Below are 60948 nucleotides of genomic sequence, written 5' to 3' on the forward strand. Positions count from 1 at the left end.
CCTCTATTGCTATCCACTCGAGACGTAATCATTACAGACTGTTCATTAAGGACATTGCCAACCAATAAGCCCATAATTACTACAAATTGAGACTTTGAGGCCATATGGCCTCCGATGATGAAGTATTGAACTCGCTGCGAGGGATATGTAAGTATCCAACTCACAGTGGGGGAAACTTGACACTGGAGCAAGTCATCATTGCTTCGGGGTGGGGACAGCTGCTCTGAAAAGCTAGTACATTTTTTATAATCTGGTCTTTTTCTGTGCTCTTTTTTGCACAGCGCCAAGGGGTTTTACGTGTATTTATTGCTCTGAAAAGCAGCTGTCTCCTCGGTTAGTATCGCAGCTACAGATCTAGCTGCGTTACTTACCTCCTACCTGTGGTCCCGGCTACGCATGCGCACAGCTGCCAGGGAGATAGTTAGGAGGCAGCTAAGGGATCCGCTGGGATACCTCTTTCATCCCCGGAACTCTTTCCCATAGGAAGGAGCGGGGATCCGAGAACAAGCACCGCCTGAATATGGCCCTTGTTCTCGGAAGCAAACTCCAAAATTTCCGCATGGTTACTGGGCCATTTAGTGTTGATGAATAGGCCCCTTTGTATCATATCAGAAGTCTTATAGCTTTTGTGGTGAATCATATGTTGGAACTGTATTATGTGGAGTTTTAAATTTAAATCCGGATTCTTATATGTTTATTATAAGGACTGTAATACAGGTGTAAGGATTATTAATCCTATATTTTTAATATATTTTAACATGGTTCATATGTTTGCATTGAATGATAATATGTATTTTTATGTCTAATGTGATCATGTGTTCATTATAATACAGATGATAATATTATTGTGATTTGGAATAAATCTATTAAATTTTTATATAAAAGCGTGTCCACTGTTTGTTTCAGCCAAGGCAAATATTTAAGAATTAATACAAGGCATTAATTTTAACTGAGCGTAGCACCTTTCATATAAGTTATCTGTAACAGTCAGGGCTGATTCATCTTTGCCATTTCATTCCCTGCCTTGGATAGGATTCACAGTATTTTGATTGCTCTTAAATGCTACTTATCTTGTGACAATTACAGCACTTGAATTTAAACTTTCAGAATTTTTTACTTTTTGTGTGTAATGCAGTGGTCTCAGCACTTGACTCACATGATAGGCATTCTTGGAACTGCAGTAACCTTGTTCTGACTGTGTCTATGTTTGCATCCAATGCCACAACTAGGAATATAAACTGATGGGTTAAATTCTGTAACATTGCTGTAGTGGTCTCTTTATTACCTACTTGCACTCCAACAGACGTTAACTGCTGAGAAAATGACATAATTTTGTCGATGTTGTCACACATACCGCTGCATTCACATAACTTTGTGTTGTAGAATACATGCCTTAACTTAATTCTCCTCATGAGACCTCCATCTTGGTTTGCTGTCTGCAATGCTGTCATTTGCTGACATATTCCCATGTATAATAGAGTACACATGTTGCTCTACACTTAAGCCTATGGTACCCATAGCTTTCTCTATGTTATTTGGGCTTGGATCTGCACCTGGTTCTACTGTGACCTTCCACAACCTGTCATGCTTCAATTGGATTTCCACAGTAAACTTCCAGGTTGTATAGTTATCTGCACCTTTCAATTTTATAAAACACCTCCTGTATGTATGCTTCTCACAGACATATCTAATTACATGATACCTGGTCCCATCTCCATCTGCTACCTGCAGCTGCTGCAAGGTAAGAGAGAGTGTGTTGTATGTGTGACATATACACGTGTGTGTGTGATTCATGTGTGACATATACTGTATGTATGTGTATAAAATTTGTGTGTATGTGTATATATGTGTATATATATATATATATATATATATATATGTGTGTGGGTGTGTATATGTATATATATATATATATTTATATATACGTACTAGCTGAAGTACCTGGCGCTGCCCAGGTTTAAATCTTTAAATCTTATTTTTTATTATGTGATGTCATCCAAATCCATCCAGTGGAAGGCCCAGAACAGGCTCCCTGGGTTAAAGTTCTGCCCAGCACATTCCACTGTGAGGTCCGACCATGACCCCAATCACTTAATTTGGCATCCCGGACCAATTGCCACCCCTCTGTGAAGTTTTCATACAAATCCATTCAGTGGAATGCCCAGAACAGGCTTCCCGGGTCAAAGTTCTGCCCAGCGTACACCAACGGGACACAAATGGGAGGTCTGACCAGGACCTAAACCCCCTAATGTCTTCTGGGATCCAAAGTTAGCACTCTGTAAAGTGTTTGTCCAAATTATGTGATGTCGTCCAAATCCATCCAGTGGAAGGCCCAGAACAGGCTCCCTGGGTCAAAGTTCTGCCCGGCGCACTCTGCCGTGAGGTATGACCGGGACCCTAACCACTCCATTAGGCATCTCAGACCAATTGTCACTCCTCTGTGAAGTTTTCATCCAAATCCATCCAGTGGAAGGCCCAGAATAGGCTTCCCGGGTCAAAGTTCTGCCCAGCATCCCCGGGTCAAAGTTCTGCCCAGTGTACACCAATGGGAGGTCCGACCGGGACCTCAACCCCTTAGTATGTCTTCAGAGATCTAATTTTACCACTCTGTGAAGTTTTTGTGTAAATCCACCAAGTTGAAGGCTCAGAACAGGCTCCCCGGGTCAATGTTCTACCCAGCATCCCCAGGTCAAATTTCTGCCCAGTGTATACCAACATGAAATTCAACTGGGACCCTAACCCCCTAGTATATCTTTTGGGATCCAATGTTACCACTCTGTGAAGTTTTTGTCCAAATTATATGATGTAGTCCAAATCCATCCAGTGGAAGGCCCAGAACAGGCTCACTGGGTCAAAGTTCTGCCCGGTACAGTCCGCCATGAGAGCCAACTGGGATACCAACCACTTCTTTAGGCATCCTGGACCAATTGTCACCCCTCTGTGAAGTTTCATCCAAATCCATCCAGTGGAAGGCCGAGAACAGGCTCCCCGGGTCAAAGTTTTGCCCAGCTTCTCTGGGTCAAAGTTCTGCCCAGCGTACACCAATGGGAGGGCCAACAGGGACCTCAACCCCCTAGTATGTTTTCTGGGATCCAATGTTACCACTCTGTGAAGTTTTTGTCCAAATCCATCCAGTAGAAGGCACAGAACAGGCACCCCAGGTCAGCAGCGTACACCAATGGGATGTCCGACCGGGACCCTAAACCCCCTAAAACCTGGCCAGGAACCAACTGGACCACCTTGAGTTGGATTCATCGCAATTGGTGCAGCGGTGTCCAAATGCATGACAGGACAAAGCTTTCCGTCAGTTCTATTAGGAGACGAAACCAGTTCCATCTCTTCCGGCCCACCTAACCCACTGATATTTTGTTACTAGTGCCCGGTTCCTTTCCCGCAATGGCAGATGGACACAGGAGCGGGGCTTAAGGTAAGTATCGCAACTGTTTTTTTTGTGTGTAAGGGGCACTACTAATGGGGCAATACTAATAGAGGCATTACCTCTGGGGGCACTAACACTGGGGGCACTACCACTGGGGGGCACTATTACAGGGGGCACTACTACTGGGGGCACTACTACAGGGGGCACTACTAATGGGGGCATTGCCACTGGGGGCATTACTATTGGGGCATTACTATTGGGGGCATTACTACAGGGGGCATTACCACTGGGGGCACTACTACAGAGGGTATTACTACTGGAGGCATTACTACTGGTGGCATTACTACTGGGGGCATTACTATTGGAGGCATTGCTACTGGGGGCACTACTACTGTGAGCATTACCACTGGGGGCATTACTACAGGGGGCACTATGACTGGGGGCATTATTTACTACAGGGGGCATTACTATTGGTGGCACTGCATAGGGGGCACTACTAATGGGGGCATTGCATAGGGGGCTCCTCATAAGGGGCACCACTCCTGGGGGCACTGCATAAGAGGCACTACTATTGAGGGCACTGCATAAGAGGCACCACTACTGTGAGCTCTGCATAAGGGCACTACCACTGTGGGCACTGCATAAGGGGCACTACCTATACAGTGGGCATTGCATAAGGGGCATTACTGCTGTGGGAATTATGTGCAATGAGCATTACTGCTGTGGGCATTGTAAAGTGGCACTACTACTGTGGGCATTGTGTGTAAGGGGCACTAATTTGGGCATTGTGTAAAAGGGGCACTACTGTGTGTCATAACATGAATAAGGGACACTACGATGTGGTCTAATGTGAATCAGGGGGTCTATGTGCAGTGTAATTTGAATATGATTGTGCTACTGTGTGGCATGATTTGAATTGGCCCCTTTCTTTTTGAGACCAGACCCGTTTTTTGAGACCACACACCTTTTTTGTGATGCGCGCATACAGCGCACACAGGACCTCATTCAGAGTCGGTCGAAGCGGCCGCACGGTCGTACGGAAAAAGGGGCCGGATATTCAAATGATTCCCTCGCAAGTTGCGTCCCTAAGTTCGGATCGGTAGTTGGCCGACCAAGGGGAGGAAGCGGTCGGAAGACAAAAAAATACGCCCCCTTCTCGTACGCATTGCACGTCATCTCCGGGCATATAAGGATTAATCGAGACCATCGGGAACCATCGGCACTGGTCGTAGAGCTTAAGGTTGACCATACCCTCTCTTAAGCTCTACGATCATGTCAGTGTAAAAACCTCCCATGTCACATGTGCCATGACGCTACTTTGTTAATTATGCACTCCCATAATCCGTATGCACTCCCATAAAACGCCGTTCGCATAATGAGGCACGCCTGCGTTCGGATCTCCACTCCCCCGTTTTCAAGCACCTTCCCCTGTTACCACCCACAAACGCCTCCATCTGTCACTCAAACTACCGACCTGGCTGTGTTCAAGGAGAGAGAAATTTCTGATCGTAGCGGCTAGTTTGCGCACGCGCATTGCGAACTTTACGCATGCGCAGTATAGCGAACATCGGTGGCTTACGACCGTGCGGCCACTTCGACCGACTCTGAATGAGGTCCACAGTCCCTTTATTAAATAAGCACCAGGGGGGGGCACTGTATATAAGATATAGAATCCCCCCTAAAAATCCTGCGTTTGCCCCTGGCCTAGGCATGGGTCCTGCACAGGGTCAGTACGATATAAGGAATCAGATAGTATGCTGCTATATTGTGTGAATAATTTCTGTTATAATCAATGTGTGAGACCACCTCTATTTATTATTATTATAGTTATTAGGGTACAAATGATGGTTGCATGTTTGTTTTGAGGGGGAGGCAACTGTGCCTTATGTACCAAGGCAATTTTGGTTTACATGATGATTTAAAAAAAAAAAAATACAATGAAATAAAAGAAAATTTCAGTAGCGCTACATACATAAATATTTGTGTTTAAATGTGGTGTAAATGTGTTTGTTATTTACTAATGGAATGTGTTGAAGGTTGGGGCTATAATAAACAAAATACCATGATTAGCTACTATTGTTTTCTGCAAAAAGAAAAATAATATATTTGTATTAAGGAGAAATATATTATACTACTGTATAAATACACAATGATGTACATACTGTATAACAGAGGGTATTATAGTCACTCCTTGCATGTTATACTTGATAATAAACATATTATTGTGTTGTACAGGATGTGACTTTAATGACGAGTCTCAGCCTGATTCTACAGATGGTCTCATGAATTGTTTCATTTAAATGATTTTTAGTTTAAATATTTACAAATGTTTTGGATGGCCACTTACATCCAGACACTGGCCATCATCCATTAAATCATTCATTTCTAATTGATAGTAATCTGTGGTTTCAAACAGGTTAAAATATCCCCAAGTGATCAGTGCGATAAACAGGCCTGAACTGCTCCCCATCAGGGACCCGGATGTCACACATGATGAAGATGGTCTGAGAACAGTGTAGAAGAATAATCTGTGTACCTAGCACAGCTTCCCCGGGGAGAGCGACAGAGAATAGAGGGATGGCCAGTGGGTATTTGATTGTGTCACACAATGTCTGGGAAATCACTTGCCCTTTAGCAACTGGTGTGAATTGACTTCAAGGACAGTCCCGATTTAATACCCTGGAGAGATGCCTGATCCTGAGAGCTGAGAACACAGCAAACCTCCAGGACCTGTTAATTAAAAATTCCAAAGTACCTACTGAACGATCCTGATCTTTATACTGATATCACAAATTGAGGGCAATAAATTCATTGACTTTGACAAATAACTCGTCACCAGGGATCACTTGATACAGAGTTTCTCACCAGAAAAGGAAAATATTGCACAACAGTCGCTAAATAACTACAATTTCACTTGACATCTTTCCCTTGATGGCTGATACTGTGTATTTTTGCCAATTTTATTTGTTCTAACAAGTGTCATGTTTTTTTTGTTTGTTTGTTTTTTGTATGGGGGTGAGGAGTTTGCTTGTTTTTCTATGTGTTATGTTCTTAAATATTGAGAGGAGAATTATAGTGCAAAAGATGCATTTTATTACCTAACTGAGCAGATTATATTGCAGCTTTAAATGATCAATGTGCGCAGACCCCTTACAGCAGAACCGAGCCGGGATTTGGTTCTACTCGGAACTATAAAAAGTGCGCTGTGCCAGGACTCGATTCGGCTCGGAACCCCACAGTTCGGGAGGTGTTAGGTTTTCTGGGAACCTAAACAGCACATCTCTAGTTTAAAAAATATACGATAGTTTGATGTACTTTACTGAACCTCACCAGACACGTTAAGACTACCTATGTACATGTGTGCTGAAAAGGCCAAAATAGTCTTCAAAGCTAAATGTGGTCACTAAATGCTCATACACACATTCTCATTCTAAGGCGGTGGTTGGCAGCAGACGTTAGTGGGCAGCCTTCACTTGCAGCCACCCGTTCCGTCATGCTTTGTTGTCATATTTGTAATAGCTTGTAATGATTGTTTAAATGGAAATATAAGCTGTCAGCTCCATTATTCTCTTTAAAGTGCTGCAAAATAACAGAATGACTGAATGCAATATAAAAACCTGTATTTTAGCTAATAATTATTTAAAATAGAGCTTACAGAAACCTACGAATGCAATACACATGATATATACAGTATATATACATACAGTATATACAGAAATAAATAAAAAAATACATATGAAGGTCATAGTCAATGCTAAATGCAACCTGTCCCATTGACTTACATCCATTATTACACTTGCGTGTAATTTAAGACTATGTGCCCAGTAGAGACGGCTATACCACAAGCTCATGACCAGCGATCATGTGTACAATATGTACAAAATGTATCATTTAACCCAAGTAAGGCTCAATGACTATCTGCAGGATATATGGATGCACAGTGCACTTAGAAGCTGATTCTGACTCGCACAGATCTCTGTTCACTGACACAAGTGGTGAGTTTTGCAAACAGCTCATGTGCAGATGTGAATTTAGGCATCTTTTTAGTATGTCCTTCCTATTCTGAGTTGGATGCAACTTGGACGAATCTTTAATTCTGTGAAATAGGGCGTTTTCGGGCAGGAACTAGCAGTGACAATGTGATCACACCCTGACTTGTGGGAGTGTTGAAGATCTGTATCACAAGCACTGTGCCATTGAGTCCTGCCTAAGTCGTGCCTATGAGTCATCTATGAGTCCTACTTATAATGATTCACCTACAGTGGTGTTTGAAAGTTTGTGAATCCTTCCGAATTTTCTAGATTTCTGCCGAAATTTGGCCTAAAACTACCTCAGATTTTTACACAAGTCCTAAAAGTAGATAAAGAGAACCAAATCAAACAAATGAGACAAAAAAATTAGACATGCCCAATTTTTTTATTGAGGAAAATGTTCCAATATCACATATATGTTAGTAGTATGTGAACATTTGGGCTTTTCAATCTATGGGGTGACAATCAGGTGTGAGTGGTCAACCTGCCTTTTTAAAAGAACGGGGATCTATCATAGTCTGATGTTCAAGCACCATTGTATTAGCCATGCCTATGAGTCGTGCCTGTAAGTCTTGCATATGAGTCACCTATGAGTCATATAGGGGTATTCAATATGGGTGTGATAACATCGTTTTTTGCGTTAATATAGCACTTTTTAACTTTTTTGCGTTAATATCACTGGTTTTAGTTTTACACCGTATTCAATTTCAAAGACTTATCGCAGTTTTCAAAAGTCTTTGATAAAAAACGGTGATAACTTTTCACCATTGAATAGGTGTCGAAAAAAAGTGCAGAATTGGGGTTTAGGGGTGCAGACTTAAAAAAAATAGCCTGCACCCCTGAGATTGACATTTAAAAAAGAACTGTGTCAAAAAAAGTTTTAAAAAAAAATAGGGACACCCCAAAAAATTAATTTCAAAATTGTTAAACAATAGGGAAATAGGTTCAGGGCTATTCTGCATGTATGCGGCAGATGTTTTCTAGAATAGAATTATAGCGGCAGGTGCACAAATGCAGAATTTTTAAAAACTGACTTTAGGGACTTAAAAATATGCTAGTACCCATTTTCATGTACCCCAAATTTGATGAGACCACTTAAAAAAACGAAACTTTTTTGGCATGGGGGAGCAAAATTTATAGTTACGCCACTGCCTGTGCGGCACATCGTATCCATCTACATCGCCTCTTTTCTCTCAAACCCAATAGCGGTGCGCAGGAAAATGCGCAATTGAAATGGTTCCGTAATGGACAATTATCGCTCCTAATTGAATGGGCCCTATTATTCATGGGGGAAAATACACATTTGTTTCCGTGTATGCAATGTGGGAGCACATCCACAGGATATGCATTCAATTCTGCATCAGCCCCCCAGCGTCTCTCAATCTGTTGTGTAACTACAAGTATCAGCATGTCATGCCAGCAAAAATCTCTGGCTTACACCAGGCATCAGTAACAAGGTTCAACAGCCCTTTAGGGACTACAACTCCCAGCATTCTCTCCCAGTCACAGGCAGCTTGAGCACAACAAATTGCCTTATGTTCAGACTATTTATTGTTTTGCCTTAACTAAAAAACATTTGTGTGCTATTTGCAATACCTAATTCTGCCCCATAGGATGACTGAGGCTGACATGGGCTACAGTGTGTATGGATGAGGAAGGAAGGTCCAGGTTACAATGCTGGAACTGCAACAAATGGGAACAGTGATTAACAAGTGATCAGGGTGGGAGTTTATTGCTGAATTTACATCATCTCACCCCAGGGACACATCTGTCATCAGGAGAATGAAGAAGCATTTACATGTGTCTCTTTATAGGTTTAGCTATATAAATCCAGGAATACTCAGTGAACAGACACCTGCTGAAGAATTGCGGTGACAAGCTCTCTCTTCCAGGGTTACCATAATTAGGGCACAAAATATTGTGCATGGTATTCACCAAACTGATAGAAAATTGGACTATTGTTACCTTAATTGCTGCTGTTATTACAAGGGTCTCTGTGCAGCCCCTCAGACACACGTAATACCATTAAATTATACAGTATATATATGCAATTTGTGTATTTTTTCCCATAAATTGCTTTATTTTTCCAACTGTGAATGCATACCAACAATTCTTATGCATCTGGTCCCTTGCAGACTAATACCCCTTTTACACCAGAGCTAAAACCCGGGTTATTGCAGGGTTAACCTGGGCAGCTCCTTGGTGTAAAAGGGGTGAGGGTTGGATCGCCGGGTCGAGTGACCCGGCAAACCAACCCAGGTATATAGTAGGGTTTAACATGGGCGTAGTCCGTGAAACCCTGCCGTGTGTACAGCGCACTCCGGGTCTTGATGACCTGCAGTGCGCCGCAAGCTGGCCAATTGGTCCAGCTTCAGTGGCGCTTGGAGATGACATAATCTCCAAGCGTCCACTTTCACGCCAGAAAAGCCGGGTCTATGCAGACCCGACTGCTGTGTGAGCGGCGCCGACTCGGGAATATCCCGAGTCGGCGCCGGCTAAATTCCGGGTCTGATCCGGATAGGAACCCTGTTCCAACTCTGGGTCACACCCGGAATTTTGGTGGAAAAGGGGTACTAGATGCATTGGTCATTACCCACCCGTTGCGCGGAATGGCAGTTGGAAGAAGCATATAGGCGTGGCCAAAGAGTAACATCCCATTTTGGCCAAAAGAAAGATGCACATGTTATTAGGGAGATCAATTGCAGGTGCTCAGCCCCTGGTGCAGAACTTTGCACCTTATAAAACCATGTTGCATGGCAGGTGGAGCAGATTTAAAATGTGCAGGGAGATTTACATTTGAGAGAGGCGTGTCCAAACTCACATCTAATTTGCAGTGCAAAAATAAAGCTGTACAGCATTTATTTGCTACATGCAAAAGCAGACAGTATTTACCCTGCATGCAAAAACAAATAAATATTTGCACCCCTTGCATTGCAGCATGGTTTGTCCAGGTGCAAAGTTACCTGCTTTTTTTTCTTTGCTCCCAAGTCAGAATCAGCCCCATTTTGTGTAAACGCCAGCTGCGCAAACTAAGTACCCCTTTTCTGTATATCACAGTAACAATTAGTGCAAATTCTGTCCAACTCTCCATGAGCCCCATTGTACTCAGCATACTCACTTCCATATGCAACTTCAATCATACAACAGATTGCACAGCTTATTTTCATAGAGGCACTTAGTAGACATGCACCTATATATGAGTGAGGTAGACTAATAGGTGCATGTGACATAATGGGAAGCACTGGGCAGACATACATATTTTTTGCTGGTGAGTATTTATTTCATGGCTTTCTGTGAGGCAGTAAAAAATGTCAGATTTCCTATTATAAAGATTGTACATGTTTTTGGTGCAAATCTCTTGATAAAGGCCCTCATTCAGAGCCACTCGCTAGCGGCAGTACGCTCGTTCCGAGCGATGTTCGCACATCTGCGCATGCGTACGGATCGTTATACGCATGCGCGAACCAGTCAGTGCGGCCGAAATTCATGTGCTCGCAAAATAGCGAATGCCTGATAATTTGAGTGACAGGATGAGGCGTATGTGGGTAGTAACAGGGGAAGGTGCTTAAAAACGGGGAGTGGAAATCAGAACGCAGGCGTGCTTAAAGGTCAAAACGGGCGTTTTATGGGTGTGCATATTTAAAACAGCAGCGTCATTGACCACGTCACTGGTTTTTTTTTAAGCCAGAACTGTTCGCAAAATTGTGGTAGCAAAAACCAACCACAAGAATAGCGAGCAGTTCATACGCTGGTCGATGTACTCGATTAATCTAATAAATAGCGGACATGACGTATGGTGCGAGCGGCCAGGGGGCGTTTTTAACAAATAAACGAGCGTATGTTTTGCTCGCTCGTTCAGACTTAGAGGTGTGAACAGACTGCAATTTGCGAACGGATCATTTGAATAGCCACCCCTTGTTTTTGAACGAACGACCGCAAATAGCGAACGGCTCTGAATCAGGCCCAAAGTTTCCTAATAAAGTGCCTCCCACTGGCAATTGATGCAGGGGCGGTTTAAAAGTGGAGGGGGCCCATGTGCAAACTCAGAGGGGGAGATGTACTAAGCTCTGGAAAGTGATCAACTGTAAGGTGATAAACTACCAGCCACTCAGCTCCTAACTGTCATGTTACAGGCTGTATTTGAAAAATGACAGTTAGAAGCTGATTGGTTGGTACTTTATCACTGTCCAATTTATCACTTTTCAGAGCTTAGTACATCAGCCCCGTGGTGGAGTATACTCTGGCATTGTAGCGGTTGATTACCAAGAGCTTGCGAGCTCTAAGGGCCTGATTCACTATGGATCGCAACTTCAACAGCGTACTGCACATGCGTATGCACCACAGTGCGCCTGTGTGAGTTAGCATTGCGATCACACTGCGACCACCTATGCAGATGGGAACCCATCGCAGAGTGAGTGACAGGCTGTGAGTGTTTGGTGGTGGTGACGGGGAGTGGTCGGATAAACGCAGACGTGTCTGTCCATTTGAACGCCGTTGCATGGGCGTGCATAAATTAGCCACTGACCACGACGGCATACGCAGAGTGTGTAGTCACTGCGTGCGTTGACCTGTTGTAATTATGTGTGAGGGGCCGATGTTATTCGATGTTTCCGATGTATACACAGGACTGCAAGGTATTATGGATGTGAGATAGAGATAGTGGGCGGCACTGGGCGTCTCTATGCTGGCTGTGCAACGGCATTGCGATAGTTTTCATTAGCATCTTTTCTCAGCGAGTCTGCGTGCGGAATCGCAGCTGTGATCGCAATAGCGATCTGTAGTGAATCCGGCCCTAAGTTTGCTATATGTTTGCATTGCAAAACTTAAGTTATTTGGCAGTGACAATTAAGTCATACAGTCTATGTATGTATATCACATGTCTGGATTTATGTATTTTTTTCCAAAACCAGACATGAAATTCTCATTTTAGTCCTGTAGTTTCTCTTCCTACAAAATTACTATGAGAAACATAATTGTTTTCCTTTTAACCTGAACATTTTATGTTTTGCAAAAATGATTATGCTGACATTTGTTGTGCCACCGCTGTCACCAAAACTTTTCAAACCCCCTATCACTGAAGCACTTTAATCCCAGTAAGTGCCATCCCCTTTGTGGATGTGCTTAGTACATCTTCCTTCCCATATCTGACACTTCATAAATCTCCGGCATTGGCGGCCGTCCGGTTGCCTAGGACTCATTGGAAGTCACCAATGAATTTCATCTGAGTGTGATCTGTTTATCTCGGGCTGAATGCCCTTTCAGACCATTTCGCCCCATTCAGCAAACTTTGTTTAACCGCCTGGCTCACTATTCACCCTAAATGTTCTCGGGTTAATAAGATGAGCCTTTGTTGCTGTCTGAAATCTACAAGGGCATGTCATTAAGTGCAGTTGATTCTTCTTGTTGGTCCAATGCTAAATGGTTTGATCTGTGACCAGGAATTGTTGAAACCCAGTAATTACAACACACATTAGCTGCTAGCAGCATTGACAGAGGGCTCGTGGTGATAAAAGCCAGTCTATTCAAAGGGAGGTGCTTTTCTTGACCGTGTCATCTGTGACTTCGTGTTTCCTTTACAAAAGTGGGAACTATGTCTGATACATGACACATGGCACCTGCATAATTACATTTAAAGAGCCACTAAACCAAAGGCACAAGTTGACTTTATACGAGAAGGCAACTGGTGATATTCACAAAGCTATATACTCCTGTGATTGGACACGGACGTCGGTCTGGACAGCATGAAACTTCTTTGAAATGTATCAGTAAAATTTCTACTTTGTTTCAACTTAACAGTGAGCGCAACTCCTATTTATCTCTAATGCCGGGATTGAAGATTGTATATATAAGTCTTATGGATCATCTACCACCACTTATTATGTTATCACAGTGTTTACAGTGCTACCTCTATACCTGACTATATAATTTATATCTATCTAATAAGCGAGAAAGTGAGTGTGTGCGCGTGCATTGGCGTAACTACCATGGGTGCAGGGGGTGCGGCTGCTATGGGGCCCGGGCTGCCTCCAGGACCGGCTGCTCCCCCTGCACCCAGTCATGCATGGATTCAGCCTCAGTCACCTGTCCAGGTGTGGATTGGGCCACCAGGAAAGCGCGAATGTTCCTTCTGGTCCAGACCCATATTCCCCACTGCCGGCTAGGCCGGCTCACATCTGCTGGCTGCGGAGTGTGCAGAGTCTGCCTGATGCGCTGGTCGTCCCTGTAACCTGGACCAAGCTGTTCACTTCATCGCACATCGTTCCCCATCCGTGCACAACCCCTGATAGAGGCAGGCTGCGGTGATGAGGTGAGGGGCTGAGCCGAGGACAGTGATTTGAGGAAGGGCTGAGGATGGTGACGAGGGGCTGTGGATGGTGGTGACGGGCTAAGGATGGTGGTGAGGGGCGGGGGCAGAGGAAGGTGGTGAGGGGCTGAGAATGGTGGTGAGGGTCTGGGGCAGAGGAAGGTGATGAGGGTCTGAGGATGGTGGTGAGGGCCTGGGGCAGAGGAAGGTGATGAGGGGTAGTGTGTTTGTTTGCTCTCCTATTGAGGCCAATGTGTTGTTTTTTTTTCATGGGGGGCCAATGTGTGGTTTTTTTTTTACCTCTTGGTGCCAATAGAAAGGGGAGGGGCCCTTTCAACATTTTGCTATGGGGCCCGCAAAGTTCTAGTTACGCCCGTGTGTGTGTGTGTGTCTGTCTGTTTGTCCTTCATGCACGGCCAGAGTTTTGCACCTAGCTCCACCAAATATGGCATGGTGGTGTAGTTTGACTAGGATGACATTTTTTCCTAGATTTGAAATTCGTCAGGGCCACACACTGTCACACAATCCCATAAAACAAGGACACTCTTAAATTACACAGGTTCTGAGGCTGAGGGGCTGGTTTCATACACACACTGTCACACTCTCATCTCTTCCTAAGTGCTGTGTTATATCACTTTTCCAACAGCTGCATACATTAAATATGGAGTTAGTCAGCCCTCTGTGTTGGCATGATAAGCTTTGACATTAAACAGTGTGCATTATTAGCACTTCACTCACTGTCTCATCTTACAACAGCTGTCCCGAAGGTCTTAGCAGAGTGCCTGGCAGGCTCATGAGCAGTTCAGCACTGGGGCTTGTTAATGCTTTGGAATGAAGACCCCACACTGTGTGCCCTCCTGCTTTGGTATTACCACCCTGGCTGGTTCAGCCTCGTGCTGGTTAATGAAAAGTAGGGAAACCAACACTGTTTTTTCCTCCGATTTTCCATGACCAGGCAAGGCTAAAAGGTCCAGGGACCCTACAGCGTTTTTTGGGGGGTTTGGTATAAGAGATAGACAATGTCTAGATAGACAACAGATGTTAGGCAATTGGTCGATAGGGACAAAAGGTCAACAGGGACAAAGGGTCGACATAGAAAAGGTCAACGTGTATAAAGATCGACGAGTATAAAAGGTTGGCATCGCCGAAAGGTCGACACACAAAAATGGTCGACACAAAAAATTGTCTACATGGTTTTTCTAGCCCTAACCTTCACCCCAACCCTCCACTTGGTGTCTAACACTAACCCTCCCTCCTAGTGCCTAACCCTAACCCTCCCTTCTAGTGCCTGATCCCAAAACTACGGTAAGTGCCTAACCCACCCTCCTGGTGCCTAACCCTAACCGTCGGGGTAAGTGCCTAATTCTAACCATCCCTTCTAGTACCTGACCCTAATCCTCTGGTAAAAAAAAGTGTTGACTGTTTTTGTGTCAATAATTTTTATTGTGTCAACATTTTGACCCTGTCGACCTTTTGTACCTGTCAACCTTTTCTATGTTGACCTTTTGTCCTTGTCGACCTTTCATCCCTGTCGACCTATTGCCTGTCTAACATCTGTTGTCTATCTAATTACTATCTATTGACTGGAACCTATTTTTATTTAGATTGTTTAGGCTCTTTTAAGCCAAAGAAGCATGTACAGATCACAGTGATCTGTGCATGCTTCCCCCAAAAATGACTGCCTCAGGCAGGTCTATTTTTGGGTGCTTACATACTCAGTTTTGAATACGATTTTTCTCAATTTTCACTCCCTGTTAGTAAATGAGGGGATCCTGTAGTCATCTAAGGGAAAGTATCAATGTTTGGTCGATGTTTGGTTTTGGTCGGGATTTGGTTTTATAGTTGATTTTGCCTTCTACTAATACACTAAAAACTAGAGTTGTGCGGGTCTGGTTTCCCTGAAACCGTAAACACCCGAACTAGGGGTTCTGAGTCCAAACCAAGTGCTGTGTGCTGCTGCAGCACTGAGAGACACAAAAAATAAAAAAAACACCATAGGAGTGGACTGCAGCACTTTGATACTTAAACCTACTGGGGCATTTTTTATTATAAAAAATAAAAAGGATTAAAACATCATTAGGGTTCCATTCTAATACTAGGGGTGCTGTGAGGCAGTTTGTTGAGTGTTCAGTCACTGTTAAAAAATGTGAAAAATCCTTATGTGTTAAATAAATATAACGTCTTTGTTAGGGTGCCATCCGACTTATTCTGGGGGTGCTGTGAGGCAGTTTGTTGTGTGTTCAGGGCCTTTAGAGTTTAGCACAGTTAAAAAAAATTAAATAAAACTAGTGTGTTAAAAAAATATGTTATATACTGTATAATGTCATCATTAGGGTGCCACCCGGCTTATACCAGGGGCGCTGTGAGGCAGTTTGTTGTGTGTTCAGTCACTGTTAACAAAAAAAACAAAATACAAAAAACTGTTTTAAAATAAATATAACGTCATTGTTAGGGTGCCTCCCAACTTACACTAGGGAGTAATTTACTTAAGTGAGAGTTTTTAGAAGTGGAGACATTGCCCATATCAACCAATCAGATTCTAGCTATTATATTCTAGAAGATGCTAGTTAAATGTTAAGTAGAATTTGATTGGTTGCTATGGGCAAATCTCCACTTGTAAAAACTCTCACTTTAGTAAATGTATCCCTAGGAGCGCTGTGAGGCAGTTTGTTGTGTGTTCAGGTCCGTTAGACATAAAAACCCCTAAAAAACGTGTGTGTTAATAAATACAACATCATTACATTAGGATGCCACCCTTATAGTAGGAGCGCTGTGAGTCTATATGAATCAGTCGATAGAAGAGCAGGAGTAGCAACCCAGTACTAGTGCTGCGGCTGCTATTAGTAGTCTTGATAGTAGTAGTACTTCAACATATACTAAAGGTGGTTCAGGAAAAAGAAAGTTTAAGAAAGATCTCCTGAAACTTAAAAATATTTTACAATGTTTTATTTTAACCATCTCTTTTATTAATTAGAGCAGAGATTTTCAACACTACTGTGCCATGGACGGTTGTGAAGTGTGCAGCAGCGTAAGAGTCGCCAGTCACATTAAAGAACTGCGAACAGGACAGCGCTGCTGCTAAGCTCCTCTGGGAGGCTCAGACACACCCAGGCTGTGACCTGCCTAAAAGCGGCAGTGTGACATCACAGGTCACGCCTGCCGCGTTGCCTGCCTTCCCTGCCCGCCCTCCTTACCAAACTCAGCCAGCCCTTCCTTCCCGCACACAGCTCACCAGTCACCCAGGTAGCCCTTCCCTCCTGCCCGCAGCCAGTCACCCAGCCAGCTCTTCTCTCCAACCCGCCAGTGGCCAGCCAGCCCTTCCCAGTCGCCCATGGCCAGCCAGCCACTGCTGACAGCTCTGCATGTGGGAACCCGCAGCCGATTAGGTACAGGTAGGTCTAGAAAAATGTAAATGTATTTATTATGTGGGAGCCAGTGGCAATGTGGTTTATATTTTTTCTGTGTGGCCAGCAATGTGTTTTTTGTTTTGTTTCTGTGGGGGCCAATGTATGTGTGTTTTATTCCTGTGGGGGCCAATGTATGTGTGTTATTTCTTTGGGGCCAATGTATGTGCGTTTTATTCCTGTGGAGGCCAATGTAGAGTGTTTTATTCCTGTGGGAGCAAATATGTAAGTTTTTCCATAGGTCGCGCACGCGGCATCACCGGATGGTGTGCCTTGGCAATTTTAAAATCTTGCATAGTGTGTCTCGAGTTGAAAAAGGTTGAATATCACTGCATTAGAGAAATAACATTTAACAAAACAGAACATATCAAAGAGGATACTAATGAAATCAAAAGTTTTTCACAATGTTAAAGAAAAAACATCACCTACAACAGAAAAGGGAAAATTTACTGCCAAAAACGTAAAATTTCCAACATTCCATACACCACATGCAAAGACTCAGGCCATGGCCTTCCTTTGTTAGTGGTGGTCCTACTAATGATGTTTCGTACACTAGAATGCAGGGGCGTACTTATAATGGGAGCAAAGTGTGCGGTGCACACTGGCCCTTGGGTCCAGGGGGGCCCATGCACCACACACCCTGCACCAAATTTCATACACTTACCTTTCCAGCAGCCATTTCACCAGTGATTCGGGCATACGCAGTAGAGATTTCCCGGGAACATGGCACGGGTGCCATGTTCGTGTAGACCTGCGCTTCCGTATTAGACTCTGGCTGGCTAGCTGCGGGCGGGTGGGAGGGAAGGGCTACTTGGGTGACTGGTTGGCCGCGGGCAGGAGGGAAGGGCTGGCTGAGTCTGTTGGGGTGGGCAGACCAGGCAGGCATGAGGCGGGCGTGACCTGTGATGTCACGCCACCGCGTTTAGGCAGGTCACGGCCCGGGCGCGCCTGAGCCTCCCAGAGGAGCTCAGCAGCAGCGCTGCCCAGTCTGCAGTTCTTAAATGTGACTGCCAGCTCTCGCGCCGCGGCACACTTCACAACCGCCCGTGGCACACTACTGTACCGCGGCACTGCTTTAATTAATAAAAGAGATGGTTAAAAAAAAACATTGAAAAATAAAAAAAAAACATTGTAAAATATTTTTTATGTTTTAGGTGCTCTTTCTTAAACTTTAATTTTCCTGAACAACATTTAGGGGTGTTGAAGTACTACTGCTATCAAGACTACTAGCAGCAGCCGCAGCACTAGTACTGGGTTGCTGCTCCCGATCTTCTATTGACTGATTCATATCGGATCCTGCACACGGACCCCCTCCTCTCTTAAAGCACCTTTGCTAGAATGCCTATTGCAGAAGCTGGGGACAAAGACAGTCAGGCATCTTCTGAAACCTCACATGCAACACCGTCTCACTTTAGGTGGTAGATTTACTAAAGTGCGGGTTTTTAGAAGTTGAGATGTTGCTCATAGCAACCAATCAGATTCTACTTAACATTTATCTAGCACCTTAAAGGAGATATTAGGTAGAATCTGATTGCTTGCTATGGGCAACATCTCCACTTCACAAATCCCTGAGGAGAGTCTAAGTATATCCACTAGCACTTTGTGCGATGATGACTCTGAGTCTGACATTTCTGACACTGTGGGGCTGATTCAGCAGCGCACGCAAGTGCACTGCTGACTGCAGATTACCCGAATATCGGGAATCAGCGCGTACGCAGTACCCATTCTGTGAGTGTGCAGAATGGGTACTGCGTAGTCCATTCTGTGCCCCTGCCTGATTGACAGGCAGAGGCATTTAAGGGGCGGTGCGGGGGCGGACGGTGTTCCTGGAAACAGGGGCATGTGTGCCCTGTTTTCCGGGAGTAGCAAGGCCAGGGACTGCGTCGTCCGGCGCAGTGACCTGGCCTCACAAGCCTGCCAGCCTGAGTAAGCTGAGGCTTACTCAATTGGCTGGCAGCCTTTTGCCGTCCACCACCACGACCCTCGACCACCAATGGTCACGATGGTGATCCCAGCCTGCGACCTCCTTTGCAGTGCTGGGGTTGTAAATGCAGCAGAGGGTGTCATATACCTCCTGTTGCATTTGTATAATAGCAAGGATGAAATGCAATAGTGATCCTTGCTGAATCACCCCCTCACCTGTACTCACAGAGAAGCCTCCTTCCATCATTTCCACACTCTGCAAATGTGGGGATGTTCAGCAGTAAAGATGGTGACTTAGAAATTAAGGGTGCTAAGGAGGAAGTGCAACAAGAGGATGAGGGGGATATTTGTGCATCTGACACCATCGAGTAACATCGGAACCATCCACACAGTTGCAATTTACCTGACCCTACCACAGAAACTGCTAAACTTCTTGTCACCATCTACACGCAGGAGCTTAATTCTGCACGCCCCTGTAACGGCATTTAAATGCCCAGGCATACCTGCGTTTCTCTGACTACCCCCCGTCACCACCCCCAAACGGTTACTTACTGTTAATCTCTGAGTGCTCACTGTGATCGCTTCCCGATCACTGTGGCCAGTTCACTCACTGCGTGTTATACGCATGCGCAGAATGCAAACATTGGCTGGCTGCGTGCGAACACAGCCTTGTGAACCAACCTGAAGCAGGCCCATTATACAAAGGTGCAGCAGTATATAGTGCGGGAAATTTTGTGTGTTTTGATCAGGAATGTGCGGAAAAGGTAGACAGGGGAGGCAGTGCCTCATCTGCCATACACTTTTTACTCCAGAGTTTTGACTATAAAAATTATTAGAATAATACAAAGATATTTATAATATTTTCTTTACATTTTTATAGTAATAACTGTGGAGTATACCTAAGTATGACAGGAAAGGCTCTGCCTCACCTGACCGCATATGACTGCCATTGTTACACCTATATAAGGACGCCCATTTTACCTTACATACATCTGTAATTTTTACAGGACTGCAAAAACATAGGTACAATCGAGTACCATTGCAGCCTCACGCACACTTGCACAAGCTCTGACCTTACTTTAAATTTCTAACTTCCACGCACACTATCAGGCCTCAGGCTGCGTAGGCCATCGCAGTGGATAATTTATGCACACCCCTGCAACAGCGTTCAAACGCACTGGCACGCCTGTGTTCAGTCGACCACCCCCCCGTTGCTACCCACAAATGGCACTTTCTGTCAATCACTCTGCGATGGATCTGCGTAGCCGCTGCGATCGCAGTCCCAATCGCAATGGCTAGTTCGCTCACATACACTGCGAGCATTGGTTCTTCCTCAATAGGATGAATGAATGCTTGGGACATTCATTTAAAAACCTGATATCCATCAGTATTATGAATAATGGGATCCAATAGTCCAAAGATCCAATGCCAATGAGTTAAACTGAATAAAACTAATTTAATGATATAATGATATATGGCAATATGCAAAAAGATATCTTAAAAACAAGTAAATAAAATAACAGATTAAAACAAAGGAAAGTATCAAATAGAGATAAATAGGTAGGTGATACCAGCAAGTGGTTATAGCAACGCGTTTCACATAGTCTATCTCTGCTTCCTCAGGGTGAAAGAATGTTAGTCCTTCTTCAGTGATAAGCATTAACATAATGTATTCAATACAGTAACACCTTGCTATGTGGAAATTCCCAAATTATTTTGTACAATGATATCTATTAAAACATTCGTATGGCAGAAAAACAATAAATAACCAGACAAACGATCCAATCTTATTTCATTATGGAACCATTCCAATTACACTCTTTCTGGAGTAGCCATGTACCTCTGCCTCCAACTCTATCTGTTTTCCACAGTTAATGAACCTTCGGCAGCTTCTGCCAGCGAATGCTCAATAAGACCCCATCTCAGAGGTTACAGGACACACACTATCCCAGCTCCAGGGAAGCATGTTCTATGAATTTGTAATTATAAGTCGATGTTCAAGAGGGATTAGCATCTGAGCAGAAAATAGTATTTCAATTAAGGAGAGGAATTCAATTTCTTTGTAATCACAGTTTGTGCAGGCAATGTGTCTGGGTGACACTATTATATATCACACAGACTTTCTGACTTATTATAAATATTTAAAGGTTGTACGAATTGCCTGCCTTAAAACAAACAAAGGAAAAAAAATAAAAAGGAACCTGTACCTGATAAAAAAGTGATTATATATATAAAATTAAATGACACTAAAGAATCTCCAACAATCCACAAAAAAGATAAAATAAAGTGAAATGTATTAATTAATTATTTATTTACTTACCTAATAACATAACTAAAGTAATAAAGTGTCTTGGTGGGGTCACAGGTAAATTAATAGGCTGAATTAAGACCACAGGTTAACCCACACAATGGCTGACTCCAGTGGAAGTAATTTACAAAGGTCAAAATCACTGCTCTGTAGTGTATATACAGCTTTGGACATACAGTACGTCCCCATTTGGATAAATGAGTCTATACATTGAAGTACCAAAAGTCATGGGATAGCAGTATGTAAAGGTAATGGTAGGTGGCGTCAACGTACTGTGACATATTGGAAATGCCCAGACCTGCATCAGTTGTAATCTGACATCTCGTTAGTCAGTTTGAACAGCGGCTAGGCTGCTCATGACAAGACGACGTGAATTATCAGAGTTCGAGCTAAGCATGGTAGTGGGTGCCCGACAGATGGGACATTTCATTTCTGAAGTTGTGTGGACATTCAACATTTCTCAATCTACAGTGTCACATGTGTTCCGGGAATACCTCATGAAAGGCATTACTAACCACCATGGACAATGCAAGGACAATGCAGTGGCCGATCAGGGGTATTAATAATCATGACCAGCGGCATGTGGCCAGAATTATTCGTGGTAACAGACAAGCGACACTATCTCAAATCACATCCACATACAATGCAGGAGGTACTGGATGTATATCCAGCAGATCAGTGCAGCGTTCATTAGCTTCCATGGGCAGGGGTGCCAAGAGGGGGGGGGGGGGCAGGTACTAATTACCCAGGCTTGGGTTTGCTGGAGGGGCCTGGTGGGGGCCCGTGGATGGCACCACTCCCCCTCCCTCTTACGTCACAGCAGACCAGTACATGCTGCTGTGTGCTGGACTGCACTGAGAGGTTGCTCGTGGCTGCTAAAGCAGCAGCCGGAGCAGTCTACTATGCCTATGGGGGGAGCGATCACGCTGATTGCACCCCCCAATTGCTGTGCGCCTGGCTGAGGGGCAAACAACGCCACCCTCCCCAGCGTGGGGTGCTGCAAAAACTATTATTTTTTCCTAAGGGGACGTGGCCACGCCTCCCGTGATTAGGCCATGCCCCCTGTCACCTGGGCCCGGAGCGGCTGTCGGTAGCCCTGTCCATGGGATATGGAAGCAGCAGACCCACAGGAGTGTCCTTGTTAACACTATGGCACAGAATACAGCACCTCAACCTGGTCTGATGAGTCACTGTTCCAGTTGTTTTAGGCTGATGGTAGAGTTCGGGTGTGGCATAGACCCCATAAGGCCATTAACCCCAGTTGTCAACAAGGCACCGGGCAGGCTGGTAGCGGCTCCATAATGATATGGGGTGTCTTCACGTGGCATGGGTTGGGTCAGCTGGTCTGCCTAAACACATCATTGACCGGTAACCACTAAGTTACATTAGTAGATGGCCATTTGCAGCCATTCAGTGACTTCATGTACCCTCACAATGATGGAATATTCCAGCAGTATAATGTACCGTGTAATCAGTCCCAATTTGTCCAGAATTGGTTCGAATAGCAGTCTGAAGAGATCCGATGAATGGTGTGGTCAGCACATTCGCCTGACATGAACCCAATCGAGCAATTATGGGACATGGTGGAGAGGCCCATATGCACCCAAGATCCTGCACAATATCAGGGAACTGTGGGAAGCTATCCAGATGGCATGGGTCAACATATCTCCAGAGGTCTTTCATCTACTTGTGGAATCGATGCCACGTCCTACACAATACTAGGCATTTATCCCATGACTTTTGGCACTTCAGTGTAAAGCGTCAATTATATATTTTTGTATATTAAAGGGAAAGCCAGTCAAACTTTCCCATATCTTCAGGCTTGAGGCTTCCCATTGAAATGCTCTTCGCTAATCACGCTCCATACAGGCTCCGGACAAGGAGTTCCCCCTGGGACTGCCAGTCCAGACTGCAATCAGCAAGGAGCGCTTCCAATGGAAAGCTTTTCCCCTGACTTTCCGTCAGCCTTATCTGGCCACTAGGGGCTGTGTGCTTGCATCCACCCCTTCCCCCTGGATAGATTTTATTTGCACATTGGCAATGCACGCCAGATCCCGGGCCGACCACAACTGCACCTGAACTACTGCCAAGGCTGCTCTCCTCCTTCATAAAGGTAGGAGCCACAACTGGACACACCCTATAACAAGACGCAGCCCACCCACACACCCTTTGTCCACCTTCTGCATTCATATATCATATTATCAGATGTTGGGAAATATAAGTCTACACAGTCCCAATGTCCCCTCACTCTCATGACTTATTTATGCCATATAGAAAGCAGTATTTAGAACACAAATTAAAACATTTCATTGACAGGAGTAGCAGTAAAATGATAGGAGGTATGTGTACATTGGGATCTTAACCCCTTTGTTGCTGACAATGAGCGTGACTTGTCGTCCGCATATACCTCAAGTCCGCAGTGATGAGTGATGTAAAAAAAAAAAATAGACCACGTACCACGCGCCGTGAGGAGGTTTCCAGGAAGTGATGTTGGACGCATGTACCACATACAAAGAAATAAAAAATCTGAAATTACTACAGGCATACATCCTAATCGTCCCGTTTTTAGCGGGACATTCCCGCTTTTGGGGACTCTATTGATGTCCCCACCCACGGGCCGCAGCGTCCCACGGGAGGTTGGCGGACAACACTGTTATCGCCAGTGCTCTGCAGAGCAGAGCAGCGGTGGTGGTGAAAGTGAATGGATACCATGCATTGGTGGCGGTGACGGTGAAAAGTGAATGGATACCATGCATTCCATCCAGTGCAGGGAGGAAGTTGGGGGCAGCCCAACAGCTGCAGGAGCTTACACACGGTCACGCCCCCATCACGTCATCCTATAGCGGGCGTGACTTATAGGGACAGAGGCCACGCCCCCTTTTCATACACACCTTCCAATACATTTCCATCTCAATCACAACTGCGCTTCTGTGCGTACATACAGTGGGACTCATGTACCATGCGACTTTTTAGTGAAATAGATGCTCGTGCAGCATCACAAAATAGACGAAATTTGTGAACATTGTCATTGTATGCGACTCAGAATCAGGTCCAACATCTCCTTCTATTTCCTGGCTGGTGAAGGAGGAATTTGAAGACACTTAATAAATCATTTAGTAACAAATCCCAATGGTGAAGACTAGGTTAGTTACTAATTAATCTGTCAAACAAACAGGTGAACGTTTATCAGCAATGCTTCATCAAAATGTACAATGGAGATGTTACTTTGGGTTTAGATTGTTATATTTGTCCTTGTCCTCCATTCGTAGGTTGGGGATGTCCCTTCAGCATGACTCCCCTGTAACCTGCAGCCGAGAGCCACCTCACGCCACTTATCTCAACCTGCGCACAACTCTGTAATGAATCGTTTGTTTTCAATGTGCATTATTCTATGAGAGCCGCTCTCAGCTCCTGGTAACGGGATGTAGTCATTGCGGCCGCTGGTCACAATCCCGACAGTGGAATGCCCGCTAGAGAGGTATGATAGGCGTCGAAATACCAAAGCCTATCTTAATCCCAATGCCAGGACGTCGAGGATGAAATCCTGAACGAAGGTAAGTCCGGGGCGCCCTTAGCGCTAGCCGCGGGGGAGGGAGGGTTAGGATTGGGGAGTCTAGTGGGGTTAGGTTTTGGGGGGGAGATTAGGGTTAGGCATCTCTAGGGGGAGAGGGATAGGCACCCCCAGGGAGAGGTTGGGGTTAGGCACCCCCCCAGGTTAGGTTTAGGGAGCGGTAAGGGGGGGTTAGGGTTAGGCAATAGGGGGGGTTAGGGTTAGACACCACTAAGGGAGGGTTAGGGCTGGACAGGGGAGGTTAGGGTACTTACCTGCCTCTGCCGGGATCTTGATCCTGTCGGGCAGCCGCTGTCAGGATTTAAACAGCCGCCAGCATTTCAATTCCATTCCCCTGGTAGCCGGTAGTTGGCATGTGTGTGTGTGTACAGATTAGTACGCAGCTCTGCAGAGCAGCCACCCCCATCCGTATGCTTAGTATGATAGTCACCATCACCAGTGCGCATTTGTCCAGCACTATACTGTACTTGCAAAACACGTCTGACAACAGAAATATTTACGCTCTGACAAACCCTGTGTAGCCCACATTTCCGCTGACACTTTTTGTAGGTGAAAATGCCCCATTACAGCCCAGTTACATCTCTTCACTTGCAGGTGGAGGTGTGATTGAAATGTGTACAACCAGGGGCGTAACTGGGTATTTGAAACATGGTTGCTGACTTTCTGGCTGCCCCTTCCAGGAGGCAGTAGCCAGATCGGCATGACAGAGGGACGTGGCCGACACAAGGGAGGGGGGGCGGGCAGATGACTGCTATTTGTGGGTGGGATGGGGTCAGGGCCACGCGATCATGTCATTTTGGCCCCAACCCCGCTACACAATGCCGATAATACAGGCATTGTGGAGCAGGGGGCGGGGCCAAAAATCCGCTATTCAGCGTGAATCACGTCACTGCGCTGCGGGGGCTTCTCAAGTAATCTCGGGGGGTTGGAGGGGTCGGCGGGCGCCGGGAGGCTTGCCTTCTTTACCAGGGGGCCAAGAGCAGCACACGATTTTCGGGGGGCTGGGAGCAGCACCTAATTTTCGGCAGGCTCTCGGCCGAATCAGGAGGGCAGGCAAGTATGATCTGTAGGCCACAGAGCAAAAGTTTGTAAGGTCCAGTGACATGCGGTGAAATAAATGGCTGGGGAGGCACTGCCAGTATCAGAGCCAGATTTACAGATGCATATATGAACCCGAGGCTACACGTGGGCATTATACAAAGGTACAGCAGTATATAGTGCTGGAAGTTTGGTGTGTTTTGATTAGGGATGTGTGGAAAAGGTAGACAATACAAACAAGACATCTATATTTTTTTTAAATTCTTCCCATAACCTCTACAGTAAAAACTATGGAGTATACATAAGTATGACAGGAAAGGCTCTGCCTCACCGCATATCACTGGTAAGGGCCCCTATGTACCACCCACTGGTGAAAAATGTATATAACTCATGTAACTTTGAGAAGGAAGATGGGCCCCCCTCAGCTCTGGGCCCCCTTGCACCTATGTAGTTACACCCATGTGCACAACCCTGTATCATTCATACTTGCCTACGCTGGGCCACTGGGCCACTCAAGAGATACTCTGCCAACGGACGTACATTCAGCTCTGTATCAAGCCCTAACTAAGCAAAATAGAGAGACATTTTATTTATTTATTTATTTATTAACAGTTTCTTATAGAGCACAGCATATTCCGTTGCGCTTTACAATTGTAAACATAAATAGAACAAAACTGGGTAATAACAGACAGATATATAGGTAGGAAGGCCCTGCTCGCAAGCGAGACATTATTTTGACATACAGTATGTAATTTCAAGTGCACAACATAGCAACAAAACCTAAAACATCAAGTACCAACAATACAATACAGATATATATATAGTCATAGTGGTACGCTCCTGGCAGTAATGAAAAAAAAAAAAAAAACAGATTAATTAACCTTCTTTCTTTATATATAACCAGATGTTTTTGTTTTTATATTTAACTAGATGAGGAGTATGTGCTGTGGCTGGTGCCAGGTCCCTCCCCAAACTGAGAGGTGTATCCAAATATCCCTCAGGTTTAGCATTAACTGCTCTCAAATTCTTCCTTATTCTCTGCACCAGTAGGATGTGACTCTACATTGCTGATCCACTCAGGACACATCAGTGGGAAGTGGACCATGGTCTCTCTGCAGCTTGTGTTTCTCACCCTGGTCTCTCTGGGACAAATCACCTGCCAGTCAGGTATGTTATTTATCACCGTGTCCTGGAGAACACAGAATATGTACATGTTGTTTAATATTCTCTTCAACCAAATCTTAGTACAAGTCTTCAGGAAGTTGTGCCAGCTGGTGATCCAGTCATTTGCTGACCCTTTCTAAAGGGGCTTTTCGTTTTATTTAAGAAGTTTACAAAAGCCCCTCCTTTCCCAATAATAGTCCTTAGAGCCAATGATATGGTAACTTCCTGGCTCTCTATAGCAGAGAGACCTGACAATGCCTCTATTGAAAGCTTAGCAGTGCGAGTTACTAGCTGTGCAGAGATTTTACCTGGCAATATATAATACTGAAAGCTAATTGTATAATTATGGAAATAAGCTGCTCTGTTCTCTTAAGCTTGAGCGCATAGTAAACAGATACCTAATATTCTCAGGTAAGCTTTAGCATAAATCACTGATAAAAGGGCAGCTACTGTAATTTATTTATCCAATTCAACAATTCAAGACGTGTGATGATCATTCATAAAAATATGGCAGCTTTCATTAAACATTTTAATGGTCTTGAAAAAAAGAGCTTATTTGACATTCAGAGGAAGGCAATATATTATACTGGGCTTGTGGCTACCTGATTGGGAGCAGGTATGATAATTACCTCAGATCTACATATCATTCTGTCACCCGTGAATTGGCAAACCTGTTTAACTGCTGATGTTCACTAAGTTCATATAACTCCAATTTTGCAAATGTTCCTAGTTTTCATATCTATGAGACACTGCATGTGCATGTATGACTGCACATCTTGGAAATGGTAATGGAAATGCAGGAACATGTGCTGGGCAGTAGGGATCGATCATGTAATGCATGATTAATGCAGCATTAACAGCATTTGAGTGCAATCTAAAGTACATCCAAGCGGACATGTTTGCTGGATTATGTTAAACTCAAACAAGTAATTTTTCTGTCAGGGTAAATATTAATCCGGCCTGTTTCCATAGACCGAAACCCTCAAAACATGACCTACTGTATATTAGCTTGCAGGTCTGACTTGAGATACTGTGTTGTGTTTTTTGGAGTTCCTTTCAACACCAGAATATTTAATGTCATATTCCGGGACGGCTGCTACTTGGTTGGTAAAAATCTCAGCCCGTGTTATTATTATGGCAAAAACATAGTAGAAAGGTAGGTTGACAGTCAGGAAGGGAAGTTATCAGAGGAGGGAGCCCGTGTACAAGCTCCATGACCCACCCCTGGAAGAAGTCACCTCAGCTCGTGAACAGAAGATTTTGTGCCATAGTGTAGAGCACAATATCTACAGGAAAATGGCACCAGCACCACAATGCACCACACACCCTGCACCGATTATTGATACACCAGTGTGTACTTTCAGAAAGAAAATCTAGCAATATTAAATTGTATAGTACTAGGGCCAAATTAAGGTTTGTGGGGCCCTAGGGCATCTAATTTGTGGAGCCCTAGGGCAACTAACTTGTGGGGTCCCCTACCAATAAAATTGTTGATAAAATATGCTGGTAATGTTATTAAAGTGTAATGTGTAAATACTCCCATCACCACAAATGTGTTAAACACACTGTAGTGCCTCCAGTTCACATTATGCCACACAGAAAACCCCCTGTTCACATTATGCCACAGTGCCCTGCACACTGGTGATGTAGCTATGATTGGGGGTCCTCCAGCATGTGGGAGCACCTGGACGACCGTCTACGGCTCCAGTGATATCCTACACAATTCATACAGCCACTAGCAGTAAAAGTTTGTCTAAATTTGTGTATAAAATGAACTGCTTCTTTCCTTCTATAGTTCTGTATCTGGCTTCATTTATTCTATACACTAACTGAGGGGCCTATTCATCAACATGAACATACATAACACAGGAGACATCACTGATATCTCCTGGTTAAGTCCACCTGCATTAACTTCCTCACTCCCCATACATTAGTACATTAGTATGGGGATATGGAAATTATACTATTCATCAAATTCTGAAAATATGTAATTTCGGAATTTGATGGTGTTACCATACGCCACTCTCAGGAGAACACAGTGTCAGAAGAGCAGACGGAGCCGGATGCAGCTGCAGCAGCCAGGTAAGTGGGGGATGGGGGGGGGTGGGAGGCACGGGGGCGGTTGGAGGACACACAGAATTACCACAGCTGCAGGTAGTGCTGCGCATGCGCTGCTTTTACGGATGTAACGGCGCATGCGCATCACTGATTACAGCTGCGGTAAGTTAGTGTAGAGAGGGAAAAGTATCTATTTCCCGAAAAGTTGTCATCGCCAAAATTTTAACTTTTCGGAATAGTTATGGGGAGGAGGAATGATGAATTCCTCTGGTAATTAAGTAGAACTCAATGCGAGTTCTAAACCTAAGTACCTCCCAGAGAACTTTTAGTAATGATGAATAGGCCCCTGAGACTCCCCCTCCCCAATAATACTCATAGATGTTTTACTGGTGCTGTCTGCTTTCCTGGGGACTCCCAAATTATAAAGTGTCCTATAACCATAGAGGCAATCTGGGATATATTTGTATTATGCTCCCGAGCTCATCCGGGTCTTAGTTAATTGGTGTAAACAACGTGTTACATCAGTGTATACAACTTAAGTTGCTACAGATCACACCTACAGATGCTGCACCACTGTGAACACCTTTGTTTGTCTGGATTATGTTACATTGGAAGGTATTTCTTTTCCCCCTACAAGCAGTGAGGTGTGAAATAAATGGTGTGCCAAACGTTTCCCGAAGAACATGAATCCCTGCTGCTAGAATCTGTCACAACCTGCTGTGGTTGTGTAATAGTGTACACAAGCTGGCCATTGTTTCACTGTCTTCTACCAGGTACTGTAGCATTAGCAGTCCTGCTGTCAGATGTGAGTACGTCGCGCGGTCGCAGGTATTTTACGTGACAGAACCCGGCTGTGATATAGGAATTGTGAATCTCTTGTGTTTGCCCTATGAGAGGCAAATGCAGGACTTCCATACAGTGAATTCTATCATGATCTCCTCAATACATGGCTGGCTGACTGTTGCAATTCCCATGGGAAGGGAGCGGTTATTGTCATAGAGGGAGTGGCTAGACTGTTTTTTTTTTCTTTTAAATTTTACCTTAGAAATATAATTCTAAGGGCTCTATTTACAACAATCCGCATTGGTAATGCAGATTGTAGTGTGATATTACCGACTGAATTCGCATTGCGAATTCAGGCAATAACACAGGGATTTACTACAAATCCCTTGCAGGGACAGAGCTTGCGATAAAGCTCTGTCCCTTCGAATCACCCTCGGAGCCTTATCACGGTATTTTCGCAAAAAATACCGTGATTAAGTGCCCGCGCATGCGCCGTCCGGTCGCCGCTGCTACCCCCCACCGGCGCTAAGCCCCGGCACTAAGCCCCGCCCCCGCGATCGCTGCCACCCCGCGACCCCCCCTCCCCCCCCGCGACCCCCCCCTCCCTTAATAGCACTTACCTGCATGCTCCAGGCCTCCGGTGATGGTCTCCATTCCACCGGTCAGGTGATCTCCCATACTGCACTGGGGCCCGATCACCTGATGACCGGGCCGCAGTGCACTGTGGGAGACCAGTTGACCGGAGGGGAGACATCACCGGAGGCCCGATCACCGGTCCCTGTAATTACTGTAATTAGCTTGCGGTCTGTTTAGACCACACAGCTGATTACTGGGACCGACTCCCGGCTCTGCTCTCCCCGTTAGAGCAGGGCAGGAGTCCGGTAACCGGGGGAGATCCTGGATAACGCCACCTCCAGGTGGCGTTATTATCACAGGGCTTTCCCCGATATTTTTTCACATTTTATTTTTAGTAACTCTGGTCGCATCACATTTTCCATTACAATTATGGGAAATGCGATCTGCTTTACTAAAAATAAGTGATAATTAGGGGTTGGAGTAGAATTTTATGAATTCTACTCCAATTGCCCTGTAATAACTACAGGTGATACTAAAATAATGTGAAAAGGGTGTGAAAACACCCTTTTTCACTTTATTTTAGTAAAAATAATGTTAATAAATAGAGCTTAAAAAACATGTATGTAAATCTAAACTAGCAGGCGTCACTAACCTACAGCAACAACCTTTAACACGGTGCACAAGTCCACAACAAGCAGGGCACTAGTGCATACTTTCTGGGAAGGGGCAGCCAGGTTAACACAGCAGGATGCGTGACAGCAACAACAACCTGGGAAAGGGCAGCCAGGTTAACACAGCAGGATGCGTGACAGCCGCATTGCTGGGTAGTGCTGGGGGTGTGGTGGCGTGATTGCCCACACCCCTGTATACAGTGCCAAGATCACAGGCATTGCAAAGCAGGTGATGCAGTTATGATGACGAAGTGCAGCGCAAACCGTTTCATCACCGTCCCCCCCGGACCGCCTACTTGGGCTAGGTAAGTGGGCAGTTGCATGTGGGTGGCTTCGGGAGACTTGCCCACTCTTCCAGGCGGCCGGGAGCGTGACCCGTTTTCGTGAGCCTCCCGTACGTTCCTAGGGAGTAGGCAAGTATGCACTGTTGTATGTGGGTGAGATGTAGTAAAGCCTGAAATGCGATCAAAACTCCAAAAAAAAAAAAAAGTTTTCTGAGTTTTGCCCGCATTCCCATATATACCAAGCTCCGTAATTCAGTAAATTGCAGAGTTAGGACCTGGCAAGCAACACCATGTTCGACACTTTTCTTTTTGTTTTGTTAGGGCTAGGGTTAGGCACTTACCAGAGGGTTACGGTTAGGCATTAACCCTGACGGTTAGGGTTAGGCACCAGGAGGGAGGGTTAGGGTTAAGCACTTACCGGAGGCTTAGGGTTAGGCACTAGAAGGGGAGGGTAAGGGTGAAGATTAGGATGAAAAAAAAAAATACATGTCGACCTTTTGACCATGTCGACCACTTGTACCTGTCATCAAAATTCCATGTCGACCTTTTGTCCCTATCGACCTATTGCCTGTCTAACATATGGGGCCAAATGTATTAGGGTGAGAGTTTAGAAAATGTGGGAGTTTAGCAGTAAATTCAGGGAAACAGGTAAGAACAGGTAAACTCCCATGTTTTAGATTAAAAAAACTCTCACAATTTAAATTCTCATCCAGATGATTTCCCATTTTGAACATAAAACTCGACCAATGTGAGAGTTTACTGCTAAACGCTCACATTTCTCAAACTCTCTATCTTATATACCATAACTGTAGCAGAGTAGTAGGGTGATAGCAGGTAGTAGCAGAGTAGTAGTGTGACAGCAGATAGTAGTAGCAGAGTAGTAGGGTGACAGTAGATAGTAAGTGCAGAGTAGTAGGGTGACAGGTAGTAGCAGAGTAGTAGGGTGACAGCAGAAAGTAGTAGCAGAGTAGTAGGGTGACAGCAGATAGTAGCTGCAGAGTAGTAGGGTGACAGCAGATAGTAGCAGCAGAGTAGTAGGATGACAGCAGATAGCAGTAGTAGGATGATAGTAGTAGCAGAGTAGTAGGGTGATAGCAGTAGCAGAGTAGTAGGATGATAGCAGATAGTAGCAGATTAGTAGGGTGATAGCAGTAGCAGATTAGTAGGGTGATAGCAGATAGTAGTAGCAGAGTAGTAGGGTAACAGCAGATCGTAGTAGGGTGACAGCACATAGTAGTAGCAGATTAGTAGGGTGATAGCAGATAGTAGCAGAGTAGTAGGATGACAGCAGATAGTAGTAGCAGAGTAGTAGGGTGACAGCAGATAGTAGTAGCAGAGTAGTAGGATGACAGCAGATAAAATAGTAGTAGCAGAGTAGTAGGATGACAGCAGATAGTAGTAGCAGAGTAGTACGGTGACAGCAAATAGTATTAGCAGATTAGTGTGATGACAGCAGATACTAGTAGCAAATTAGTAGGGTGATAGCAGATAGTAGTATTAAAGAGTAGTAGGGTGACAGTATATAGTAGTAGCAGAGTAGTAGGATGACAGCAGATAAGATAGTAGTAGGAGAGTAGTAGGTTGACAGCAGATAGTAGTAGCAGAGTAGTAGGATGACAGCAGATAAAATAGTAGTAGCAGAGTAGTAGGATGACAGCAGATAGTAGTAGCAGAGTAGTACGGTGACAGCAAATAGTATTAGCAGATTAGTGTGATGACAGCAGATACTAGTAGCAAATTAGTAGGGTGATAGCAGATAGTAGTATTAAAGAGTAGTAGGGTGACAGTATATAGTAGTAGCAGAGTAGTAGGATGACAGCAGATAAGATAGTAGTAGGAGAGTAGTAGATTGACAGCAGATAGTAGTAGCAGAGTAGTAGGGTGACAGCAGATAGTACTAGCAGAGTAGTAGGGTGACAGCAGAGTAGTAGGGTGACAGCAGATAGTAGTAGCAGAGTAGTAGGATGACAGCAGATAGTAGTAGCAGAGTAGGAGTAGTACATTCACAGCAGATAGCAGTAGCAGAGTAGTAGGATGAGAGCAGATAGTAGTAGCAGATAGTATGCATACCTGCCTACTTTTGGAAACTAGTTTCAGGGAGATAGTAGTAGTATGACTGCAGATAGTAGTAGCAGAGTAGTAGGATGACAGCAGATAGTAGCAGCAGAGTAGTAGGATGACAGCAGATAGTAGCAGCAGAGTAGTAGGATGACAATAGATAGTAGTAGCAGAATAGTAGGATGATAGCAGTAGCAGAGTAGTAGGGTGATAGCAGATAGTAGTAGGAGAGTAGTAGGGTGACAGCAGAAAGCAGTAGCAGAGTAGTAGGATGACAGCAGTTAGCAGTAGCAGAGTAGTAGGGTGACAGCAGATAGTAATAGCAGAGTAGTACGGTGACAGCAGAAAGTAGTAGCAGAGTAGTGGGATGACAGCGGATTGTAGTAGCAGAGCAGTAGGATGACAGCAGATAGTAGTAGAGTAGTAGGATGACAGCAGATAGTAGTGGCAGATTAGTAGGGTGATAGCAGATAGTAGTAGCAGAGTAGTAGGATGATAGCAGATAGCAGGAGCAGAGTAGTAGGATGACAGCAGATAGTAGTAGCAGAGTAGTAGGATGACAGCAGATAGTAGTAGCAGAGTAGTACGCATACTTGCCTACTTTTGGAAACTAGTTTCAGGGAGGTAGTAGTAGGATGACTGCAGCTAGTAGTAGCAGAGTAGTACGGTGACAGCAGATAGCAGTAGCAGAGTAGTAGGGTGACAGCAGATAGTAGTAGCAGAGTAGTAGATGACAGCAGATAAAATAGTAGTAGCAGAGTAGTAGGATGACAGCAGATAGTAGTAGCAGAGTAGTACGGTGACAGCAAATAGTATTAGCAGATTAGTGTGATGACAGCAGATACTAGTAGCAAATTAGTAAGGTGATAGCAGATAGTAGTATTAAAGAGTAGTAGGGTGACAGTATATAGTAGTAGCAGAGTAGTAGGATGACAGCAGATAAGATAGTAGTAGGAGAGTAGTAGGTTGACAGCAGATAGTAGTAGCAGAGTAGTACGGTGACAGCAGATAGTAGTAGCAGATTAGTAGGGTGATAGCAGATAGTAGTAGCAGAGTAGTATGGTGACAGCAGATAGTAGTAGCAGAGTAGTAGGGTGACAGCAGAGTAGTAGGCTGACAGCAGATAGTAGTAGCAGAGTAGTAGGATGACAGCAGATAGTAGTAGCAGAGTAGGAGTAGTACATTCACAGCAGATAGCAGTAGCAGAGTAGTAGGATGAGAGCAGATAGTAGTAGCAGAGTAGTACGCATACTTGCCTACTTTTGGAAACTAGTTTCAGGGAGATAGTAGTAGTATGACTGCAGATAGTAGTAGCAGAGTAGTATGGTGACAGCAGATAGTAGTAGCAGAGTAGTAGGATAACAGCAGATAGTAGCAGCAGAGTAGTAGGATGACAATAGATAGTAGTAGCAGAATAGTAGGATGATAGCAGTAGCAGAGTAGTAGGGTGGTAGCAGATAGTAGTAGGAGAGTAGTAGGGTGACAGCAGATAGCAGTAGCGGAGTAATAGGATGATAGTAGTAGCAGAGTTTTAGGATGACAGCAGATAGTAGTAGTAGAGTAGTAGGGTGACTGCAGATAGTAGTAGCAGAGTAGTAGGGTGACAGCAGATAGCAGTAGCAGAGTAGTAGGGTGACAGCAGATAGTAATAGCAGAGTAGTACGGTGACAGCAGATAGTAATAGCAGAGTAGTGGGATGACAACAGATAGCAGTAGTAGGATGACAGCAGATAGCAGTAGCAGAGTAGTAGGATGACAGCAGATAGTAGTAGCAGAGTAGTCGGGTGACAGCAGATAGCAGTAGCAGAGTAGTAGAATGACAGCAGATAGTAGTTGCAGAGTAGTAGGATGACAGCATTAGCAGAGTAGTAGGATGACAGCAGATAGTAGTAGAAGAGTAGTACGCATACTTGCGTACTTTTGGAAACTAGTTTCAGGGAGATTCTACATGGAATGAGAGTTTGCACGGCACGTCACTGAGGGGGCACATGTCATGTTTCGCCTATGGCTGGGGTGTCCTGTAGTGGCAGGAGGAAACTAAATTACTACAGGGTAAGTCTCCCATATCCAAAATGCTTGGGACCAGGGGTATTTTGGATACCGGAATATTCCGTATTTTGGAATATATGCATACCATAATGAAATATCTTGGGAATGGGACCCAAATCTAAACACAGAATGCATTTATGCTTCATATACACCTTATACACAGCCTGCAGGTCATTTTATACAATATTTTTAATAATTTTGAGCATCAAAAAAGTTTGTGTACGTATATGAAATTCATTTATGTTTCATATACACCTTATACACACAGCCAGAAGGTTATTTTCAAACTGTATCTTAATAATTTTGTGCTTTAAAAAAAGTTTGTGTACATTGAACCATCAGAAAGCAAACGTTTCACTTTCTCAGTCTTGCTAAAAATATTCCGTATTTTGGAATATTTGGATATGGGAGACTCAACCTGTACTGGGTGGGTTTTAGGGGTCCCCACCTCCCCTGAGATCCCCTGCTTGGGCTAACCAACTTGGGGTGTTAATGCTTTGGCCCTAGAGACCCGGTGATAGGGTCTCCTGGTTGTGGCATTACACCCCGGTCGGTCTGGATCCGGTGCTGGTTTTAAATATAGTTGGACCCCTACACATTTTTTCCCCCCCTATATTTAAAACCAGCACTATCCCTGCAGCCAGGTGCTGGTTCCTAAATTACGCTGGAACCCTACTTGTTTTGTTCGCCATAATTATAGAAACCAGGACTGGCTGAGCTGTCCGGGGCTGGTTATGCTTCCTCATTCCTTATCCCTGGGCGTTAATAATAATCTGCTTACTACAATCTCAGGGCCTGATTCAGCAAGGATCGCAATTGCAAAGCTGCACGCAGGCATATACTGTAGTGTGTAGTGCACGCAGGCAGCTCTGCAATGCGGTCCTTGCAATAATGCAAATGCAGAAGGAGGTGTATGACACCCCCTACTGCATTTGCGATCCCTGCACTGTGACGGAGGTCGCAGGCTGGGATCACCATCGCGACCATCGGTGGTCGAAGGTCGCGATGGTGGACGACGCCTAGGTGGCCGGCCAGCTCAGTAAGCCTCACCTTACTCAGACTGGCTGGCTTGCGAGCCCAGCAGACCGCGTACCTCCACGCAGTCTCTGAGCTGGACACTCCCGGAAAACGGGATGGACACTCCCCATTTCCGGGAATGCAAGCCGCACCCGCACCTTAAATACCTCTGCCTGTCAGTCAGGCGGAGGCATTCAAGGGCTTGCGTGCGATAAAGCAAGACCCATTCTGCACACTTGCAGAATGGGTCCTGCGCACGCGCAGATTCCCGATTATCGGGAGTCTGTGTTTAGCAGTGCAAGTGCATGCACTGTTGAATTAGCCTCTCATTCTTTAAGAACATGACTAGCACTTTCTCAGAAATAGATAGGATGAACGTCCCAGCTACATTCTAGGAATTGCGGGTGCAGCTATATAGACCCTTCCACCAGGTACAAAATGCACTGCTCCTGGACATTTTATTTCATTTATGAATGCAGTCACCTGTGTTGGACTAATTAATTGATAAGAAGCCACTACAGTTCAGCATGCTACCTTTACATAGGGCCTGTGATGGGGGCATAGTCACACTCCCACAGGCGACCATGTACTAATCTAGCACCTGGGCACAGCTCTTGGCGACCGTGCTTGTGGCTAAATAGGGAAATGGCACTGCTGCTGGTTTAACATCATAAATACAGTTCCCAATTTGCAGTTTCTGCTCAACAGTGCAAGTTAGCGAAATATGTTTTTTGGGGGGTTTTCAATGTTACACAGATAGAGAATAAAGTTATGGTGGACTATAAGGAGCCTGAAAGCCGTCCCATGAAAAAAATATAAAGAAATGGGTCACAGTCCCTCCCACTTAAACAGCCATTGTAATAACATCTCCTAATTAAAGTCCTCTGAACAACTGACTGTAAAAGTGATGTACGTGTATCTACATACAGTATGTATACAAGATCATATATCCTGACTGACCGACTAACTGACTCACCAACGCCCAGCCCAAACCCCTGGACCTAGAAACATGAAAATCGGGGAGTACATTCCTTCTATGACGTAGATGCCCTTAAGAAGGGAGTTTTCAAAATTCAACTCCTAAGGGGGTGAAAAGGGCTAAAATGTGTCCTCCCCCTGTGCAATGTCCTGTCTGACTGTCTCGTTGTGGCTGTAGCACAGTTCATATTCAAACACCAACTGTCATCCCAATTGTAGCCAAACATCACTGGCAGTTGGTGTGGCTCCCCTATTTGAATAGTGAGGGAAGGGAATGTGTTACTGCATATGTGAGAGAGGAAAATGTATTACTACACTGTTGAGAGAGGTGATTGTCAAATGTGTTGCTACAGGGTGAAGGAAGGGAATGTGTTACAACACAGGTGAGGGGGGAATGTGTTACTCTAGAGGTGAAGGAGAGGAATAAATTACTACACGTGTGAGTGATGAGGTAATGTGTTATTACAGGTGTGAGGGAGGGATTGTAATTTTTACACAGCTGAGGGAGGGAAATGTCAAATTTGTTACTACGTGTGATGGAAGGGAATGTGTTATTACATGGGCCTGAGGGAGGGGAATGTGTTACTACAGGGGTGCTTACTGGGGTACTGTGTTACTACAGAGGTGAAGGCGGGTAATGTGTTACTACAGGGCTGAGCGGGGGTAATGTGTTACTACAGAGGTGAGGGTGGGGCATGTTACTCCAGAGGTGAGGGAGGGGAATAAGTTACTACAGGTGTGAGTGCGGGTAATGTGTTACTACAGGTGTGAGGGAGGGATTGTATTTCTACACAGGTGAGGAGGGGAATGTCGAATGTGTTACAACACGGGCGACGAAGGGATTGTGTTACTACAGAGGTGAGCAAGGATAATGTGTTACTACAAAGGTGAGGGAATGGAATGTGTTAGTACAAAAGTGAGAGAAGGTAATGCCCTACTATAGCAGCGATGCATTACTATAGAAGTGAGGGAGGGGATGCATTACTATAGAAGTGAAGGATTAATGTGTTATTGGGGTGGTGAGATGGAAATAGAAACAGTAAATATCTAAGATCTACCCAGGTGAAACCGGGTACATCTGCTAATATAACATAACCATTTATCAGTTTCTAATAAATATGTGACTATTACACCTTTATTAATAAGTGCTTTCCTGTTTTGTGTTTAACTTCACCTTAATCTACTCTTTCAAGCAGTTGTGTGAATATTTCAGCTGTAATCAGTAAAGGTGTCTCATCTTGCTGCATCTATATTTCCCTGTATAATATCCAGTCTCCTCATTGTTGTGTTGCAGGTAATAAACAGAGCAGTAAAATTCCTCAGTGGGGAACAGGCCTTATCGCAGTTGCCGTCTTCCTCTTCCTCGTCTTTGCGGTCTATATAGCCAATAAAATCTGGAATAGAGCTTCCAAGTGAGTTTCTGCATTTGTACAGCGCTGGTTTAACTATTAATATATCGAGATAAGTCATGATTTCCCATGTAACCTGCTGCAACAAAGGAGCAAGCTTGTGATAGTCTTTAACCTAGTCTGTTATGCTGTTAAGGGGTCCATTCATCATCACTTAATTTCTACAAAAGCAGGTGAAAAGAAAAATTTTCACCTACTTTTGTGTAAATTAAGGATTGGGTCCATTCATTATAAAGGTAATGCAGGAGATATCACAGATACATTATATCCTGCTTATCAGCCCCGATCTGTCTCGCTGTCCCCATACACTAGCATGGGAACCTAAATTCATTAAACTCCGAAAACATAATATTTTCGGAGCTTGGCTACAGTAGCATTCGCCATGTTCAGATGGTGTTTGCTCCCGCACTCTGCTTCTTCCCTATGGACATACTTGTTGATTTCGCCAGGTCAGCGCGGAGTGTGACGGCCACATCGGTGGGCTGTGCGAGGGGCGTGGAGATGCTATTGTGTCATCATGGCCCCGCCCCCTGCTATACAGTGCCGAGATCACAGGCAGTGAATAGCGGGGGGCGGAGCTACGATGATGCGATTCAGCACAAATTGTGTCATCTGTCCCCGGAACGCCCACTTGTTCTCTGTAAGTGGGCGGCTGCGGGGGGGTTGTGGACAGCTGGTGGGGGGAGGGTGCGGGTGGCTAGAGGGGGATGCGGGACACTTGCCTTCATTTCCGGGCCGCCGGAGGCGCCACCAGAAGTAGTGCCATATTGCAAAGAGGGATCCGTTAAGCTCAACATGGGGGCATGAGATAAATCCCATCTTCCTGCGACAAATGTGCCCACTTGTTGGACAGTTTCTTTTCATTCAGAACTGTCCCCCTGAGGCTGGGACAGTTGGGAGGTCAGGTAAGAGCAATGTAATATACATTTAAGTAACATGCAGCAGCCCTAACTGCCAAGTGACACAGGGCCTGATTCAGATCCGCCTGTCATCGCAGCTGTCATCTCTAATAGATCGCAATTGCGAAAATATGCTAATTACTCACCTGCTGCCTAGTGCTTATATACGCCAATGCCACTGAAGGCATCTCTCATCCACTGCTCACGCACAAAACCGGAAACATTGAACGCAGATCAGGTGCCCATCAGCCTTCTGAGAAAGTCTAACATGCTGCAGACACAGCGGGTCTCCGGACACGCAGAGGGCTCTCCTGCTGTGCGCAAGAACGCAATGGCTAATTTATGCACTCCCTGAAAACAGTGTTTAAACAATCCAAAACACCTGTGTTTCTATAGTCACCTCCCATTTCCTCCCCCAAACGCTGGCTACCTGCAAAACAATCATTGTGCATGAACATTGTGGTATTCAAACAATCTCTCTAACTGCATAAATATTGCCATTGCGTACGGATCTGAACCAGGCCCTAATTCGCAACTGAAATGGACATTATCCAATTGTCCTGTGTTCACGTCAAATAGCTGGATTAGTTGCAGAACACATCGGCAGACATGCATGCAGACTATTAATATAAAGGTTCTTAATAGTCTTTTTCTGGGACTCGTATACTGGGCGGGATGCATGACGCATCGCATTTAAGACGTGATGCATCCCGCTGCTGTTTGCATGATGCCGGCGTTCATTATGCCGGTATGCATGAAAGAATGCACAAAGGACGCTCTCTCGGTAAGAGCGATTCTTTGCGATTGAGGGACTCCCAGCACACTCCGTGGGGGAAGGCTGGAAGGGATCCGATTGAATTCCTCTCACAGCACTCTCCCTATAGAAGCCCATAGGCTTATATAGGGTAACTCCATCAGGAGATGGTGTTACCTACTGCAACCAAGCTCTGGAGTGCATCGCATTTTGGGGCTTGGTGCATATGAGAAATGCAGTCAAATCCGCATTTTGAGGGTTTGACCGCAATTCTCCTTTTGCTGCATCCCTGGGGGTAACTATAAAGTAGATTTAACCCTGGTGGCCTGTATTAGTCTCAATGCACAGTGCAGACTTCGGGCCTGATTCACTACTGATCGCAACTGCGAATGCAAAAGTGATCACACACGCAGTCTCATTACGATAGTATGCTAAACCATTGTGATTGCTATGTCGCTGCAGTACAACATAAGGACGCCCACTTTACCTTACACACATCCGTAATGTTTAGCAAGACTGCGAAACCATCTGTACAATCGAGTATCATCACAGCCTCGTATTAGCAGTTGCAATCCTTGCTGCATCAGGCCCTTTATTATCAATTTATATCTTTGGGAAGACTGTAAAGCTGGGTACAAAGTACAAACGATATAGTGCATACACACTGTGCAATCTTACAAACGATGGAACGATAAATATTGTGCATCGTTTAGTGGTTAGATCGATAACTATATAATGTTAACATATCGCCTGGTCGTTCAGTAAAGCGTACACTCTGCACGATGTAGGGCCGACCAAAAGACGCGATGAACGACTTACGAGAGCGCACGATAGTGCATGCACACTTCAAATCGTCTAAAATATCGTCTAGTGTGTACCCAGCTTACGCTTTCCTGTTCATATAAAAACATTACTGTAGTTGTAGAGACGTGCAGGTAAAACAAAAACTTATGTACATATTTGAGTATGCATCACCAGGCTTTATTCACACCTCATCCCTCCACTAATCTGTGTGCAGGATTTATTGTGTGATGCAACACAGCAGACTACTGATTGTGTGTAACAGACGCACAAGTACATTGCAACAGACACACTCCACCCAGGTACAAGCTTTTGTCTTTGTTCTCTTCCTGGGCTGGTTTCTATGCACTGAATATGTTTTATATATAGTGCCAACAGGAGCTGGGCACTGACAAGAAAAACTGATATGTCTTTACTAAATACTGCCACACTCTCTGCCCTCCCAAGCCGTAATCTCTTATATTCCCTACATATCTACACTCCTGAAATGTCCGCAATTTCCCAAGAGAGCAAGCAAAACACACCTGCTTCAACATTTAATATTGTTGCCAGTTAATATCCTGCTGGCATAAATACTGACACCTACAATGCTGGGCCACTTCTCCACTCTTTTCAGTGCTTAACACCTCAATCCCATAATCTTGTGAACCTTAATAGTCTGGTGGAATTGTAAAGAATTCTGCGTTCTTAAGGTGGCCACAGACCTAGCGATGTGCTCACGATCCGACATCGTGTATGATTTCCCCTGAACTCTCCCCGGCAGCTCCCCGGCAATCCTACACACGATTTGGAGTAAAAAGCATCCAATCTGACTTAAGATCTATCGTGCATCTTAACTTTTTTTTTTTTCAGTGCATTGTGTCCCAGATTGTCAGACCTGCCCTACTGCATGGCAGATCTGACGATGCGACGCTCGACCTGCGGGGACGCGCATCGCATCGTTAGTGGGAACTCACGATTTACTGACGATTTGGACATATTTTACACGATTTGTCGTCACGTTTCGTTGAAATCGGCCAAATCGTGTAAAATATCGCTATGTGTGTGGGCAGCTTTATGGCTGTATTCAATTTGAGGCGAAATGTCGGACGTCATTTTCGCCTATTTGGGTTTAGGGGTGCAGGCTTACAAAAAATAGCCTGCACCCCTGGGAGGGTCATTTAAAAAAACTGCATCAAAAAAAGTTTAAAAATAATCGGGACATCCCTAAAAAATTAAGTTTAATTTTGGGGGTTAAAATTAAATAAATAGGGGAACAAAGTGCCAAACTATCTAAATGAATTCAGGTCGGGTCCCCATGTATGCGGCAGGTGTTTTCTTCATTGAGGAGACAAGCAGCAGGTGCATTTTTGCAGAATTTTAAAAATAACTTTAGGGACTTAAAAAAATGCTTACCCCCATCTTCATGTACCCAAATTTAATAGATTTTTTTTTTGAGGAAAAAAACTATTCATAAGTGCTATTCTTCACCAGTTCTTCATAGCCGCAAAAATGCACCTGCCATGGCTATTTACTAAGCAGTGTTAGGAGACAGAGTGAAAAGTGATAAGAAAGTGATAAGGTGCCAGCCAATCAGCTCCCAACTGTCATCTAACAGGCTGTGTTTTAAAAATGACAATTGGGAGCTGATTGGCTGACACCTTATCACTTTCTTATCACTTTTCACTCTGTCTCCTAACACTGCTTAGTAACTAGACCCCTTAGTTGTGAAATAGTTTTCGTGAAGCTTCTTGCAGGACCTGGGCTTGGATGTATAATGTTCTCCCTTCACTGTTGTCTTTTTTTTCTTCAGAGGCCCCGTTGAAAAATCTACCGTCTTCGATGATGAGGCTGTCCCCAATGGTAAATACGTTCATCACAGTAGTGGGTACGTATAACAACAAAGCATGTTTTATGTTTTTTCACTAAACATGGACATGTTAACCCCATTTCTTTATTTAGCACTTTGGTGGGGATTTTTTTTTTCAAGTGCCATCTAAACACCTGAACGTGCAGAGGAGAGGAGCTGCCACCACTGGAGGACTGCCACCATAGAGATGTACTCTGTTGGGATAGACGGTGCAATCAGGTGTTGTTGTTCGACTGTATGGAATGCAGCAACTGATTGAAATTACCACAGCTACTGTCCAATCTACTGCTAAATTCACTATAAACCTCCAGCCTGATAACAGAGATGTCAGCTCTCCTCTTCTCCCATCCATCAAACGTGGCTCTCAGGCGTTCAGTAGCAGTGATGTTTCAGTGGGAAGAGGCCAACTAAACAAAAATAAAGATGAACAACAAATTATTTTTTTCTATTTTAATCAAATGTACACACAGTATTGCCTGTGCATCAAGCTATCCTTGTTCCAGTAATGCTATATCTCTGATCTTCTGAATATATTCCTACCTAGAGATGATTATCACATTACCATGCTAATAATAAGTGAACCCATCTATGTAAACATCCAGCAGATCTTTACGGTTCAGGTCATAAAGATATTCTGCCTCCTTTTAATACCATTTATGTACCACAGCACCCACCTACCCTTTGCTAGCACTGCCATTCTTAAATGTACTGTAAATCGTGGCATACCTCATACTTCCCAACTCTCCCTCATTGTCAGGGAGACTCCCTGAAATAGTAGCAATCTCCCTGTTTCACTGAAGAGGCTAGTAATCTCCCTGATTGCACCTTACTCCATAGTTGCCTACCATAAATTTTTCCTTCCCGGGGGATGTCCGGGGAGGAGAAGCAAGTGAGTTGTGACGAGGGTGGTGCCTGATGGTTCGCATAATTAAGCACCACCCCCTTTGAGGTAAATAGCCGCAATTGGTGCACATTTACATAGAGGGCGGGGCTAAATGATGGGATTTAGGAAGAATCACGTCATTAAGCCCCGCCTCCTACACAGGGACCGGCAATCGCCATGGAAATTCTCCCCATGATGGAGAAGTGCCTACCCTTCCGGGGGGGGTGCTGGGGGTTACCCGAAAAATCGGGAGCCTCCCGTGAAAACCGGGATGGTAGACATGTATGCCTTACTCCCATTATGAAGCTCTTATATTAAAAAATAAACAGAGATATATACATTCAAATTGGATCATTAGTATAATTTCCCTGCATTGGTTATTATAACGAACTATGGCCCTGATTCAGAGCCAGACGCTCTGACAGAGTGCTCGCTCTGAATCAGGGCCGTCCTTCTTGATTTTTAGAGCGGCCCCCTGGCCGCTCGTATAGCTGTGGGTGACCACCCACAGCTATAGCGAGCGGCCAGGAAGATGACCATCGCGACCATCGGGCTTGCGACGAGACCCTTGTGGTAGGGTCTCGTTGCCGCAAGCCCTGACTTGTGATGTCAGTGGGGCCGGCCCCAGACGGTAGGCGTTCCCATGGGAACGCCTCTGTCTGGGCAGCCACGCCCCCAGCACACCCACCAAAGGGGGCGTGCTGTCACTCAACATCGACAGCACGCCCCCTTTGGTACGAGACCCGGAGAGACGGTTTGCCCGAGACCCGGAGGGACGGGTCTCGCGCATGCGCACGACGGAGCCAGCTCAGTCTTGCACATGCGCACTGGGCCACCATTGACCCGCTTGCGAGCGCTCAGCGCTCGAGAGCGGGTCTGAATCAGGCCCTATGATCCCTATGGTTACATGCAGTTTCTGGAAAGTTTCAGTGAATTTTCATCAACAAATGGCGCATAGGGTATTTTCCCTGCGTTTTGCGCTAACGCCGTAGAGAATTCGCTGGGAAAATGGCTGCCGCACCATTTCCCCGATGACCTGCACATGCGCAGTAGACTCTGTCACAGCCTAGTGCCCAGAGTCTACTGCTGCTCTCCGTGCGCTGCCAGCCCCCGGGTAGAGAGGAGGGGGCCCCGGACAGAGACTGCACATGGGCTCCCTCTTCTCTTATTATGCCCAAGGCCTTGAGCAACTGCACCGCACTAGTTTCGTCTCTGCGTGGGAGGCGGAAGGCAAATGACCCTGTAGGATGCAGGCAGTACCATTGGTCACAGTGATTTTAGTTATTTATTCTATATAAATGTCATTTATCTCACGTAGGAAATATATTCAAGGGACTAGACAACAGAAAGCAGGAAGGACCCTCAGAATATAGGCCCTCATTCAGAGCCGCTCGCTATTTGCGGTCGTTCCTTCTAAAACAAGGGGTGGCTATTCAAATGAACCGTTTGCTAATTGCGGTCTGTTCGCGCCTCTAAGTCTGGACGAGCGAGCAAAACTTGCGGTTGTAATTTTGAAAAATACGCCCCCTTGCCGCTCACACCATACGTCATGTCCGCTATTTATTAGATTAATCGAGTACATCGAACAGCGTATGAACTGCTCGCTATTCTTGTGGTTGGTTTTTTCAACCGCTATTTTGCGAGCAGTTCTGATTAAAAAAAAAACAAGTGACGTGGTCAATGACGCTGCTGTATTAATTATGCACTCCCTTAAAATGCCCGTTTTGACCTTTAAGTACGCCTGCGTTCGAATTCCACACCCCCGTTTTCAAGCACCTTCTCCTGTTACCACCCACATACGCCTCCTTATGTCACTCAAAATAGCAGGCATTCGCTATATAGCGAACAAACGATTTTTGGCCGCGCTGACTGGTTCGCGCATGCGTATTAAAATCCGTACGCATGCGCAGATGTGCGAACATCGGTCAGAACGAACGAGCAGCCGCTTACGAGCGTCTCTGAATCAGGGCCATAATCTGTTATATATCTCACTTATGCCCAAGGAAATGTTATACTTGCTTGTCCTTCGTCCCAGCCCTGAAAGTATTTTCTTGTTTATTATTATTATTATTGAAAGCGAGGAGATAACTACAAAGTGCAATCACCAAAGCTCCAGATTTTATCAACACTAAGGCCCTCATTCAGAGCCGTACGCTCTGAGCAGAGCGCATGCTCTGAATGAGGGCCGGGCTCCATTTTCATGGAGCGTCCTCCTGGACGCTCGTATAGCTGTGGGTCACCACCCACAGGCTATACGAGCGTGCTTTGTGATGGCCGTGATGGACGAGACCATCGCGACCATCGAATTTGCGAGCCGGAGCTTGCGGTTGAGGTTTTCAACCGCAAGCTCCGGAGTGATTTTGGCTCTAGTAGAACCAAAATCACTCCCACTGACATCACTAGTGATGTCAGTGGGCCGGCTTCTGACGGGAGGCGTTCCCGTGGGAACGCCCCCGTCAGGGAGGCACGCCCCCGGCACGCCCACCAAAGGGGGCGTGCTGTCAATCAACATTGACAGCACGCCCCCTTTGATCGGACACAACGAGCGAAGGACTTTCCTTCGCTCGTCGCGTCTGGCGCATGCGCACGACGGAGCTCCCTCCGTCGTGCGCATGCTCAGTGCATAACATCGACCCACTTGCGAGCGGACAGCCGCTCGCGAGTGGGTCTGAATCAGGCCCTAAATTGGCATAACGTTAACTTAATAGTCTGTTATTCTAAGATCAAATATTGATATTTTCTCATTTTTATTTCAGATTCAGTGAACACGAGCATGAGTATGAGAACCCAGCCGCCGTCTTTGAGTATGATGACGTACTCACTACTGTTATGTAACCGCGTGTCATGATATTTCTTATTGACCAGTACGTGGAAGGGTGGCTTACCACAACGGCAGTGAAACGGAAACATGGCTAATCTTTAATGTATAAAAACAAAAATACTTTGGTAGAGGATTGGATTACCCCGAGTCTCTGCTTTCTCTGTGTGCAACGGAAACATACGGGGGGAGATGTATCAAGCCGTGGAGAAATATAATGTGGAAAGAGATATAGTACCAACCAATCAGCTCCTTACTTTCATTTTTCAAACACAGCCTGTAAAGTGACAGTTAGGAGTTGATTGATTGGTACTTTATCTCTCTCCAAGGTTTGATAGATCTCCCCCACAGTAATTGTTTTAAAGGAGACTGATATTATCTAAAGCATGTTATTTAATGTAGTCACATAATAAATATGTAGTAAATTTAAGCTTGAGATGTTATTTGTATAGCTAGAACTTACCCTGAAAAGGTAAATCTACCTTCCGTTGTGAGAACTAGAGCGAGGTATCTGTGTATGGCTATAAATGACAACCTGCATAGTCACCCAATCACAAGCCAGTTCACATTTCTAGAAAAGTGTCATATGATCAGGTATCCTAGGAGACTATTAATGAATTGGGGATGGAGTTGTATCAATCCTTGAACAGAGAGAAAGTGGAGAACTACCAGCAACCAATCAGCTTCATTTATCTAATACACTCTATAAAATGATAGCTGCAATCCGATTGGTTGCTATGGGTAACTTCTCCACCTGTTCTCTTTAGAAGCTTCGAACCTTCTAGAACACCCACATAGTAAATCGTCCTTCTTGTTACCGTAAACTTAGAGCCGGTTCATGCCCTGGAGGACTCCATCTACCGATAGATCCGCAATACAGCTCTAATGAAGAACTAGGGCAGGAGTGTTTAATATATGGAGATTTTGTCCAAAAGTAGACCACCCCATTAAGAACCAGGACAATGAACCAGGACACTGCGTTGACCAAATGATCCAGATATTGGATCCCACCCAAAGTACTAGAAAACCAAAACAGTGTTCACCTCGCTCACAAGATAACTGGAGAAACCCCCTGTAATGGCCTGAATGGGATTGTACACAAGGTTCATGGTAGAGAGTGGGTCTTAATATATTTATTATATTTAAATGCTTTAGATAAGTGTAAAAATAATTGTCATCAAACTTTTAAACATAGGCAAATGTGTTATATATGTCAGTTACTATAATGTGATGAGGTTAATATTAGATGAATGGTAAATGAGTTGCTTAAATACCTGTTAATAGTAACCTTGTGTCTCGGAATGTTCCTGACATTGTCAGCACTTCCTCCTAGGGTTAGGAACGTGGGTCAGTTACTAATGGGTGCTTATGAAAGCAGTTTTGAAGGTCAGGAAGAAAAAAAAACTTCATTTTAGAAATGTGATCAATGACAAAGGGCCTGATTCAGAGTTATATGCAAACCCGATGGTTTGTGTACAACTCTGATGTTTGCCGATCGGCATATGCACAGGATCTTTACTGCGCATGTGCCGATCAGTGTCTGTAACCTAACCTACAGCATAAGGGTAACTCAGACGGCCGATGTTAATGCAAGTGATCCTCTTCTATGGCCTCCCTCTTAGGGCTATATTTACTAAAGTGTGGGTGTTTAGAAGTAGAGGTGTTGCCCATAGCAACCAAATCAGATTCTACTTAACATTTATCTAGTATAATATTGAAGATAATAGCTAGAATCTGATTGGTTGCTATATGCAACATCTCCACCTCTAAAAAAGGTAAATATACCCCTTACTCTTCTCTTCTTATTTTAATCTATAATAATACTGCTGTCCTTATGTACCATGTGGACCCTTTGCCCCGTTTATGACCATAAGTTTAGTATACTAATGATTCCTAAAGTAACCTAAACATGGATACAGTGTACAAAACAGCTATTGGAGAAGAAATAATCTGTGATCTGAAACACTACTATATATATGCGTTACCGATTATAAAAACTAATAACAGCAAGAGAGCCAGAGTATTATTCAGTAACTAACTAATACATAGTGTAAGGGCACACTAGAGCTACATGCAAAGTTAGTAAAACGCAGAGACACAACTTTGGACTTTGTCCTGACTTTTAGCAGAGGATTAGAAGAACATGGAAAACTTACTGCAGCATAGTATTCTCTCTACTTACTGAGCTCTGCCATAGAACCCCATTATATTTTACCTTGCGTTAACACCTCCACCCTGGTCATTTCCTCTCACACACACCTCCAAGATTTTGCTTGAGGTGCTACCTTCCTCTGGAACTCACTCCCTCGCTTTGTTAGACTCTTTTCCAATCTCCCCAGCTCTAACCGTGCCCTAAAAACCTAACGTTTTGTTAAAGCTACCAGCCCTCCTAAATTGCTTCTCTTCTCCTTTACCTCTCCACCTTGCATCATTTCCAATACACCCTCCAACTGTTCACCATGGGATGGGTACGGGATGCCGGTGGTCAGGATCCCGGCAGTCTGCATCCCGATAGGGTTAGCATAACGACACCTTTAGGTAAGTAGCCTAACCCTACCCTTAAACCTAACCCTCCCTCCCCGCAGCCTAAACCTAACCATCCTCCCCGCAGCCTAAACCTAACCCTCCTCCCCGCAGCCTGAACTTATCCCTCCCTCCCCGCAGCCTAAACCTAACCCTCCTCCCCGCAGCCTAAATCTAACCTTCCCCCTGCAGCCTAAACCTAACCCTCTCCCTAGTGCCTAACCCTACCCCTAACCCCAATAGTTACCGTTGATATGCCGGTCATCGGGATACTGGTGCCGGGATTCTGACTGGTGTCTGGATTCTGGCGTCGGCGTTCTGAGCACCGGCATCCCGATCGCCAGGATATAAACTACATTCCGTTCACCTCATATCTTAACTATGTATGCATTTATGGATAGGAACCTCCACTCTCTTGTTAATCCCTAGCACACTTCGGGTGGGATGTACTAACACTGAAATGCGGTCAAATCTCCAAAAACTGCCGTTTTCTGAGGTTTGACCACATTCACCATAAGCATCAAGCTGCGGAAAGCGAGACTCTCTGGAGCTTGTACCTGATTGGTGCGTTGCCTAATAGAAGCCTATAGACTACTTTTTACTGCATTCCCCGAGAGGAATCCAAAAGTATCCCTGCCAGTGTCCCCTGAGGCTCATGTATGTGCTGGCCAATGGCTGCTTGTGCGCAGTAGGAAGAGCTGTATTTGGTAGTTTTGATTGCAATGATACATGCTGCAATACTGGCTGCACGGTGCTGTTCCAGGCACCCTATTAGCCAGTAGAAAAGGCCACAGGTGCTCTGTCTATGCCCATTATGTGACCACAGGTGGGTATTGATAGACACAATGCTTCTGGCACTGTACGGCCGCTGTACTTGGGCATGGCCGTGCACAGTATTTATGTGAGCCCTGCTGGGTTAAAAGGGAAAGTGAGTCTGACCAGTTTACTGCAAATATGTAGAACATTTGGGGGAAGATGGTGAATGTTTGTATTGAACTTAGGACCTCATTCAGACCCGCTCGTAAGCGGCCGTACGCTCGTTCCGAGCGATGTTCACCCATCTGCGCATGCGTACGGTTTGTAATACGCATGCGCGAACCAGTCAGTGCGGCCGAAAATCGTTTGTTCGCTATATAGCGAAATGCCTGCTATTTTGAGTGACAGGATGAGGCGTATGTGGGTGGTAACAGGGGAAGGGGCTTGAAAACGGGGAGTGGAATTAAGAACGCAGGTGTGCTTAAAGGTCAAAACGGGCGTTTTATGGGTGTGCATAATACAGCAGCGTCATTGACCACGTCACTTGGTTGTTTTATAGTCAGAACTGCTCGCAATATAGTGGTAGGAAAAACCAGCCACAAGAATAGCGAGCAGTTCATACGCTGATCGATGTACTCGATTAATTTAATAAATAGCGGACGTGACGTATGATGCGAGCGGCCAGGGGGCGTTTTTTATAAAAAAAACGACCGCATGTTTTGTTCGCTCGTTCAGAAATAGAGGCGGCAACAGACCGCAAAGAGCGAACGGTTCATTTGAATAGCCACCCCCTTTTTCTGAACGAGCGAGCGCTAATAGCGTCCGGCTCTGAATCAGGCCCTTAATTAGTACTTTAATGTTGTTATTGCATATTTATAAGGTAAACGTAACTTTATTATTTATTAATAACACTGTCCAGACACAGACTCTGCCTTATTTATACAACGCTTCATTAAAATACTATATTGGGTAATGTTCACTGCTATGTGCTAAACTTTGTTGCCAAACTAACGGACCCAGACTCTGTAGTTTAATCTCTATTACAGTAAAGTCAGCAGTTTGTCTTTTTCCTGAAAGATAAGACCAACTGTCCAAATCTTCTGGCCTGATCATAATTACTAATATGCAACATTTATGAGGGGAACGCATAATATTGTGACATCGTAACAGTTTTATATAATTTCTTCGAGGACGGATAGAGAGGAATAAGCTGAATTTTCCGACAGGGAATAGAATGTTGTTGATATCCTGCTGATTATAAGCACCAGAGAACACAGTGGAGAATACCTGGTGGCTAATTCTAGTGCAGACTCATTTGTCGTATGCTCTGTGTGCTGCCAAGTTACCGGTGACAATCAGCTTCATGTATCTCTACTATCGCAGAGGCACGTTGTGTGCATTGTAATGATAGGGTTTGGAGGCTCCTGACAGGAAGATAGGAATTGTGAAAGTATCTTACTGCTGAGCCAGACGCTGATACCATGTAAAACCCAGCACTCGTGGGACCGCGGGGCCCCCAGATAACATCACTGGCTGATAATGCAGTGTTTTGTAACACAAACTGATGAAAAGGTGGGAAGATTAAGAAAAAAAAGTTTAGAAATGTAACAGTCATTAACATAACCGTTCAGTGCTTTGTAACTTTGTGTAGTAGCTAAATGGAACCACCTACAATGGTTAAATTTACATGAAGCAAAAAAATAAGTATCCCCCCCTAAGTAATCTGACTGAAATGTGGGTACTCATTTTTTGAGCTGGGTACACATTAGATGATTTTTAAAACGATTTTCCAACTGATCATAATGACAAATCGTTGAAATCGTCCTGTGTGTACTTACTATGGACCTGATCCCTAGGATGCATTCATTCGTAGCTGGGTGATTTTCGCATTCTGCTCATGCATACGTATCGCAGTGCACATGCGCGAACCAGGGCGAGAGATCGGGAAGCGTTCGCTCGTTGTGCATAGATTGCCCAGCAGAGTGAGTGACAGGAGAAACCGTTTGTGGGTGGTGACAGGGGCTGACCACTGGAAACAGGGGAGTGGAGTGGCGTGCCTGAGCATCTTAACGCCGTTTCAGAGGCGTGTGTAATTAACAGGCAGCGTCATTGTATACGTCACCTGGTTGTATTTTACACTGAAGTGATCGCAGTACTTGCGGCAGAGTATAGTCTACCTCAAGCACTTCCGATGGTTGCATACACTTCCTGAAGATGTCGTGCGCAAGTGGGCGTCTCAAGACAGGCTGGTGGGCGTCTGTATACTCAAAGCGATTGCACTCCAAGACATAGTGGTCAGTCTTATGCCTTGCCGTGCGATCGCCGTGCGATCGCCCAGTGGCAAACGCAGGATTTCCAGAGGGGGGTTTTAAAATGCTTAATTTTAGAGCGAGTGTGGTCTGTCAATGAAGAGGGCAGAATTAGTACATAACCAGCTTTAATAAGCGTCATACAAAGTGTATTGTGTGTATTAATTCCAGCATATACAGGACCAGTGATCACAGTAAGCCATTAGATGCGGCAGTAGGGCCATCCTGCCTGTGAGCACCATTCCAGACTATTGGAGCAAGTTCGGGAGCCTGGAGGAGCAGCAGAAGAACCTAACACTGCCCTGGACATACTGTATATGTACATATTGGGCTCTATAGCAGTGCATCTCTAACAGTGCATGTTTTCCAGATCTTCTAGTTGGTGCACAGGTTATTTATTACTGGCTGATACATGTTAAAAGATCCACAGGTGGTGCTAATTATTTCATTTGTGATACTGAGAAGAACATGCAGCACTAGTAACAATGTATTATATTGCTATTTCTATTGTGGTCATGGTGGGGCTGGGGAGGGGGGTTTCCAGGCAGACGGAAACCCCCCCTGCGTTTGCCTATGCGATCGCCTGCCGTGCCGTCACTTAGCTGAAGTTGCATATGCTGGGTGCGAGAGTACGCATCTAGCAAGCGAGTCAGAATGAGCTCCTATGAGCGCTCCCGCAGGGTCGTCCGTCACATCTTCAGGTCGGTTCTACATGGTGCTCAAGCTGAAGATATCGTCAACGATTTTCCGCAAATCGTGCAGTGTGTACGCTGTACCGGATGAACAGGCGATATTGTTAACATCATACAGTTAACGACCGAACAACGCACGATATGTCGTTCCGTCGTTTGGAAGATTGCACAGTGTGTTTTCACTAGATCGTTTGTCCAGGAGTTCAAGGGAAATTGGGATGAACATTGCGACGTTTGCGCATCGTTTAATGTGTACCCAGCTTTAGAGTTGCTAGGTTCTCAAATGGTTGCCTGATTTTCCCAAGTGTTTTACCCCTGTTCATGGTTATTTGAATATTGTTTCAGCTCTGTTGCTGTTTATAGGCGCTTGCTAATTTGACAACAAAAGCGGACGTTTTTCCATCACAACGGCCGACATAATGGCCCATCTGCACAGGGCCTGAAATACCGGGGGAGGCTGGGGGGGGGCTACATATTATGACTGCTTGCACTTGGAGCCATATCATTTAGAAATGACCCTGCTGACTTGGCATCAGATCCAAAATGCTCAGGCCAAAATGTCATCCTATTAATATTTCAAGTAGGCAGAGCAGCAGAAATGGTTTCAAAAGTAACCAATATTAAATGAACTAATCAATCAATTAATTTTAGAGATCCACAGCAAACTATCAGTCTGAACAAGCAGCTCACACTGGGGGAGATGATACAAAACTCCTGTAGAGAAAAAGAGGTAACCCATAGCAACCAATGATAGCTAGTAGCTGATTGGTTGCTATCGAATACTTCTTCATTTTCTCTTAAGAAGGTTTGTTACATCTCCCCCACTGTGTTTGCTCCCATATGTAAAAGTCAGGGCCATAATTAGGGGTGTGTGACTGATGCTGTAGCCCAGGGTGTAAGGCCAAGCTGGTGACGCCATTGCTTCCCTTGTGACACCTGTATTTGGATTGCAGCGTGTCTGGAACACGCACCCTGCAGCCGGGAGTCCTTATGACGTGCCCGACTCTCAGCTTCCTGTCATGACATCACGTGCTAGGGGCAGAGGGTGCCGGGGCACTGGTATAACATAAGTACTACAGAATGTGCTGGCATGATGTATAAATAAATGTTAATGATAATAACTCACTTTGCTGTTGGCCAGCTTGTATTATTCAGTGTTTCCCAACTCCGTTCTGCAGCCCTCATTTGAAAGTTAGATTTTACTTGCCTATTCCTGAATTTTGGGGAGCTTTCCCATACTCCCAAGAAAGTAGACTATCCACCCAGATTTGGGGGCCCAGTAATGTGATTCGTGGCCCCTAGTTCTGCTGCACAATGCAATGATCTCAGCATTTTACAGTGGGCAGCAGGGCCACAATGAGGTCATTTCCCAATACTCCTCCCTGCACATCCCTCCTTGGCCTCCCACTCTGGCACACTACAGGGTGACTCAGGTAAGTAGTCAGAAAGTATGTTGTAGACACCAATGAAACCTAGGGGAAGATGTATCAAATCTTCAAAAGAAGACATTCTGGGCCTGATTCAAACCCGGTCGCAAGCGCTGAGCGCTCGCAACCGGTCAATGGTGGCCCAGAGCGCATGCGCACGACGGAGCCGGCTCCGTCGTGGGCATGCGCGAGACCCAGATAGCGATGGGCAATCCGTCACTCCGGGTCTTGCACCAAAGGGGGCGTGCTGTCGATGTTGAGTGGGCAGGCCAGGGGAGGTGGCTGCCCAAACGGAGGCGTTCCCATGAGAACGCCTACCGTTTGGGGCCGGCCTCACTGACATCACAAGTGATGTCAGTGGAGAGATTCCGGCTCTGTTAGAGCCGAAATCTCTCTGGGGCTTGCGGCAACGAGACCCTACCACAAAGGTCTCGTCGCAAGCCCGATGGTCTTGACCATGATCGTGGCCGCTCGCTATAGCTGTGGGTGGTCACCCACAGCTATGCGAGCGGCCAGGAGGCCGTTCTTTAAAAATAAAAGACCGAGCGCTCTGTCAGAGTGACCGGCTCTGAATCAGGGCCTCTGTATGGAGAAGTTGTCCATAGCAACTATTCAGATTCTAGCTATCATTTATCTAGTACATTCTATGAAATAATAGCTGGAAGCTGTGTGGTTGCTATGGGGGACTTCTCCACCTGTACTTTTTAGAAGGTTTGATGGATCTCCCCCCAGAACTGGAAAACATGTCATGTGCGCCCCATAGTCTAAATTGTGTTTCTCATCACTAAACAGTTATCATTGCAGCAGCCTTTTCTGCTTCATTACCGTAAAGTCTGTGTTATCAGAGAGTCATAAAAGGGAGTGTGCTGTCTGGGGACTTGCAAGGACAGTTGAGTGCTTTGATTAAGGAGGCTGCTACTGTGTATGCATGTCCCGCACAGCTGGAATGAAACGCAGACTACCAGCTCCCCAGTTCCTGGGTCTGACCTATCAGCAAACACATTTCTCCAGCTTGGTGAGGAGATCCATGCAGATAATGATCTAGATAGGAGGAAGACAGAGAGCTGGAACCCTCCCGCTAATGATGTACATGCAAAGATCAGATTTTGGTTGACCAATTTAATGAATCATTGCACCATGTGTGGACTCTAAGGAGCTTGCTATACCCATTAGCATCTAACCTCACTGGGTACAGTATACTCAGGCTTCACAGATAATCAGTACTGGTACGTGTGTAACAAACAGCGGCGGTGTGTTCATTGTGCCCATTCAGAACAGTAATTTCCAGTGGCTTGCCCGTTGCAGTTTGCCATCATTGTTCTCCAGTGCAGACAGAGCTCCTGTCTCCTCCAGCTGCAACTGAACTCCACATGTGCACATGCCGGTCCAATTAAGGGGTCTGGAGATAAAGTACCAACCAATCAGCTCCTAATTGTCACTTTACACGCTGTGGGGTCTATGTACTAAACCTTGGAGAAAGATAAAGTGGATGGAGATAAAGTACCAACCTATCAGCTCCTAACTGTCACTTTGTGTTTGAAAAATTACAGGAGCGGATTGGTTGGTACTTTATCTCCATCCACTTTATCTCTCTCCAAGGCTTAGTACATAGGGCCTGATTCAGCATGCTAGTGCACTGCTGAACGCAGATTCCTGATGTTAGCGAATCTGCACAGGTGCCAGATTCGTTCTGCGCATGTGCAGATTGGGTCTGCGAGGCCACATGCAAACTGGCAGCAGACTGTCAGTGATTGACAGTCTGTGCTGTTTGTGGGCGGCGATGCCCTCCGTTTCCTGGGCAGATGCTGCTTTAGCACAGGGGTTCTATTCTGCTACTTCTGCACGCCCAAGCAGGCCGCACTCTGCTCTTCTGTCAGGCAGTCAGGGTTGCAGACCAGGTGCACCAAGTCCGGGACATGGAGAAGGGGACAATAGAGGAGAAGTGCTCCCAGAGACAACTGCCTCCATTGTCTCCAACAGTTCCGTCCCTGTATTCTGGCAATGGACCAGAGTTCAAACAACTGAGGTCAAGCCTAAAGCAAATGACAAAAATCAGCTCCAGACATACTGCACTTAGGGCAAGCCGAGTCCCTCCCACGTCAAACCAGTCTAAGTGGGTCCAATAGACTCTAGCTCTGTCCTCAGCAGTCCAGGTTTTAAGGATATCCATGCTTCAGCACAGGTGACTTAATTACTACTTTAGTCTCTAAGGCTGCACATCTCCAGTGTGGTCACACAGTAAAGTAGAATAAAGAACAGAAATAACCCGACTTGCACACTCCCCGAGTGTTGGTGTGGGCCCAAATTAGTTATGTGTAGATGGTACCTTACAGCTGAGATGGCAGCACCAGCCGATCTTCCTTCTTCTCTGGCAATGACTCCACAAGCTTTATCCACCTCAGGCTGTAGCAGAGAGGCTAGCACCATACACACAGTAACACGACATAACGTGGCAGCCTTGATCAATAGATTAATAATCAAGTAGATTTATTAAGGAGGTAATAGGAGGATGTAGGTTCAGAGATGGTCACTCTGATGAAAATAATGATCACCATACAGATGACAGGAGATAGCAGCGCAAAAAAGAATTTAGCAATTTCAACACAATAGTTTTCAATACAATAGTGAATACACAATAACTCTTTTGGACAGTAAATTGGCTTCTCTAACTTAACTGCTGCAGCACCTCTTTGGCTATGTCTAGGGAAAATGCAGTTTCTCAATTGACTCAATGGGGTATATTTACTAAAATGAGAGTTTTTAGAATTGGAGATGTTGCCCATAGCAACCAATCAGATTCTAGCTATTATCGTCTAGAAGGTGCTAGATAAATGTTAAGTAGAATCTGATTGGTTGCTATGGGCAATATCTCCACTTCTAAAAACTCTCATTTTAGTAAATATACCCCAATATACCTTGGCTTAAACACACAATAACATTTACAAAACAGTAATACAGTAATTGCAACATGGATTATTACTCAGCAGTAGTAGAAAAAAAACCTAAGAACTGATCAGCACTTTACTCTAAAGTGCACACTAGCGCCATGATTCAGAGCCGGACGCTCTGACAGAGCGCTCGCTCTGAATCAGGGCCGGCCTTATTGTTTTTTAGAACGGCCTCATGGTTGCTCGCATAGCTGTGGGTGACCACCCACAGCTATAGCGAACGGCCAAAATGATGGTTGCGATGGTCAAGACGGGCTTGCGACGAGAACCTTGCGGTAGGGTCTAGCTGCTGCAAGCCCTGGAGTGCTTTTGGCTCTATTATGGGAACGCCTCCGTCTGGCCAGCCACGCCCCGGCACGCCCACCAAAGGGGGCGTGCTGTCAATCACCATCGACAGCACGCCCCCTTTGGTGCGAGACCCATAACGACGGCTTGGCCATCGTTATTCGGGTCCCGCGCTTGCGCACTTGGGCAACATTGACTCGCTTGCGAGCACTCAGCGCTCACGAGTGGGTCTGAATCAGGCCCTAAGGCCCTAATCCAGAGGTGCTCGCAACAAAGCGAGCGCTCGTTCTGAATGAGGGCGGCCTCTTTTATTTTTAAGTGCGGCCTCCTGGTCGCTAGCTAAGCTGTGGGTTACCACGCACAGCTTTAGCGACCGACCAGGTTGATGGTCGCGGTGGTCAAGACCATCGCGCCCATCGGGGCTTGTAATCCACAACAGGCGGGCGTGGTATGACTTGCCAACATTCAGAAGATTGACATTCAGTATGTCGACAGGGTCTAAATGTCGACAGTCAGAATGTCAACATGATCATTAGGTCTACAACCATTATGTCAACATGTATTTAGGTCGACATGGTTAAAATGTCCACACTTTAAAACTGTTGACATTTAACATGTCAAAATGAAAATGTCAAAATGTTTTGCCTATTTAAGCGTAAACCTAACAATAACAATAACCCCTAACCCAGGGGTGGCCAACCTGCGGCTCCTTTGTTTCTAAAATGCGGCTCCCCCACTAGAACTGGGATCGCTGGTCTCTGAAGCGATAAGAGACTAAAGAAGCCTCGCTTCAGAGGCCAGTGTTCCCAGTGATGCATTGCGTGGGTGACGTCATGACGTCACCCGTGATGTGAGGAACCTGCCCTGCATGCCTCCTGGATCTAGTTAGAAACAGTCAGAGCGAGGCAGCAGCAGTTGGAGCCAGAGCCAACTTGGTCAGGTAAGTATTGGGCTGGGGGCACTACTTTAATGGGCACAAATACATGGGGCACTGCTTAAGGGGCACAAATTGAGGAAGCACTGCTTAAAGGGAACTACTTTAGGTGGCACAAATACAGGGGGCACTGCTTAATGGGCACTACTATAGGGGGCACACATGCAGGGGACACTTCTTAAGGGGCACTACTATAGGGTGGCACAAATGCACGGGGCACTGCTTAAGGGGCACTACTATAGGGGGCACAAATGCAGTGGGCACTTCTTAAGGGGCACTACTATAGGGGGCACAAATGTAGTGGGCACTTCTTAAGGGGCACTACTATAGGGGGCACAAATGCAGGGGGCACTGCTTAATGGGCACTACTATAGGGGGCACACATGCAGGAGGCACTTAATGGGCACTACTATAGGGGGCACAAATGCAGGGGGCACTGCTTAAGGGACACTACTTTAGGTGGCACAAATATAAGGGGCACAAACAGAGGGGCACTGCATAAGGGCCAAAACTACAAAGGGAACTGCAAAAGGGACACAAATACAGGGGGCACTGCATAAGGGGCACAACTACAGGGGGCACTGCAGAAGGGGCACAGCTACAGGGGGCATTGCATAATGGGTGCATAATGGGCACAGCTACAGGGGGCATTGCATAAGGGCCACAACTACTGGGGGCATTGCATAAGGGCCACAACTACAGGGGGCATTGCATAATGGGCACAGCTATATGGGACACAGCATAATGGGCACTTGCTTTCTCAATGTATTTTATGTGCATGTGTATTTTAAATGTATTTTATGTGGATCTGGCTTGTGTCTGTGTATTTTATGTGAACGTGGCTTTTTCAATGTTTTCTATATTGCTCTGGCATTTTCTTCCACTTCAACAGTGAAAAAAATATATTAGGAAGATGATGTAAATTTTGTATTTCAATGTGCTGGGCTCGCCGCCAGAGTGACTAAAAACGGGGGTGTGACACAAGGTCATGCTCCTGCAAATATCATACCAAAGGCGTGCGCACAAAAATGGGGTGTGGCCTTGTGACAGCTAGGCCACGCCCCATTTTTGCTTGTGCGCCTTAGGCGCGCGCATGCGATCAGCTCTTCAACTTGACCACAGATATTTTTTTGCTCTTTGCCTCTGACTGGCTGGCCACCCCTGCCCTAACCCATACTTGCCCACTCTCTCCAAACCTGCGGGATGCTCCAGTATTTTTGGGTAGTCCCCTGCACCCCTGGAAGAGTAGCTAATCCTCCTGCCCACTTCCTAGTGAAGTGGGCAGAATGGGGAGCATAATACCAGGAATCCGCGGTCTGAGAGGAGGGGACGGGACCTAGTAATGCAATTGTATGTTAATCTCATAATTTGGCCTCATCCTCTATTCAAATATGCTTGATTCACAGCATTTTGCAGCAAGGGGGCGTGGTCTAATGATGCGAAAAGTCCGGTCTCGTCTGCATTTCCTCTCAAGGCCTCTCCAGGCCATGGCAATGGCCATAGGCTTAGCGGAATCGGTATTTATTACCGCCGGACCTAAGCCCGGCGGATGAAATATCGATGCCGGAAGGCCGGCACATGAAGATCCCAACTGAGGTGAGTATTTACCCTAACCCTCCCCTCTCCCCCCTAATCCTCCCTTAGGGGAGCCTAACCCTAACCTCCCCCCAGGGGTGCCTAAACCTAACCCCCCTCCCTGCACCCTAAACCTAACCCTCCCGGGGGGGTGCCTAACCCTAAACTACCCGCAGTGGTACCTGACCCTAACCCCCTAGCCAAACCCTAACCCTTCCTGGATGGTGCCTAACCCTAAGTCTCCCCAAGGGTGCCTAAACCTAAGCCCCCCCACCACGGCTACATGCTACAAGTCCCCGATTAACTTCATTTGGGATGCCGGCCGTCAGGATTTCGCCAAATAGGCGTCGGAAATAAGACGCCTATCTTTAGTACCAGGCCTAACTTCCAGCGTCGGGATTCCATTAGCCGGCATTCCGGGCGCTGGTAATTGAACTGCATCCCGTGTACACTACAAAGGGCCTGATTCAAAGCTGCATGCTAATGCTGC

The 60948-nt window shown here is 45.4% G+C and overlaps 1 protein-coding gene across 1 annotated transcript; it reads left to right on the forward strand.

Annotated features, from left to right (window-relative positions):
* Nucleotides 1-26959: 26959 nt before the first annotated feature.
* On the forward strand, nt 26960-47410 carry PDZK1IP1 (PDZK1 interacting protein 1). Its single transcript, XM_088479353.1, has 4 exons — nt 26960-27125; nt 38891-39008; nt 43252-43326; nt 46948-47410. Exons 1-4 carry the CDS (start codon nt 27062-27064, stop codon nt 47024-47026), a joined length of 336 nt encoding a protein of 111 aa, XP_088335479.1. The 5' UTR covers nt 26960-27061; the 3' UTR covers nt 47027-47410.
* Nucleotides 47411-60948: the final 13538 nt, after the last annotated feature.

This window comes from Taudactylus pleione, unplaced genomic scaffold (assembly GCF_031769625.1).
Source record: "Taudactylus pleione unplaced genomic scaffold, aTauple2 ptg000230l, whole genome shotgun sequence".
Classification (NCBI taxonomy): Eukaryota; Metazoa; Chordata; class Amphibia; order Anura; family Myobatrachidae; genus Taudactylus; species Taudactylus pleione.

Bases quoted from the DNA above. Each gene is read 5' to 3' on its own strand.
- PDZK1IP1 (XM_088479353.1), top strand. From the start codon at position 27,062: ATGGTCTCTCTGCAGCTTGTGTTTCTCACCCTGGTCTCTCTGGGACAA. The intron at 27,126-38,890 runs GTATGTTATTTA...GTTGTGTTGCAG, and splicing joins ACAAATCACCTGCCAGTCAG to GTAATAAACAGAGCAGTAAA. The intron at 39,009-43,251 runs GTGAGTTTCTGC...TTTTTTCTTCAG, and splicing joins ATCTGGAATAGAGCTTCCAA to AGGCCCCGTTGAAAAATCTA.